The sequence below is a fragment of the Triticum aestivum genome, chromosome 3D, assembly GCF_018294505.1.
Source record: "Triticum aestivum cultivar Chinese Spring chromosome 3D, IWGSC CS RefSeq v2.1, whole genome shotgun sequence".
In the NCBI taxonomy this organism is placed as follows: Eukaryota; Viridiplantae; Streptophyta; class Magnoliopsida; order Poales; family Poaceae; genus Triticum; species Triticum aestivum.
The window spans coordinates 241,106,518-241,178,606 of NC_057802.1; positions in this window are offsets into that span (position 1 = coordinate 241,106,518).

Below are 72,089 nucleotides of genomic sequence, written 5' to 3' on the forward strand. Positions count from 1 at the left end.
TTCCTTGGGAGGATATATGTATGGACTTTGTTTTAGGTTTACCTCGAACAAAGAAGGGGAGGGATAGCATATTTGTTGTCGTGGATAGATTCTCAAAAATGGCACACTTTATACCATGTCATAAAAGCGATGATGCTGTTAATGTTGCCGATTTGTTCTTTCATGAAATTATTCGCTTGCATGGTGTGCCAAATACTATTGTTTCAGATCGTGATACTAAATTTCTTAGCCACTTTTGGAGATGTTTATGGGCTAAGTTGGGGGCTAAGTTGGGGACTAAACTGCTTTTTAGTACTATTTGTCACCCCCAAACTGATGGACAAACTGAAGTAGTCAATAGAACATTGTCTACTATGCTTAGGGCTGTTTTGAAGAATAATAAGAAAATGTGGGAAGAATGCTTGCCTCATATTGAGTTTGCTTATAATCGTTCATTGCATTCTACTACTAAGATGTGCCCTTTTGAAATTGTGTATGGTTTCCTACCTCGTGCACCTATTGATTTGTCGCCTCTTCCATCTTCGGAGAAGGTTAATTTTGATGCTAAACAACGTGCTAAATTGATCTTAAAAATGCGTGAGTTAACTAAGGAAAACATTGAGCGTATGAATGCTAAATATAAACTTGCCGGAGATAAGGGTAGAAAACATGTTGTGTTGCACCTGGAGATCTTGTTTGGTTACATTTGCGTCAAGATAGATTTCCTGATTTGCGCAAATCAAAGCTAATGCCACGTGCTGATGGTCCTTTTAAGGTGTTAGAGAAAATAAATGATAATGCATATAAACTTGAGCTGCCTGCAGATTTTGGGGTTAGTCCTACTTTTAACATTGCAGATTTGAAGCCTTATTTGGGTGAGGGAGATGAGCTTCCGTCGAGGACGACTTCATTTCAAGAAGGGGAGGATGATGAGGACATCAATACCATTGTTACACCCACAGCCCCTGCTGCTATACATACAGGACCAATTACTAGAGCTCGCGCACGCCAATTAAATTACCAGGTACTTTCATTTCTTGGTAATGATTCTAATGTTCATGAAAATATGATGCTGCCTAAATTGGATACATTTGTTTTGCTTACAAATGAAGGGCCTAGCTTTGAGAAGGATGAACATTGGAGCAAGAACAAGCATGGAGATGATGGCATGCGCATGGGGAACAAGAACGGAGTTACAAGTGATGATTTCAGGACGTTGAAGCCACCATAATGCGTGCATGAAGCCTTGGACGAAATATACAAGATGCTACTTCATAACTTTCGTCCAGAGGCTATTCTAGGTGCTGCGTCACCTTATTATTGGGCCAGGCCCATGTAATTTCGAAATACTTGAGTATAGGCTATTTTTAGAGTCCGTATGTGTGGGGAAACAAGAGATAGGGTTGGTTTCGGACCCCTTCCCCAAGGGCCACGAAATTCCCCCCTCTTCCTCCATATATACAGCCCTTAGGGCGTCGTTTACACTTTGGGTTTTGTTTAGATTAAAAGTTCGCCATAGCTACAACTTCGCGTACTTCGTTTGTGTTCAACGACCAGACAAGGCGTCACAGAACCCCACCTTGATCAATAAAGCTTTCATCTTATATTCGCAATATCCAGATTGCAATCTCAGTTTCTTGCTTGTTCTTCGTTTGTTCGCAGGAAACAGGCCCTCGTGGTCAGGTTGATCGTGCTCCGGCGTGGTCAATAACCTCTCGGAGTTGGTTTAGTGATTGCTAAGGCGCGACGTCATCGCACGTTCGTAGTCGGATCGTCAAAGTCGACTTCCACCAAAGAGATAACCATCATCTCATCGAAATACGGGACACCTTTGCCTCTATCACAAGCGGATTCAAGACCCCCTCTTGGGTGGCCCCCCTCAAGACCTCCTCACGGAGATGAACTCTACCTTGTATCTTTCCCTTTGTTGTTCATGTACCTTGTGGATCTTGTGTGTTTGATTGTCTAGTGGATGTGTGATTGGACTTGTTCTTGAGTGTTTCCCCTTGTGTTTTCTCTCCGTTCTTCCCCGTGTTCTTCGTGTTCTTCACGGGATCCGCTCCTTTCGTGAAAGATCGGGCTGTTAGGGTTCTCCCCTACATCATCTATGGTATCATGAGCCACGTTGCTCACGAATTTGGAGCCTCCCCCATCGTTTTCTAGCCTTCTTTTGCTTGATTTCATCCTAAATTCGAAAATCCCCACCAAAAATAGCCCCAATTTTTTTTGTGATTTGTTGGTTTGGATGATGTTTTGTTGATTTTGATCCATGGATTCGTTGTGTTTCATGTGGATCTAGCCTTCCCCATCTTTTCCCCCATTTCAATCCACGAAATCTTCACAATTTTGCCCCGGGAAATCGTGTTTTTCCGCCCCCGTTCTCAGATCTGGAATTTAGGGTTCGTCCCGGAAGAAATTCCACGACCCCCGGAACTTCCGGACTCCCCCGGAACTACCGTCCTAGCCCCGGAACTTCCGGGCTAAAAAGAAAGTTTACCCAAAATCCCCCGGCTTCCCCGAGACTTTTTCCGCGACCCCCGGAACTCCCGGCCACCCCCGGAACATCCGGCCCTAAGCCCGGAACTTCCGGCCTAACCAGAAACTTTCCCCGAAATTTCAGCATCAGCCTTCTTCACCGTTTTCATCACAACTTTTCGCTCCGAACTCCGATTTGAGTGTTCTTTGGCTCGTTTTGAAGCTATCGATGAGCCCGAGGTCCTCACCTTGGTTTCACCACCTTTTGACACCATCAAATTTTTGGTACTTCGGCATCTTTGCCTAGGGCTCCCACCATATCATCCGCATAACCACCAACGACTTCTGCAACCTAACCCTTTTTGTTCCCCATAGCATTTGAGGTTGTTTGAGTAGTGACTTGAGTCTCCTAATGATGAGGACATCAATACCATTGTTACAACCACAGCCCCTGCTGCTATACATACTGGACCAATTACTAGAGCTCGCGCACGCCAATTAAATTACCAGGTACTTTCGTTTCTTGGTAATGATTCTAATGTTCATGAGAATATGATGCTGCCTAAATTAGATACATTTGTTTTGCTTACAAATGAAGGGCCTAGCTTTGAGAAGGATGAACATTGGAGCAAGAACAAGCATGGAGATGATGGCATGCGCATGGGGGACAAGAACGGAGTTACAAGTGATGATTTCAGGACGTGGAAGCCACCATAATGCGTGCATGAAGCCTTGGACGAAATATACAAGATGCTACTTCATAACTTTCGTCCAGAGGCTATTCTAGGTGCTGCGTCACCTTATTATTGGGCCAGGCCCATGTAATTTCGAAATACTTGAGTATAGGCTATTTTTAGAGTCCGTATGTGTGGGGAAACAAGAGAGATAGGGTTGGTTTCGGACCCCTTCCCCAAGGGCCACGAAATTCCCCCCTCTTCCTCCATATATATAGCCCTTAGGGTGTCGTTTAGACTTTGGGTTTTGTTTAGATTAAAAGTTCGCCATAGCTGCAACTTCGCGTACTTCGTTTGTGTTCAACGACCAGACAAAGGCGTCACAGAACCCCACCTTGATCAATAAAGCTATCATCTTATATTCGCAATATCCAGATTGCAATCTCAGTTTCTTGCTTGTTCTTCGTTTGCTCGCAGGAAACAGACCCTCGTGGTCAGGTTGATCGTGCTCCGGCGTGGTCAATAACCTCTCGGAGTTGGTTTAGCGATTGCTAAGGCACGACGTCCTCGCACGTTCGTAGTCGGATCGTCAAAGTCGACTTCCATCAAAGCGATATCCATCATCTCATCGAAAGACGGGACACCTTTGCCTCTATCACCTAAGATGTTTAGGCTACTTAGGGACGGGTGCTTCTTCATCAACCACCACCATAACTTCCGCATAGGCTTGCCCATCATACACTTCCGTAACCCCAACTTAACCCAATTTTGTTTGTGTTGTGAGTTGTGTCTCCTAAGGTGTTTTGGCTACTTAGGGACCGTGCTACCAACTCCGACACTGTGTATAGGCCATCATACTCTTCCGCCACCTTATCCCATTTTGACCGAGTTTCCGCCAATACTTCTGCAACCACCACTACATCCCGCTACCACCATTTGACATTTGCCTTTGGAGATTTTGAGTTTGCGATTTTTCCGTTTCCTAAGGTGTTTCGGCTAATTAGGGACGGGTCTACGTCATCTTGGTATCTACATCAAGAACACCACCACTCATCATCACCATTGACGGTAACCTCTATATCATCTTGTTAAGTGGTATCCTTCCATTGTATATTCCCTTGCAAGTGCATTGTTAACCCCTAGCCATTTTGCGTCACTTGCCTATCGAGACTAGCCATTGAGTACTGCCGGCAACGTTACTTGTGCACATTAGTGATCTACACCATCCATTGCATACATACCATATCATATTGGTATCATATCATCTCGTGTGCCTCAAGTTTTTTCCCGCATATACACTATTTCTATCTTGGTTTGTGCATTGTGCAATGACCATATCAAAAAAAAAAGCTTTTAAGCAAAAAGAGAGAGCAAAGAAGCTTGTAAGCAATAGCCATAGCATCATACCACATTGCATATAAGATTGTCATATCCGATCATCTCTGATCATACACCGGGAACCATACATATATAGCATACTTGGGATAGAAAGCTTATCCATTTTGCATCTTATAGGTTGTGCACAAGTGTCGTATCCACCTATTGAGCAATCGTGCTAGCGTCTCTCTTGAGTTGTGCAACACGAGCGTTTTCCGTGGACTCCACATTTTGTGCTCATTCCTTCGTTGCACGACCCAACTTATCTATCCGTGTGTGTGTTTCCGTGTGCCATTCATTGCTATTGGTCTACTTGTTTCACTTATGAATTTGTGAATCTCTTTCAACATTATTGACTCTTGCTAACATTTTGCATTCAATTTTTGTGCCACTATCCTCACCGAGCTACTCCATAAGCTTTACTTGATAGGTGTGAGTGAACAAGTCCGGTACCAATTCCACTATTCTTTCATCTCACATTGAGTGAAACGGGATACATCCTCAACTTTGGGAAAAGGTAACTTGGTATTGTTTATCTCATTTCCTACTCACCTCTACTCGAGTCTTGTGATGGATAGGCAAGGCATTTCACCTTCGGTCTACAACAACAACGACGAGTTCGATGCCACGAACAACTCCAACGACGCCAAGATGAAAGCTCAAATGGAGGAGATCAAAGCCCACATCAAGTCCTTCAAGTGATCTTCCTCATCTTCGAGAAGACGCTCAAGAGCACATGCTCCCGAGCTACCATCTCCAGCAAGATCACATCGGCATCGACACCATCACCACCGACAAGAACGTGAAGGTCATGAGCTCAACACCAACAACCGCTCAACGACTTCACCATCTCCCTTGGCTTCTTCGCCAAGCGACTTCAGGGCATCCTCGCCTATGGACATACGGCATCTTCGCCAACAAGCACCTCGAGACTACGCTCAAGAGAAGCTCCCCAAGCTCAAGTCCGCGACTTCCACGAGCTACTACGACCTCGACATTGACCACGTGATTCCTTTCTATGGGACTCAAGAACCTGAGGAGTATCTCGAGTGGGAGCGCTTAATGGACGACTACCTCAAGCTACATCAAGTTCCTCCCGAAGATCAAGTGAAGTGCGCCACAAGGAACTTCCACTACTACGCGTCCACATGGTGGCTTCACATACCTTCGGAGGTGATGTGGAGCATCCGACGATCATCCCCATGTACACTCGAGCCTACGCCATTGGACCTAACGTGAACTCGCTCCTTTTCGAATCTTCCATTTCCGCATGCAAGACATGGATGCTACTTCAAGCGCGGACCTTGTTCATACTCAGGTACACCCGAGGAGACCAGGGAGAACCCAAGGACCAAGGCCAAGCGTGCGTGGAAGCAAAGGAAGGAGAAGGAAGAAGAGACAGCTGCTACAGGCCCCAGCCCGGACATCCGGCCCGACCCCCGGAAATCCGGCGCCCATCACAGAACGCAGCTAAAGCTGAACCCCGTCAGCCCGGACATCCGGCCAGAGGCCCGGACATCCGGCTCTTCCCTTGCCGCCGGACATCCGGCCCCCAGCCCGGACATCCGGACCCCGCCTATCCAGACAGCTCCGAGACCGGCCACTCCAGCCCGGACATCCGGCCCGCTAGCCCGGACATCCGGCACCTCGCGAAGGCCTAGACATCCGACCCGACGCCCGGACATCTGGCCCCTCCCTGCCTGCGTGCAGCGCATCTGGGCTGAGGCCCATGTACCCCTTTGTCCCTTAGACTATATATACTCCCCCACCTCCTCCTAGTTAGGGTTAGCAAAGGATTAGCTTATTTAGAGATAGAGCTTTGCTCATCCATTACGGATCTACTCCACGAGAGAGACCGCGGCCCCTCTACGGAGAAGATCGCCTTGGATTCAAGACCCCCTCTTGGGTGGCCCCCATCAAGACCTCCTTACGGAGAAGAACCAGTTACCTTTGTATCGTCCTTTGTTGACTTTGGATCTTGTATCTTACTTTGTGTTCATCGATCTAGCGCATGTGTGATCTATTCTTGTTGGTTGAGTGATTTCTCTCGTGTTTCCCTCGTGTTTCCCCTCGTGTTCATCGCGTTCATCGTAGGGATCCGCTCCTTTCGTGAAAGATCGGCCACCTAGGGTTCCACCCTACATCATCTTGGATCAGAGCTTAGGTTGATCACGATTTCGGAGCCTCCCCGTTGTGTTTTCTAGCCTAGTTTTGTTGATTTCGTCCTAAATTCGAAAATCCCCACCAAAAATAGCCCCCAATTTTTTTTGTGATTTGTTGGTGTGATGTTGTTTTGTTGAATTTGATCAGTGGATTTGCTTTGTTACTTGTGGATCTAGCTTTCCCCCAATTTTTCCCACTTTCCATCCACGAAATCTCTCCAATTTTGAACCCAAAATCATCAATTTCCGCCCCAAAATCGAGTTCATCGTCGGATTTGGAGCCCGGACATCCGGCCCGTAGCCCCGGACATCTGGCCCCCCGGACATCCGGCCTGTAGGTCCGGACATCCGGCTCCTGGAGCGCAATTCGCGCGTGGTTCTGGACATCAGGTCCCGGATTTCCGGCCCGAGCCCCGGATGTCTGACCCCTGTCATTTCAGCTTTTCCCGTTTCACCGTTTTGTCCATAACTAATTCATCCGGAGTCCATTTTTGACATTCTTTAGCTCGTTTTGAAGCCATTGACATCCCCCATCCCATAAAAATACCACCATCATCATTTGACTCCATCAAATTTTAGGAACTTTGTCATCTTTGCCTAGGGCTTCCACCACAACATCCGCATAACCACCACCGACTTCCGCAACCTAACCCATTTCGTTCCCTATAGCATTAGTGATTGTTTGAGTTGTGATTCGAGTCTCCTAAGGTGTTTCGGCTACTTAGGGACGATTGATTCTTCATCAACCGCCACGATAACTTCCGTATAGGCTTACCCACCATACCCTTCCATCACTCCATATAACCCAATTTTGTTTGTGTTGTGAGTTGCATCTCCTAAGGTGTTTCGGCTACTTAGGGACCGTGCTTCCAATTCCGACACCGTGTATAGTATACCACCTTACCCTCCATTTCCGCATTGCGTCTCAAAACCCCATCATTGCATTTCCGCAATCCCTTTGAGTTTCCGCAAAACTACCACCGCATTCCCGCTACCACCATTTGACATTTGACATTTGAGATTTTGAGTTCGCGGTTTTTCCGTTTCCTAAGGTGTTTCGGCTACTTAGGGACGAGTATCCATCATCTTGGTATCTACATCAAGAACACCGCTACTCATCATTGCCTCGGACGGTAACCTCCATATCATCTTGGTATCGTGGTATCCCTCCATTGTATATTCCCTTGCACATTGCATTGTTAACCCCTAGCGCATTTGGCGTCACTTGCCTATCGAGACTAGCCATTTGAGTATTGCTGGCAACGTTACTTGTGCACATTAGTGATCATAGCTCCCATTGCATACATACCATATCATATTGGTATCATCATATCATATCTTGTGTCACAAGATTGTTCCCGCATATACACAATTGCTATCTTGGTTTGTGCATTTTGCAAAGTGGCCATACAAAATAAAACGAGAATAAGCTTTTAAGCAAAGAAAAGAGTGAACAAAGAGCTTGTAAGCAAGTGCCATAGCATCATACCACATTGCATATAAGATTGTCATATCCGATCATCTTGGATCATCTTGAAAGAAACACCGGGAACCATACATATATAGCATACTTGGGATAGAAAGTTTATCCATTTTGCATATCATAGGTTGTGCACAAGTGTCGTATCCGCCTTTTGAGCAATCGTGCTAGCGTCTCTCTTGAGTTGTGCAACACGAGCGTTTTCCGTGGACTCCACATTTTGTGCTCATTCCTTGGTTGCACGACCCCATTTATCTATCCGTGTGTGTGTTTCCGTGTGCCATTCTTTGCTATTGGTCTACTTGTTTCACTTGCGAATTTGTGAATCTCTTTCAACATTATTGACTCTTGCTAACATTTTGCATCAAATTTTTTGTGCCACTATCCTCACCGAGCTCCACCATAAGCCTTACTTGTGTAGGTGTGAGATACCGACAAGAATTGGTACCAATTGTGCTATTTCCTTGTTACACATTTGTTGATCATTGATCCATCTTCAACATCGGTCAAGGTACATTTGGTATCGTTCTTCTCTTTCTCCCACTCATATTTGCTCGAGTCTTGTGATGGATAGGCAAGGCATTTCATCTCCGGTCTTCGACAACGACGACGGCGCGAACAACTACATCACCAAAATGTCCATCTTCGGACTACAACACGAAATGCAAGGCGCACAATCTACCTTGCGAGAGCGCCTCGACAACCTCGCCATCGAGATACGACACTCCGAAGCAAGGAAAAGGGACTACATCGACACCAAGTTGGGCGAGCTAAAGGATCAACTACGAGACATGGTGGCCGACTACAAGTCTTCTTCCCCTTCATCATCCTCAAGGCGGCGACAAGCAAGTCGATCATCTTCGGAGCGCCCACGCGACGCAAGCACAAGTCATCCACGTCCACATATACATGGCGACCACCATCACATTCGTGATCAACATCGTTATGAAGGGCAAGTCACCTCCAAGCAACATGTGCACGACGACGACGAACGACATCTACTACAAGCTCAAGTGCGACAACGACACCATCAACATGAAGATGCTCCACAAGCGCAAATGCATAAGTCCGAACAAGCCCTACTTCACGCCAAGGCCAAGCTTCAAGAGCAAAAGAGAAGACCACGAGACAAGCACCACCAAGACGGAGCTACGGCTACAACAACCACTTCGGCATCTTCGCCAAGTGCTATGAAGGCATCTTCGCCTTTGGACGTACGGCATCTTCGCCTACTTCCCATGAGTTCGCTTACATCAACATCTTCAACAACAAGGCGACCACCTACGAGCGAGGGCGACACTTCCATCTTCGGAAGCCCCTCAAGGAAGATGGCTGAGCATGGGAAATTCCCTTCGGTCATGGAGACGAGCTACGAGGTGCCACATCATATGGGCCTCCAACAACAAGACGGCGACAAGAAGGTCGAGCAAGGGCCATCCCCTTCGACCACCACGACGAGCATGAACCTCTTCAACAACATGAAGACGGCGCCCATATTGGACTCATACTCCGAGTCGAGCTACGAGACCGCACATGAGACCTTATCTTTGGTCTTGGAGGAGAGTGATGATTTGCCATCTTCGGCCTTCATCCACGGCTACGACTATGACATGATTGAGCATGGAGACGTTTGCACCTACACCTCTCCGAACCCACATATCATGAGATGACCCAATTGCCATGCGAGGAGAGCCACCAGCCCATGAGTGAGATGAGTGACTCCACCATATGTGACATTGAGTGCATTTCCTATGAGAGGATGAGTGTGACCACCACTAGCCCCACACTTGAGAGCATACCACACATCCTATGTGAGGTTGAGAGCCATTTGAGTGACTCCACCAACCATATGAGTGAGAGCATCTTACCGGGAGTGAGTGAGCCACAACACTTAGTGAGTGAGGTAGTTGACACGACATGTGAGGCCACTTTGATTTCTAACAACTTAACCTCTACTCCGAGTGTGTTTTCCTTTGATGAGGACATCAATACCATTGTTACACCCACATCCACTAGACAATCAAAAACACAAGATCCACAAGGTACATGAACAACAAAGGGAAAGATACAAGGTAGAGTCCATCTCCGTGAGGAGGTCTTAAGGTGATGAGGACATCAATACCATTGTTACACCCACAGCCCCTGCTACTATAGATACTGGACCAATTACTAGAGCTCGCGCACGCCAATTAAATTGCCAGGTACTTTCGTTTCTTGATAATGATTTAATGTTCATGAGAATATGATGCTGCCTAAATTGGATACATTTGTTTTGCTTACAAATGAAGGGCCTAGCTTGGACAAGAAAGATGAACCTTGGAGCAAGTTCAAGCATGGAGATGATGGCATGCGCAAGGGGGACAAGAACGGAGTTACAAGTGATGATTTCAGGACTTTGAAGCCACCATAAGGAGTGCATGAAGCCTTGGACGAAATATAAAAGATGCCACTTCATAAATTTCGTCCAGAGGCTATTTGATGTAGGGTGGAACCCTAGATGGCCGATCTTTCACGAAAGGAGCGGATCCCTACGAAGAACGTGATGAACACGAGGGGAAACACGAGGGGAACACGAGAGAAATCACTCAACCAACAAGAATAGATCACACATGCGCTAGATCGATGAACACAAAGGTAAGATACAAGATCCAAGTCCAACAAAGGACGATACAAAGGGTAACCGGTTCTTCTCCGTGAGGAGGTCTTGATGGGGGTCTTCTCCGTGAGGAGGTCTTGAATCCAAGGTGGATCGTCTCCGTAGAGGGGCCGCGGTCTCTCTCGTGGAGTAGATCCGATATGGATGAGCAAAGCTCTATCTCTAAATGAGCTAAACCAATGCTAACCATAACTAGGAGGAGGTGGGGGAGTATATATAGTCTAAGGGACGAAGGGGTACATGGGCCTCGGCCCAGATGCGCTGCACGCAGGCAGAGGGGGCCGGATGTCCGGGCCTTCCCGAGACGCCGGATGTCTGGGCGCTGGGGCCGGATGTCCGGGCTGGCAGGGTCCAGCTTCTGTGATGGGGCGCCGGATTTCCGGGAGCTGGGTCGGATGTCCGGCGGCTCGCGACGGGCCGGATGTCCGGGCCTGGGGGCCGGATGTCCGAGCTGACTTGGTTCAGCTTCGGGTGTCTTCGGTGATGGGCGCCGGATTTCCGGGGGTCGGGCCGGATGTCCGGGCTAGGGCCGGATGTCCGAGCTGACTTGGTTCAACTTCGGGTGTCTTCGGTGATGGGCGCCGGATTTCCGGGGGTCGGGCCGGATGTCCGGGCTAGGGCCGGATGTCCGGGCTAGGGCCGGATGTCCGGGCTGGTCCGGATGTCCGGGCTGGGGCCGGATGTCCGGGGCCTGTAGCAGCTGTCTCTTCTTCCTTCTCCTTCCTTTGCTTCCGCGCACGCTTGGCCTTGGTCCTTGGGTTCTCCATGGTCTCCTCGGGTGTACCTGAGTATGAACAAGGTCCGCGCTTGAAGTAGCATCCATGTCTTGCATGCGGAAAGGGAAGATTCGGAAAGGAGCGAGTTCACCTTAGGTCCAATGGCGTAGGCTCGAGTGTACATGGGGATGATCGTCGGATGCTCCGCATCATCTCCCCTCCCTTGGGAAAGATCCGACCTCGGATCAAAATCCTCATCACCATGGAAATGGTTGTCGTGGACGGACTTGTAGTTGGACGAAGTGGAAGACATGGCGCAATCCAAGTACTCCAAGGTGTGTCCGGAGTGGTACACATGCAAAAAGAGCAAACACAAACAATACTTGGAAATACAATGGTTAGCGCACACAAAGTGTCCATCATGTAAGAATGAGTCCGTGAGGCAAGATTGTTCGTGGCAAAGCGCATGAAGCTTATCAAGATGATGTAGAATGATATGCAAAGCGTTCATGGGAGAAACATCATACATTGTGCACACAAATGTGTTGTGAATATGATGAATGCAACCACGGTGCAAAATGATGTCATAGTGAGACGGTTTATCAATAGCATGAATATGGCAATGGATGCTCAATATGATTATGTTATCATGCAATTGATGGTAGGCAATGTGATCATTATGTATGAATATTCCATCAAGAAAGATCACAACAAATTTGCTAAGGAAATGCACAAGCTCATATATCATGGATGACATGGGAATAGGTGCAACAAGAGAAGCATAATGTGTGTCAATCCATGCATAAGATGCAAATTTGTCATGGGTGGTGTTGTACCATAGCTCGATGTCGTGGTAGAAGTGTTGGTCCGGTGGTGCATCCACTAAGTCCGAGCACTCCTCAACTTGAAGTCCATAGGGTCCATCTCCAATGTTGGTCCTCCGTTCACGAGATGTATCATGTAGAAAACAAGAAGGAAACAACAATGAAAGAATGACCCATCCAACATGCGTATTTGAGAATGGCTCAAAGGGAATGAGTTCACCTTTATGAGGATGTCAAAAATGTTGGTGTTGCACATCATGTACGCCTTCACATAACCAATATGTCTCGTGATGGTACCTCCTTGTGAATCCTTCAAAATGAAAGTACATGACAAACACTCGGAAAAACAAATGAGGTTAGTGCAAATGTAGCACCTATCATTCGAGTGGTAAGATACCCAACAAGTGTTCTCATCATTCTTATCATAAGAAAGGGCAAGGTGTGGTATGGTAGGGAAGCATAAGATGCAACTACAACCAAAGACAATAGGCTTAAACAAACAAGCATGCATCACAAGTAATATGTCCAAGTCTCCAAGATCATTAAGCATAGAGGCAATTATTGGAGGCAAGTGACAATAAACAAGATATATCATGTGAGAGGCATGAGCATATATGTCATCAACCCAAGAAAGCGAGTAATGGAACATGGGTGATGCAACAAAGCAAGCAATCATAGAGATCAAGTCAAGCAAGCTAGTAGTGCGAAGATGCAGCGTACTAGAAGGAATCATGGCAAGCATGTCATGTGTGCAAATAGTGGGCATAAATAATTCACAAGACATATCACAAGCATGAAAGCAAGATATGAGCAATATATCATCAATGTATTGGCAAGAAGTCCTATGTAAATAGCAATGGAACATAATGACTCTCCCAACACAAGAATTGACAATAGCATGAGGCACATGATAAACATGGCAATAGCAACAAGGATCTCCACAAACCATGCAAATACACATAGGAGTAGCATAATGGTGAATCATGGGTAGATGCAAGCAAGGGTCACAATTGCATGGCAAAATCATAGAAAGAGGCATAGCATGCAAAGTGAACACGGGAAAATTGACATAACGTAACAAGTGATATATAGCCCAAAGCCGTGTGAGAGCCAAGTAAAAGGAATGCGCGAAGTCGTTGCGCGAAGGGAATGGTGGGAAGGACAATCCACGGGTAGGGTGGAACCCTATGGGGCCGATCTTTCACGAAAGGAGCGGATCCCGCGATGAACACGAAGAACACGAGGGGAAAACGGGGGAAAACACGAGGGGAAACACGAGAGAAATCACTCAACCAACAAGATCAATCACACATGTGCTAGATCCTCGAAACACGAGAGGAGATACAAGATCCACGATCAACAAAGGACGATACAAAGGGTAACCGGTTATTCTCCGTGAGGAGGTCTTGATGGGGGTCTTCTCCGTGAGGAGGTCTTGAATCCAAGGGGGATCTTCTCCGTAGAGGGGCCGCGATCTCTCTCGTGGAGTAGGTCCGATATGGATGAGCAAAGCTCTATCTCAACTATGAGCTAAACCAATGCTAACCCTAGAAAGATGGAGGAGAAGGAGTATATATAGTCTAGGGGGTCGAAGGGGTACATGGGCCTCGGCCCTTACTGTGCGCAGACAGGGGTGGCCGGATGTCCGGGCGACGGGCCGGATGTCCGGGGCTTCAGGAGAGGCCGGATGTCCGGGCTGGGGGCCGGATGTCCGGGCTGGAGGGCAAAACTTCTGGATGTTCTGTAGCGTGGCGCCGGATGTCCGGGATTTTGGCGGGATTTCCGGGCTTTGGCCGGATGTCCAGGCTGGAGGCCGGATGTCCGGACCCTGTAGGCTTGGGCGTCTGGGCTGCTGCTGCTGTGGATGCTCCAGGGGCCGGATGTCCGGGGTCATGGCCGGATGTCCGGGGCCTGGAAGGTGAACTTGCCCGTTTCCGTTGGTTCTCTTCATCCATGGACTTGGCGGCTTGTCTGTCTTCACGTGCATCCTCGGGAGGCTCCTCTTGACACCTAATCATGCATAGCATATCGGACTTAGGTAGTAGCCATGTCTCGAGTGAATCATATGTGATATCACTAAGGAAGGAAGTCACCTCGTTCTCGAGAGCTCTAGCTCTTGCTCGTGTCATAGGTCCTCTTGGCTCTTGATGAGACGATGGTAGGTCCATGGGGATGACCGTAGGATGCTCCACATCATCTCCCCTCCCTTGGGAAAGATCCGACCTCGGATCGAAATCCTCATCACCATGGTACGGGGATAGATCTTTGATGTTGAAGATGTCGCTCACGGAGTACTTGTCGCGTGGGATGTCGATCTTGTATGCGTTGTTGTTGTAGCGTGCAAGCACCTTGAAGGGTCCATCCGCTCGGGTTAGTAGCTTGGACTTGTGTTCCTTGGGGAAGCGATCCTTGCGAAGGTGTAGCCACACAAGATCTCCAACATTGAACATCATGGGTTGCCTGTTGACGTTGAGCTTGGTCGCGAGTCGTTGTACTTGGCGCTCGATGGTGTTTCTTGTATCTTCGTGCATCTTCTTGAGGAAGTTGACTCGGGCACTCGCGTCCATGTTTGTGCGCTCTTGTAGCGGTAGAGGTAGAATGTCCAATGGAGACAATGGGTTGAAGCCATAGACGACCTCGAAGGGGGACTTGCCGATAGTCGAATGTCTTGCACGATTGTAGGCGTACTTGGCGATGGGTAGGCACTCCTCCCACTCCTTGATGTTCTTCTTTATCAACACGCGTAGTAGAGTGGAGAGCGTGCGGTTGGTCACCTCCGTTTGGCCGTCGGTTTGTGGATGGTATGCCGAAGAGAACAAAAGCTTGATTCCGAGCTTGGCGCACAATGTCTTCCAAAAGTAACTCAAGAACTTGACGTCGCGGTCCGAGACAATCGTCTTTGGCACTCCATGAAGGCGCAAGATTTCCCTACAAAACAAATTTGCAACATGTGAAGCATCGTCTATCTTGTTGCAAGGAATCAAATGTGCCATTTTGGAGAATCGGTCCACAACAACAAAAACGGAATCCTTGCCATTTCGAGTTCTAGGCAAACCAAGCACAAAGTCCATGCTAATGTCTTCCCATGGGTGATATGGAATTGGAAGTGGCATATAGAGGCCATGAGATTGAGCTTTGGACTTAGCTTTGCGACATGTAGAGCATCGGTTGGTGAAGCGATTGACGTCGCGGAACATCTTGGGCCAAAAGTAGTTCTTGGAGAGCGTAGCAAAGGTCTTGTCGCGTCCAAAGTGTCCCATGAGTCCGCCTCCATGAGATTCCTGCAAAAGCAACAAGCGAAGAGAGGACTCGGGGATGCAAAGTTTGTTAGCTCTCATAAGATATCCATCTTTGATGTAGTATCGATCCCAAGAAGTATGCGTCAAACACTTGGCATAAGGAATAGAAAATGTAGGATCATGCTCATACAAGTCTTTTATATGCTCAAAGCCAATGGCATTTAACTCAAGTTGATTAACAAGCATGCATATACGGGAAAGTGCATCCGCCACAACATTTTCCATACCTTTAATATACTTGATGACATAAGGAAACGACTCAATGAACTCACTCCATTTAGCATGACGCTTGTTCAACTTAGTTTGACCCTTAAGGTATTTAAGCTTTTCATGGTCGGTATGGATGATGAACTCATGAGGGCGTAGGTAATGTTCCCATTCATGCAAAACTCGCACCAAAGCATATAGCTCTTTGTCATAGATAGGGTAATTGAGTTGCGCTCCGGAGAGTTTCTCACTAAAATAAGCAATTGGGCGCTTCTCTTGCGTTAACACACCTCCTATGCCATTACCACTAGCATCGCAATGAATTTCGAAAGGTTTGTCAAAGTTGGGTAATGCAAGCACGGGAGCATGAGTAAGCAAATTCTTAAGCTCATTGAAAGCGATATCTTGAGATGTTCCCCAAACAAACGGTGCATTTTTCTTACTCAAAGCATGCAAAGGTGAAGCAATGGTGCTAAAATCCTTCACAAATCTGCGATAGAAACCGGCTAAACCAAGAAAACTACGCACTTGTTGCAAATTGGTTGGTTGGGGCCAAGTTTTAATAGTATTGATCTTAGATTCATCAACATGAACACCCTTAGAAGATACTACGAAACCCAAGAAAACAAGCTTATCAACACCAAATAGGCATTTTTCCATATTAGCATAAAGTTGCTCTTTTGAAAGAGTTTGTAGCACGGTGCGAAGGTGGGTGACATGCTCTTTGAGAGATTTGCTAAACACAAGGATATCATCAAAGTAGACAACAACAAATTCACCAATGTAAGGGCGAAACACGTAATGCATAAGACACATGAAAGTACCGGGTGCTTCCGATAAACCCATAGGCATGACTAACCACTCATGCATTCTACTACTAAGATGTGCCCTTTTGAAATTGTGTATGGTTTCCTACCTCGTGCACCTATTGATTTGTTGCCTCTTCCATCTTCGGAGAAGGTTAATTTTGATGCTAAACAACGTGCTGAATTGATTTTAAAAATGCATGAGTTAACTAAGGAAAACATTGAGCGTATGAATGCTAAATATAAACTTGCTGGAGATAAGGGTAGAAAACATGTTGTGTTTGCACCTGGAGATCTTGATTGGTTACATTTGCGAAAGGATAGATTTCCTGATTTGCGCAAATCAAAGCTAATGCCACGTGCTGATGGTCCTTTTAAGGTGTTAGAGAAAATAAATGATAATGCATATAAACTTGAGCTGCCTGCAGATTTTGGGGTTAGTCCCACTTTTAACATTGCAGATTTGAAGCCTTATTTGGGTGAGGGAGATGAGCTTCCGTCGAGGACGACTTCATTTCAAGAAAGGGGAGGATGATGAGGACATCAATACCATTGTTACACCCACAGCCCCTGCTACTATACATACTGGACCAATTACTAGATCTCGCGCACGCCAATTAAATTACCAGGTACTTTCGTTTCTTGGTAATGATTCTAATGTTCATGAGAATATGATGCTGCCTAAATTGGATACATTTGTTTTGCTTACAAATGAAGGGCCTAGCTTTGAGAAGGATGAACATTGGAGCAAGAACAAGCATGGAGATGATGGCATGCGCATGGGGAACAAGAACGGAGTTACAAGTGATGATTTCAGGACGTTGAAGCCACCATAATGCGTGCATGAAGCCTTGGACGAAATATACAAGATGCTACTTCATAACTTTCGTCCAGAGGCTATTCTAGGTGCTGTGTCACCTTATTATTGGGCCAGGCCCATGTAATTTCGAAATACTTGAGTATAGGCTGTTTTTAGAGTCCGTATGTGTGGGGAAACAAGAGATAGGGTTGGTTTCGGACCCCTTCCCCAAGGGCCACGAAATCCCCCCCCTTCCTCCATATATACAGCCCTTAGGGCGTCGTTTAGACTTTGGGGGTTTTGTTTAGATTAAAAGTTCGCCATAGCTGCAACTTCGCGTACTTCGTTTGTGTTCAACGACCAGACAAAGGCGTCACAGAACCCCACCTTGATCAATAAAGCTTTCATCTTATATTCGCAATATCCAGATTGCAATCTCAGTTTCTTGCTTGTTCTTCGTTTGTTCGCAGGAAACAGACCCTCGTGGTCAGGTTGATCGTGCTCCGGCGTGGTCAATAACCTCTCGGAGTTGGTTTAGCGATTGCTAAGGCGCGACGTCATCGCACGTTCGTAGTCGGATCGTCAAAGTCGACTTCCACCAAAGCGATATCCATTATCTCATCGAAAGACGGGACACCTTTGCCTCTATCAAGGGTATCAGATTTCCAGGTTACTCGATGAGATTTTACAGTTTTTCATAGTTTAGATCGAGTTTGTTCTTCATACCTATAGTCCACGAAAAAGCCAAAAAAAATTTAGGGTTAGTTCATCCTATCCGAACCAATCTGAGCCTTTGCATAATTTTTTCTGTGTTTGCTTTGTTGAATTTGCGGTTGCATCGTCGTGTCAAGTTGCTGGTCTTAGCGTCTAGTCCTTTAGAGTTTCGAGTTCTGTTCACAGGTTGTCACGTCACCGCTGCCATATATCACCACCGCATCATCATCATCGCTGCTGCCATATACCACCACCGCACCAACTTCATCGCCGCTGCCATATACCACCACCACATATTCACCGCCAATCCGAGTCCATATACGCCACCACATATCCGCCGCCATCACGCCAATCCGAGTACACCTGCAACATATATCCGCCACCAGTCCGAGTTCCACCAGATTCATCTCCGCCACCAGTCCGAGTTCCACCAGATTCATCTTCGCCACCAGTCCTAGTCCAAGTCCAGTATTTTGTTACTCTGTTTTGGATTTCCAGATCACGCCATACTCCGAGTCGTAAAAGAGAAGGACTCCCAAACTTTTGTGTTACCCGCAGTAGAAAAATAGTTCCAGTCTGGAAAATTCTGGCTAGGCAGTTTTTAGACCCTTTGTAGACTTTCTCGAGAAAAATTTGTTGCGGAGCAAAAAAAAAAGTGCAAAAAAAGTGCAAAAAAAAAGTGAAAAAAAATTCAGAGTGTGCTCCTCCCTTGTTTACGTGCAGCGCCGTGATTTTGTTAGTGTTCTAGGCTCGCGTCTCTAGCACGGTCTAGCCTAGGACCAGCACAGTAACGTCGTTGAGCGTTTATTCAACTTTGCATATCTGAATTGATTATTGCTGACCCTTTTTGCTACCATATTATAAGCCTTCCCAGCTCCACATACATCTACGTCGTGCGTTTGACTCTCCCTGGTAATCACTCTATCCAAGCTTTGAGAGTTTTGACTACAACGGCTGCCGATCACCACCTGCTGCTGGGTAAGAACTGGTAAGTATTTGAGATTCGCTTGAAGGATTTGTGACACACCACCATCACCACCACTTCCTAGTAGTCTGTAGGATTATATTCTTTTGTGTTTCTATTGCTGCTAACCATGGCAGGATCACAAGCCGATGAGACTGATTGGGAGAACATGACGAACAAGGGGTTGCATGATAAATTTCAGCAAATGATGAGTGGCCAGGTGGGAGATGTGCTAAACAGATTTGAAGAGGCTATGGAGAAGATAGATGCCGTGGAGAAGTCGTTTGAGACAAAGCTGGATAACAGGTTTAGTGAATTGCTCAAGCGTCTTCCCCAACCACCACCGGCTGCACCTGTCGCACCTCTACAACAACAACAACCACATCTCCAACGCCGCCTTCCAAATCAAGTGGGACGAGCACAGCGCGTTCCAATTGAGACTGGTCAAAATTTGGGTGCCGCTGCACCTATTGTTGATGCTTCTTTGGCTCCTGCTACTACGGCGGCTGAGGAGGATGACGATTATGCGGGCGATTATGAGGATGAGGTTGATCAAAATCAGAACTACGTGCAGCCACCAGCACCACCTCCAGCAGGTCGACCTCAGGTATATATTCGCAACGGTGGGCCTACACCACCACCTCAGGTATGAGATCATGACCATGTTTCTAAACTGAAATTGAATATTCCACCGTTTGAGGGTAGATATGATAGAGTCAAAGGTGTCCCGTCTTTCGATGAAATGATGGATATCGCTTTGATGGAAGTCGACTTTGACGATTCGACTACGAACGTGCGAGGACGTCGCGCCTTAGCAATCGCTAAACCAACTCCGAGAGGTTATTGACCACTCCGGAGCACGATCAACCTGACCACGAGGGTCTGTTTCCTGCGAGCAAACGAAGAACAAGCAAGAAACTGAGATTGCAATCTGGATATTGCGAATATAAGATGAAAGCTTTATTGATCAAGGTGGGGCTCTGTGACGCCTTTGTCTGGTCGTTGAACACAAACGAAGTACGCGAAGTTGCAGCTATGGCGAACTTTTAATCTAAACAAAAACCCAAAGTCTAAACGACGCCCTAAGGGATGTATATATGGAGGAAGAGGGGGGAATTTCGTGGCCCTTGGGGAAGGGGTCCGAAACCAACCCTATCTTTTGTTTCCCCACACATATGGACTCTAAAAATAGCCTATACTCAAGTATTTCGAAATTACATGGGCCTGGCCCAATAATAAGGTGACGCAGCACCTGGAATAGCCCCTGGACGAAAGTTATGAAGTAGCATCTTGTATATTTCGTCCAAGGCTTCATGCACGCATTATGGCGGCTTCAACGTCCTGAAATCATCACTTGTAACTCCGTTCTTGTCCCCCATGCGCATGCCATCATCTCCATGCTTGTTCTTGCTCCAATGTTCATCCTTCTCAAAGCTAGGCCCTTCATTTCTAAGCAAAACAAATGTATCCAATTTAGGCAGCATCATATTCTCATGAACATTAGAATCATTACCAAGATACGAAAGTACCTGGTAATTTAATTGGCGTGCGCGAGCTCTAGTAATTGGTCCAGTATGTATAGCAGCAGGGGCTGTGGGTCTAACAATGGTATTGATGTCCTCATCAAGATACATTCCTGATGTATATCTCACTTGGGAGTTAGAAACTGAACAACGTTTTACATGTTTACAATATCCCGAGGTGCGACGGGTTGCTGCTGCTGTTTGTGCTTTCACTAGTTTTGCATGTGTATGGTGGTCTGAACATTGTAGAGATTCGCGTATATAACCTTTGTCGAGCAGCTCCTGTACTTGACGCATAATCTCCTTCGTCTCCTCTGGATTGGTACGGTATGGTGCACGGTTGGGTAGCGATGCACCGGGAATTAAGTCAATTTGATGCTCAATCCCTCGAATAGGTGGTAATCCCGGTGGCACGTCTTGTGGGAAGACGTCAACGAACTCCTGCAAAATGTTAGTGACAGCAGGGGGCAAAGAGGAAGGCACGTCCTCGAATGAAAATAATGCCTCTTTGCACACAAAAGCATAGCAAACAGATTTGCTGAAATCTAGCTCATCAATATCAGATTTTGTGGCAAGTAAAAATGCACTTTTCAATATAATTTCAGAAACAACACTAGATGGTTTATTATTAGGTTTCATTTGTTGCTCAAATTCTTTTGCCACAATCTGATTTTCACTCTTAGTTTTCTCCTGTTTTGCTTAATTAGCTCTATTAATGTCATCTTTCAAAATGGAATCAGGAGTCATAGGAAGCAAAGTAATATTTTTATCCTTATGAACAAGAGTATACTAATTGTTTCTACCATGGTGTACAGAATTTTTATCAAATTGCCATGGTCTACCAAGTAAAAAGGAACATGCTTGCATGGGTACCACATCACAATCAACATAATCAGCATATGTAGAGATACTAAAATGCACACGAACAGTACGTGTTACTTTAACCTTGCCGCTGTTGTTGAACCATTGGATGTAGTAAGGATGTGGATGTGATCTTGTGGTGAGAGATAGCTTCTCCACCATCTCCATGCTAGCCAAGTTGTTACAGCTCCCTCCATCTATGATGACGCGAACAGAACGTCCTTCACAACTCCCTTTGTATGGAACAAATTATGCCTCTGATTTTGCTCTGCTTGTGTGACCTGCACACTCAAAACACGTTGAGAAACTAAACATTCATACCTGTCAGCGTCTTCAGGAGCCATGTATTGCGTCTCATTTTCAGAATCATCTCCACCATGTTCTTCACGTGTAATAAGAGCCAAAGTCTCCTCATCATAGTCACTAGCGGACTCATACCCACCATCCTCAGTAGCAATCATTACACGCTGAGATTTGCATTCTCTGGCATAATGTCCTCTTCCCTTACAACGACGACAAATAATATCACTTGTGTGCCCTGTCGATGCCATGGAAGAAGAAGAGCTCTGTGCAGGCCCGGCAGGTGCGCTCTTGGCAGATAGTGGTGGTTGTGCCTGCTTTCTTGTATCACGGCTGGAGGTGGAACCTGATGGAGGTGCTGGTGCAGTGGAAGTAGAAGATGCACGCGGTGTCCATGATGAAGGTCGACCTGCAGAAAAGTTAGTTCGCGCCAATGGCTGTCGATCCTGCACTTCACGTTCAGCTTTACAAGCAAGATGGAATAAACGAGTGATATTATTATAATCCTTATACTCTAGAATGGTCTGAATCTCTTTATTTAATCCACCCATAAAACGTGCAAGCATAGCTTCATTCTCCTCAACAATACCACATCTAATCATGCCAGTTTGTAATTCCTGATAATATTCTTCTACAGAATTTTTCCCTTGTCTTAAGCGCTGCAATTTTTGAAGTAATTCACGTTGATAATATGGTGGAACTCAACGAGAACGCATAGCAGTTTTCAAAGCAGCCAAAGTAGCTGGAACAGGATATAATCTACAATTTTCAGACCACCAAACACATGCAAAGCTAGTGAAAGCACAAACAGCAGCAGGAACACGTCTGTCCTCAGGATATTGTAAACATGTAAATCGTTGTTCAGTTTCTAACTCCCAAGTAAGATATATATCAGGAACATATCTACCCTCAAATGGTGGAACATTCAATTTCAGTTTAGGGAGATGGTCATGATCTCGTACCTGAGGTGGTGGTGCCGGCCTACCGTTGCGAATATATACCTGAGGTCGACCTGCTGGTGGTGGTGCTGGTGGCTGCACGTAGTTCTGATTTTGATCAACCTCATCCTCATAATCGCCCGCATAATCGTCATCCTCCTCAGCCGCCGCAGGAGCAGGAGCCAAAGAAGCATCAACAGTAGGTGCAGCAGCACCCGAATTTTGACCAGTCTCAATTGGAACGCGCTGTGCCCGTCCCACTTGATTTGGAAGGCGGTGTTGGAGATGTGGTTGTTGTTGTTGTAGAGGTGCGACATGTGCAGCCGGTGGTGGTTGGGGAAGACGCTTGAGTAATTCAGTAAACTTGTTATCCAGCTTTGTCTCGAACGACTTCTCCACGGCATCTATCTTCTCCATAGCCTCTTCAAATCTGTTTAGCACATCTCCCACCTGGCCACTCATCATTTGCTGAAATTTATCATGCAACTCCTTGTTCGTCATGTTCTCCCAATCAGTCTCATCGGCTTGTGAACCTGCCATGGTTAGCAGCAATAGAAACACAAAAGAATATGATCCTGCAGACTACTAGAAGTGGTGGTGATGGTGGTGTGTCACAAAACCTTCAAGCGAATCTCAAATTCTTACCAGTTCTTACCCAGCAGCAGGTGGTGATCGGCAACCGTTGTAGTCAAAAACTCTCAAAGCTTGGATATAGCGATTACCAGGGAGAGTCAAACGCACGATGTAGACTTATGTGGAGCTGGGAAGGCTTATAATATGGTAGCAAAATGGTAAGCAATAATCAATTCAGAGATGCAAAGTTGAATAAACGCTCAACGACGGTACTGTGCTGGTCCTAGGCTAGACCGTGCTAGAGACGCGAGCCTAGAACACTAACAAAATGACGGCGCTGCACGTAAACAAGGGAAAAGCACACTCTGGAAAAAAAATTCGCTCTTTTTTTTGCGCTCTTTTTTTTTGCGAAAAATCACTATAATGGCGAGTGTCTCAAAACTCTTCCCAGGTCAAACTGACAGGATGGGCACAAAATTTTTTGACTATTTTTTTCGGAAATCAGGGCAGCGACGATGAAAAAGTGCGACAAAAAATCACTATGATGGCGAGTGTCTCAAAACACTACCCGGGGCCTAAAAATAGGATAGGGAAAAAATATTTTTCGTTGCCGAAATTTTGGCCTAAAAACTGCCCGGGGGTCTCCAGACTCTTTTTTTTTCCGAGACCTACTCAGGCAAGGAAACACGAAACGGAAAATATATGGATCTCTAAAACCAACCGAATATGAAAAGAACTCGGATTGGTGGTGGATATATGTTGGTAGGATATGGCAGCGGTGGAGGTATATGGTAGCGGTAGTGGTATATGGATACGGATCGGTGGTGGTATATGGATACAGATTGGTGGTGGTATATGGATACAGATTGGTGGTGGTATATAGATACGGATTCAGAGCGGTGGCGGACAAGCAATGGTGGTAGATGGCAAGGCGATGATGGTGCGGCGGCGGCGTGACAACTTATGACCAGAACTCGAAACTCTAAAAGACTAGACTCTAAGACCAGCAACTTGACACGACGATGCAACCGCAAATTCAACAAAGCAAAAACCCTAAAAAGATTATGCAAAGGCTCAGATTGGTTCGGATATGATGAACTAACCCTAATTTTTTTGTGGCTTTTTCATGGACTGTAGGTATGAAGAACAGACTCGATCTAAACTACGAAAAACTGTAAAATCTCACCGAGCAACCTTGAAATCTGATACCACTTGATAGAGGCAAAGGTGTCCCGTCTTTCGATGAGATGATGAATATCGCTTTGATGGAAGTCGACTTTGACGATCCGACTACGAACGTGCGAGGACGTCGCGCCTTAGCAATCGCTAAACCAACTCCGAGAGGTTATCGACCACGCCGGAGCACGATCAACCTGACCACGAGGGTCTGTTTCCTGCGAGCAAACGAAGAACAAGCAAGAAACTGAGATTGCAATATGGATATTGCGAATATAAGATGAAAGCTTTATTGATCAAGGTGGAGTTCTGTGACGCCTTTGTCTGGTCGCTGAACACAAACGAAGTACGCGAAGTTGCAGCTATGGCGAACTTTTAATCTAAACAAAACCCAAAGTCTAAACGACGCCCTAAGGGCTGTATATATGGAGGAAGAGGGGGGAATTTCGTGGCCCTTGAGGAAGGGGTCCGAAACCAACCCTATCTCTTGTTTCCCCACACATACGGACTCTAAAAACAGCCTATACTTATGTATTTCGAAATTACATGGGCCTGGCCCAATAATAAGGTGACGCAGCACCTAGAATAGCCTCTGGACGAAAGTTATGAAGTATCATCTTGTATATTTCGTCCAAGGCTTCATGCACGCATTATGGTGGCTTCAACGTCCTGAAATCATCACTTGTAACTCCGTTCTTGTTCCCCATGCGCATGCCATCATCTCCATGCTTGTTCTTGCTCCAATGTTCATCCTTCTCAAAGCTAGGCCCTTCATTTGTAAGCAAAACAAATGTATCCAATTTAGGCAGCATCATATTCTCATGAACATTAGACTCATTACCAAGAAACGAAAGTACCTGGTAATTTAATTGGCGTGCGCGAGCTCTAGTAATTGGTCCAGTATGTATAGCAGCAGGGCCTGTGGGTGTAACAATGGTATTGATGTCCTCATCATAGTATCTCTACATATGCAGATTATGTTGATTGTGACGTGGTACCCATGCAAGCATGTTCCTTATTACTTGGTAGACCATGGCAATTTGATAAAAATTCTGTACACCATGGTAGAAACAATCAGTATACTCTTGTTCATAAGGATAAAATATTACTTTGCTTCCTATGACTCCTGATTCCATTTTGAAAGATGACATTAATCGAGCTAATAAAGCAAAACAGGAGAAAAATAAGAGTGAAAATCAGATTGTGGCAAAAGAATTTGAGCAACAAATGAAACCTAATAATAAACCATCTAGTGTTGTTTCTGAAATTAAATTGAAAAGTGCATGTTTACTTGCCACAAAATCTAATATTGATGAGCTAGATTTCAACAAATCTGTTTGCTATGCTTTTGTGTGCAAAGAGGCATTATTTTCATTCGAGGACGTGCCTTCCTCTTTGCCCCCTGCTGTCACTAACATTGTGCAGGAGTTCGCTGACGTCTTCCCACAAGACGTGCCACCGGGATTACCACCTATTCGAGGGATTGAGCATCAAATTGATTTAATTCCCGGTGCATCGCTACCCAACCGTGCACCGTATCATACCAATCCAGAGGAGACGAAGGAGATTATGCGTCAAGTACAGGAGCTGCTCGACAAAGGTTATATACGCGAATCTCTTAGTCCTTGTGCTGTTCCTATTATACTAGTGCCTAAAAAGGATGGTACGTCGCGTATGTGTGTTGATTGTAGAGGCATTAATAATATTACTATTCGTTATCGTCATCCTATTCCTAGGCTAGATGATATGCTTGATGAATTGAGTGGCTCTACAATATTCTCCAAAGTTGATTTGCGTAGTGGATACCATCAAATTCGTATGAAATTGGGAGATGAATGGAAAACTGCATTTAAAACTAAGTTTGGTTTATATGAGTGGTTAGTCATGCCTTTTGGGTTAACTAATGCACCTAGTACTTTCATGAGACTAATGAACGAAGTTTTACGTGCTTTCATTGGACGATTTGTGGTAGTCTATTTTGATGATATACTGATTTATAGCAAATCTTTGGAAGAACATTTGGAGCATTTACGTGCTGTTTTTATTGCTCTACGTGATGCACGTTTGTTTGGTAACCTTGGGAAGTGCACCTTTTGCACCGACCGAGTTTCTTTTCTTGGCTATGTTGTTACTCCACAGGGAATTGAAGTTGATAAAGCCAAGATTGAAGCTATTGAGAGTTGGCCGCAGCCCAAAACGGTCACACAAGCGAGGAGTTTCCTTGGCCTCGCTGGTTTCTATAGGCGTTTTGTGAGAGATTTCAGCACCATTGCTGCACCTCTCAACGAGCTTACAAAGAAGGATGTGCCTTTTGTTTGGGGTACCGCACAGGAAGAAGCCTTCACGGTATTGAAAGATAAGTTGACACATGCTCCTTTACTCCAACTTCCTGATTTTAATAAGACTTTTGAGCTTGAATGTGATGCTAGTGGAATTGGATTAGGAGGTGTGTTATTACAAGACGGTAAACTTGTTGCATACTTTTCTGAAAAAATTGAGTGGGCCTAGTCTGAATTATTCTACTTATGATAAAGAACTATATGCTCTTGTTCGGACTTTAGAAACATGGCAACATTATTTATGGCCCAAAGAATTTGTTATACATTCTGATCATGAATCTTTGAAACATATTAAAACTCAAGCTAAACTGAATCGTAGACATGCTAAATGGGTTGAATTCATTAAAACTTTCCCTTATGTCATTAAACACAAGAAGGGTAAAGAAAATGTTATTGCTGATGCATTGTCTCGTCGCTATACTATGCTGTCACAACTTGACTTCAAAATATTTGGTTTGGAGACCATCAAAGATCAATATGTGCATGATGCTGATTTTAAAGATGTTTTGCAGAATTGTAAAGAAGGAAGAACCTGGAACAAGTTTGTCGTTAATGATGGATTTGTGTTCCGTGCTAACAAGCTATGCATTCCAGCTAGCTCTCTTCGTCTTTTGTTGTTGCAGGAGGCGCATGGAGGAGGATTAATGGGACACTTTGGCGTGAAGAAGACGGAGGACGTACTTGCTACACATTTCTTTTGGCCAAAGATGAGACGGGATGTTGAGCGTTTTGTTGCTCGCTGCACTACATGTCAAAAAGCTAAGTCATGACTCAATCCTCATGGTTTATATATGCCTTTGCCCGTACCTAGTGTTCCTTGGGACGATATATCTATGGACTTTGTTTTTGGTTTACCTCGAACAAAGAAGGGGAGGGATAGCATATTTGTTGTCGTGGATAGATTCTCAAAAATGGCACACTTTATACCATGTCATAAAAGCGATGATGCTGTTAATGTTGCTGATTTGTTCTTCCGTGAAATTATTCGTTTGCATGGTGTGCCTAATACTATTGTTTCAGATCGTGATACTAAATTTCTTAGCCACTTTTGGAGATGTTTATGGGCTAAGTTGGGGACTAAACTGCTTTTTAGTACTACTTGTCACCCCCAAACTGATGGACAAACTGAAGTAGTCAATAGAACATTGTCTACTATGCTTAGGGCTGTTTTGAAGAATAATAAGAAAATGTGGGAAGAATGCTTGCCTCATATTGAGTTTGCTTATAATCGTTCATTGCATTCTACTACTAAGATGTGCCCTTTTGAAATTGTGTATGGTTTCCTACCTCGTGCACCTATTGATTTGTTGCCTCTTCCATCTTCGGAGAAGGTTAATTTTGATGCTAAACAACGTGCTGAATTGATCTTAAAAATGCATGAGTTAACTAAGGAAAACATTGAGCGTATGAATGCTAAATATAAACTTGCTGGAGATAAGGGTAGAAAACATGTTGTGTTTGCACCTGGAGATCTTGTTTGGTTACATTTGCGTAAGGATAGATTTCCTGATTTGCGCAAATCAAAGCTAATGCCACGTGCTGATGGTCCTTTTAAGGTGTTAGAGAAAATAAACGATAATGCATATAAACTTGAGCTGCCTGCAGATTTTGGGGTTAGTTCCACTTTTAACATTGCAGATTTGAAGCCTTATTTGGGTGAGGGACATGAGCTTCCGTCGATGACGACTTCATTTCAAGAAGGGGAGGATGATGAGGACATCAATACCATTATTACACCCACAGCCCCTGCTGTTACATATAATGGACCAATTACTAGAGCTCGCGCACGCAATTAAATTACCAGGTACTTTCGTTTCTTGGTAATGATTCTAATGTTCATGAGAATATGATGCTGCCTAAATTGGATACTTTTGTTTTGCTTACAAATGAAGGGCCTAGCTTGGAGAAGGATGAACATTGGAGCAAGAACAAGCATGGAGTTGATGGCATGCGCAAGGGGAACAAGAACGGAGTTACAAGTGATCATTTCAGGACTTTGAAGCCACCATAAGGAGTGAATGAAGCCTTGGACGAAATATACAAGATGCCACTTCATGAATTTCGTCCAGAGGCTATTCTAGGTGCTGCGTCACCTTATTATTGGGCCAGGCCCATGTAATTTCGAAATACATAAGTATAGGCTGTTTTTAGAGTCCGTATGTGTGGGGAAACAAGAGATAGGGTTGGTATCGGACCCCTTCACCAAGGGCCACGAAATTTCTCCCCTCTTCCTCCATATATACAGCCCTTAGGGCACCATTTAGACTTTGGGGTTTTCTTTAGATTAAAAGTTCGCCATACCTGCAACTTCGCGTACTTTGTTTGTGTTCAACGACCAGACAAAGGCGTCACAGAACCCCACCTTGATCAATAAAGCTTTCCTCTTATATTCGCAATATCCAGATTGCAATCTTAGTTTCTTGCTTGTTCTTCGTTTGCCTGCAGGAAACAGACCTTCGTGGTCAGGTTGATCGTGCTCCGGCGTGGTCAATAACCTCTCGGAGTTGGTTTAGCAATTGCTAAGGCACGACGTCCTTGCACGTTCGTAGTCGGATCGTCAAAGTCGACTTCCTCCAAAACGATAGCCACCATCTCATCGAAAGACGGGACACCTTTGCCTCTATCATCCTTGGTGCTAGGTCTCCTACATGACGACACGCCTATCCTCGATGAGTCCATACCTCCAATGGAAACGATGATGGCCATGGTGGACGATGATGTACCCCCCACATGGTTCCATCACGATGAAGATGACCATGACTTGGTCTTCGACACCTCACCTACAACACATGAGCGATGCTCCAAAGGTAACATAAGTGATGGTGCTTCTCTTGTCCCACTAGTGGACTATCTCATGAATGATTGCTTGCATGATGTTGATCCACCTATTCCCATGCTTCATGCTAGTGCGACTTCTTCTTGTCATGACTTACCAATTTATGATGAATATGATGATGAGCATGTTGAGTTGCCTAATTGGGATGCTATGCTCCATAGGATATCTTGTGAAAATTCTATTGGTCACGTCATGTTTGACAATCCTTTGAACTTGTCATATGCTATGAGTGAGATCTCCCATATTGCATCATTTCAATCTCAACATAGTGAGTATGCATGCCCCATTAAAATACATCCCATTTGCACTTATGGCATAGATGACGAGATGATGGTCATTGGCTTTTGTTTTTCATGCGATGATATTGCTATGCTTCCTTTACATGATTTGCGCAATTCATCTACTATGCCATGTCATGATCACATTTGATGAGGACATCAATACCATTGGTACACCCACAGCCCCTGCTGCTATACATACTGGACCAATTACTAGAGCTCGCGCACGCTAATTAAATTACCAGGTACTTTCGTTTCTTGGTAATGAATCTAATGTTCATGAGAATATGATGCTGCCTAAATTGGATACATTTGTTTTGCTTACAAATGAAGGGCCATAGCTTTGAGAAGGATGAACATTGGAGCAAGAACAAGCATGGAGATGATGGCATGCGCATGGGGGACAAGAACGGAGTTACAAGTGATGATTTCAGGACATTGAAGCCACCATAATGCGTGCATGAAGCCTTGGACGAAATATACAAGATGCTACTTCATAACTTTCGTCCAGAGGCTATTCTAGGTGCTGCGTCACCTTATTATTGGGCCAGGCCCATGTAATTTCGAAATACTTGAGTATAGGCTATTTTTAGAGTCCGTATGTGTGGGGAAACAAGAGATAGGGTTGGTTTCGGACCCCTTCCCCAAGGGCCACGAAATTCCCCCCTCTTCCTCCATATATACAGCCCTTAGGGCGTCGTTTAGACTTTGGGTTTTGTTTAGATTAAAAGTTCGCCATAGCTGCAACTTCGCGTACTTCGTTTGTGTTCAACGACCAGACAAAGGCGTCACAGAACCCCACCTTGATCAATAAAGCTTTCATCTTATATTCGCAATATCCAGATTGCAATCTCAGTTTCTTGCTTGTTCTTCGTTTGCTCGCAGGAAACAGACCCTCGTGGTCAGGTTGATCGTGCTCCGGCGTGGTCAATAACCTCTCGGAGTTGGTTTAGCGATTGCTAAGGCGCGACGTCATCGCACGTTCGTAGTCGGATCGTCAAAGTCGACTTCCACCAAAGCGATATCCATCATCTCATCGAAAGACGGGACACCTTTGCCTCTATCAAGTGGTATCAGATTTCCAGGTTGCTCGGTGAGATTTTACAGTTTTTCGTAGTTTAGATCGAGTCTGTTCTTCATACCTACAGTCCACGAAAAAGCCACACAAAAAAATTAGGGTTAGTTCATCATATCCGAACCAATCTGAGCCTTTGCATAATCTTTTTAGGGTTTTTGCTTTGTTGAATTTGCGGTTGCATCGTCGTGTCAAGTTGCTGGTCTTAGAGTCTAGTCTTTTAGAGTTTCGAGTTCTGGTCATAAGTTGTCACGCCGCCGCCGCACCATCATCATCGCCTTGCCATCTACCACCATTGCTTATCCGCCACCGCTTTGAATCCGTATCCATATACCACCACCAATCCGTATCCATATACCACCACCGATCCGTATCCATATACCACCACCGCTACCATATACCACCACCGCTGCCATATCCTACCACCATATATCCACAACCAATCCGAGTTCTTTTCATATTCGGTTTGTTTTAGAGATCCATCTATTTTCCGTTTCGTGTTTCCTTGCCTGAGTAGGTCTCGGAAAAAAAGTCTGGAGACCCCCGGGCAGTTTTTAGGCCAAAATTTCGGCGACCAAAAATATTTTTTCCCTATCCTATTTTTAGGTCCCGGGGAGTGTTTTGAGACACTCGCCATCATAGTCATTTTTTGTCGCACTTTTTCGTCGTCGCTGCCCTGATTTCCGAAAAAAATAGTCAAAAAAATTTTGTGCCTATCCTGTCAGTTTGACCTGGGAAGAGTTTTGAGACACTCGCCATTATAGTGATTTTTCGCAAAAAAAAGGAGCGCAAAAAAAAGAGCGCGAAAAAAGAGCAATTTTTTTTCCAGAGTGTGCTTTTCCCTTGTTTACGTGCAGCGCCGTGATTTTGTTAGTGTTCTAGGCTCGCGTCTCTAGCACGGTCTAGCCTAGGACCAGCACAGTACCGTCGTTGAGCGTTTATTCAACTTTGCATCTCTGAATTGATTATTGCTGACCATTTTTGCTACCATATTATAAGCCTTCCCAGCTCCACATACATCTACATCGTGCGTTTGACTCTCCCTGGTAATCGCTCTATCCAAGCTTTGAGAGTTTTGACTACAACGGTTGCCGATCACCACCTGCTGCTGGGTAAGAACTGGTAAGAATTTGAGATTCGCTTGAAGGATTTGTGACACACCACCATCACCACCACTTCCTAGTAGTCTGTAGGATCATATTCTTTTGTGTTTCTATTGCTGCTAACCATGGCAGGATCACAAGCCGATGAGACTGATTGGGAGAACATGACGAACAAGGAGTTGCATGATAAATTTCAGCAAATGATGAGTGGCCAGGTGGGAGATGTGCTAAACAGATTTGAAGAGGCTATGGAGAAGATAGATGCCGTGGAGAAGTCGTTCGAGACAAAGCTGGATAACAAGTTTACTGAATTACTCAAGCGTCTTCCCCAACCACCACCGGCTGCATATGTCGCACCTCTACAACAACAACAACCACATCTCCAACGCCGCCTTCCAAATCAAGTGGGACGAGCACAGCGCGTTCCAATTGAGACTGGTCAAAATTCGGGTGCCGCTGCACCTACTGTTGATGCTTCTTTGGCTCCTGCTACTGCGGCGGCTGAGGAGGATGACGATTATGCGGGCGATTATGAGGATGAGGTTGATCAAAATCAGAACTACGTGCAGCCACCAGCACCACCACCAGCAGGTCGACCTCAGGTATATATTCGCAACGGTAGGCCGGCACCACCACCTCAGGTACGAGATCATGACCATCTCCCTAAACTGAAATTGAATATTCCACCATTTGAGGGTAGATATGTTCCTGATATATATCTTACTTGGGAGTTAGAAACTGAACAACGATTTACATGTTTACAATATCCTGAGGAGAGACGTGTTCCTGCTGCTGTTTGTGCTTTCACTAGCTTTGCATGTGTTTGGTGGTCTGAACATTGTAGATTATATCCTGTTCCAGCTACTTGGGCTGCTTTGAAAACTGCTATGCGTACTCGTTGGGTTCCACCATATTATCAACGTGAATTACTTCAAAAATTGCAGCGCTTAAGACAAGGGAAAAATTCTGTAGAAGAATATTATCAGGAATTACAAACTGGCATGATTAGATGTGGTATTGTTGAGGAGAATGAAGCTATGCTTGCACGTTTTATGGGTGGATTAAATAAAGAGATTCAGACCATTCTAGAGTATAAGGATTATAATAATATCACTCGTTTATTCCATCTTGCTTGTAAAGCTGAACGTGAAGTGCAGGATCGACAGGCATTGGCGCGAACTAACTTTTCTGCAGGTCGACCTTCATCATGGACACCACGTGCATCCTCTACTTCCACTTCACCATCACCTCCATCAGGTGCCACCTCCAGCCGTGATACAAGAAAGCAGGCACAACCACCACTCTCTGCCAAGAGCACACCTGCCGGGCCTGCGCAGAGCTCTTCTTCTTCCATGGCGTCAACAGGGCACACAAGTGATATTATTTGTCGTCGTTGTAAGGGAAGAGGACATTATGCGAGAGAATGCAAATCTCAGCGTGTGATGATTGCTACTGAGGATGGTGGGTATGAGTCCGCTAGTGACTATGATGAGGAGACTTTGGCTCTTATTACACGTGAAGAACATGGTGGAGATGATTCTGAAAATGAGACGCAATACATGGCTCCTGAAGACGCTGACAGGTATGAATGTTTAGTTGCTCAACGTGTTTTGAGTGTGCAGGTCACACAAGCAGAGCAAAATCAGAGGCATAATTTGTTCCATACAAAGGGAGTTGTGAAGGAACGTTCTGTTCGCGTCATCATAGATGGAGGGAGCTGTAACAACTTGGCTAGCATGGAGATGGTGGAGAAACTATCTCTCACCACAAGACCACATCCACATCCTTACTACATCCAATGGTTCAACAACAGCGGCAAGGTTAAGGTAACACGTACTGTTCGTGTGCATTTTAGTATCTCTACATATGCTGATTATGTTGATTGTGATGTGGTACCCATGCAAGCATGTTCCTTATTACTTGGTAGACCATGGCAATTTGATAAAAATTCTGTACACCATGGTAGAAACAATCAGTATACTCTTGTTCATAAGGATAAAAATATTACTTTGCTTCCTATGACTCCTGATTCCATTTTGAAAGATGACATTAATAGAGCTAATAAAGCAAAACAGGAGAAAAATAAGAGTGAAAATCAGATTGTGGCAAAAGAATTTGAGCAACAAATGAAACCTAATAATAAACCATCTAGTGTTGTTTCTGAAATTAAATTGAAAAGTGCATGTTACTTGCCAAATCTGATATTGATGAGCTAGATTTCAACAAATCTGTTTGCTATGCTTTTGTGTGCAAAGAGGCATTATTTTCATTCGAGGACGTGCCTTCCTCTTTGCCCCCTGCTGTCACTAACATTTTGCAGGAGTTCGCTGACGTCTTCCCACAAGACGTGCCACCGGGATTACCACCTATTCGAGGGATTGAGCATCAAATTGATTTAATTCCCGGTGCATCGCTACCCAACCGTGCACCATACCGTACCAATCCAGAGGAGACGAAGGAGATTATGCGTCAAGTACAGGAGCTGCTCGACAAAGGTTATATACGCGAATCTCTTAGTCCTTGTGCTGTTCCTATTATACTAGTGCCTAAAAAGGACGGTACGTCGCGTATGTGTGTTGATTGTAGAGGCATTAATAATATTACTATTCGTTATCGTCATCCTATTCCTAGGCTAGATGATATGATTGATGAATTGAGTGGCTCTACAATATTCTCCAAAGTTGATTTGCGTAGTGGATACCATCAAATTCGTATGAAATTGGGAGATGAATGGAAAACTGCATTTAAAACTAAGTTTGGTTTATATGAGTGGTTAGTCATGCCTTTTGGGTTAACTAATGCACCTAGTACTTTCATGAGACTAATGAACGAAGTTTTACGTGCTTTCATTGGACGATTTGTGGTAGTCTATTTTGATGATATACTGATTTATAGCAAATCTTTGGAAGAACATTTGGAACATTTACGTGCTGTTTTTATTGCTCTACGTGATGCACGTTTGTTTGGTAACCTTGGGAAGTGCACCTTTTGCACCGACCGAGTATCTTTTCTTGGCTATGTTGTTACTCCACAGGGAATTGAAGTTGATAAAGCCAAGATTGAAGCTATTGAGAGTTGGCCGCAGCCCAAAACGGTCACACAGGTGAGGAGTTTCCTTGGCCTCACTGGTTTCTATAGGCGTTTCGTGAGAGATTTCAGCACCATTGCTGCACCTCTCAACGAGCTTACAAAGAAGGATGTACCTTTTGTTTGGGGTACCGCACAGGAAGAAGCCTTCACGGTATTGAAAGATAAGTTGACACATGCTCCTTTACTCCAACTTCCTGATTTTAATAAGACTTTTGAGCTTGAATGTGATGCTAGTGGAATTGGATTAGGAGGTGTGTTATTACAAGATGGGAAACCTGTTGCATACTTTTCTGAAAAATTGAGTGGGCCTAGTCCGAACTATTCTACTTATGATAAAGAATTATATGCTCTTGTTCGGACTTTAGAAACATGGCAGCATTATTTATGGCCCAAAGAATTTGTTATACATTCTGATCAAGAATCTTTGAAACACATTAAAAGTCAAGCAAAACTGAACCGTAGACATGCTAAATGGGTTGAATTCATTGAGACTTTCCCTTATGTCATTAAACAAAAGAAGGGTAAAGAAAATGTTATTGCTGATGCATTGTCTCATCGTTATACTATGCTTTCACAACTTGACTTTCAAATATTTGGTTTGGAGACCATCAAAGTCAATATGTGCATGATGCTGAATTTAAAGATGTATTGCAGAATTGTAAAGAAGGTAGAACATGGAACAAGTTCGTCGTTAACGATGGCTTTGTGTTTCGTGCTAACAAGCTATGCATTCCAGCTAGCTCCGTTCGTCTTTGGTTGTTGCAGGAGGCGCATGGAGGAGGATTAATGGGACACTTTGGCGTGACGAAGACGGAGGACGTACTTGCTACACATTTCTTTTGGCCAAAGATGAGACGGGATGTTGAGCGTTTTGTTGCTCGCTGCACTACATGTCAAAACGCTAAGTCACGACTCAATCCTCATTTTATTTTTGGAGAAAAATAATTTGAATAAAATCCAAATAACTCGAAATTGAAAATAATTTCAAAAGGACTTTGAATTTGATCCTTTTAATCTTCCAACTCATATTTCATATGTTTTGAAGAAGTCATTTTATCTTCTCTCATAAAAATCATTGAGTTGCTTGAAGTTTCTGAATTGAAAATAGTTCCAATTGAAATTCAAATATTTTCAAATACCCTTTTCATTTAGTTAAATGGAAGAAGTCATGTCATCTTCTCTCTAGGGTTTGTATTTGAAAAGAATTTGAATTCACGGAGATCATAAATGCAAAATGAAAGTTTGGGAAAGTCCTTTTATTCCCTCTCATTTAACTTTTAAAAAATATTGAATTTCACTCAAGCAATCAAACAATCAATCATCACTATCTATTTATTATAACATTCCAAAATTTAGAATTTTGGGATGTTACAATGAGTATATATAGTAGTAGCCACGAAGGGGTAAGTTAGGGGCGAAAGTGATGAGGACATCAATACAATTATTACACCCACAGGCCCTGCTGCTATACATACTGGACCACTCTACCTGGTAATTTAATTGGCGTGCGCGAGCTCTAGTAATTGGTCCAGTATGTATAGCAGCAGGGCCTGTGGGTGTAATAATTGTATTGATGTCCTCATCACTTTCGCCCCTAACTTACCCCTTCGTGGCTACTACTATATATACTCATTGTAACATCCCAAAATTCTAAATTTTGGAATGTTATAATAAATAGATAGTGATGATTGATTGTTTGATTGCTTGAGTGAAATTCAATATTTTTTAAAAGTTAAATGAGAGGGAATAAAAGGACTTTCCCAAACTTTCATTTTGCATTTATGATCTCCGTGAATTCAAATTCTTTTCAAATACAAACCCTAGAGAGAAGATGACATGACTTCTTCCATTTAACTAAATGAAAAGGGTATTTGAAAATATTTGAATTTCAATTGGAACTATTTTCAATTCAGAAACTTCAAGCAACTCAATGATTTTTATGAGAGAAGATAAAATGACTTCTTCAAAACATATGAAATATGAGTTGGAAGATTAAAAGGATCAAATTCAAAGTCCTTTTGAAATTATTTTCAATTTCGAGTTATTTGGATTTTATTCAAATTATTTTTCTCCAAAAATAAAATATATTGAAAATAGGGTAACATGATTCCCTACAGTAGAAAATTGGAGAGAAATAAATTTGAAGTCATTTTGGTATTTTTAAAATGATTTTTATTGGATTTTATTAGAGTTGTAGCACTGTTTGAATTATTTGATTTTTTGTGGATTTTATTTGACGTTGGGAAAATGTTCACGTTGTAGAAAATTGTTTTCTCAAAGTTTTGATATATAATGCCTACATAAAATTTTACATTTATTTTCGTTATTTTCGTTATTCAGTTTTTCCTTTTTTGTTTCTATTAAAAAAACAAACTGCGTGTGCGGCCTATAATTATCCGTCGCCCACGTGCGCAACGTAGATAGCAGACAGGCACGTAACTGTTTTTATTTATTTTCCGGTTATGCATGGAAAAAAATTATTTTCAGAAATATTTCTTTTAAAAAAATTAAAAAAAACTTGCAGCCTTAGTGTACGCGCGTGCGGCCCGCCGAAGGCCTTTAGGCCCATGCGACGCGCCTCTTTTCTTCTCTGTTTCTTTTCTTTTTTGTCTACACTTAGTCCCACATTGTCTAGCCTTTGACCCTAAACCTTTTTTCCACATATAAATATAGGTCCATAGGGCCTTCAAAAATCATCCGATTCGGGTTAAATCAATATTTTGGTTTGACTAGATTCATTAAAAAAATAATTTTTTTCCTCTCCGGCGGGACTTCTGGAAGTTGTCTTCTTTCTCCGAAGTCGTCTTTTCTCTACCTTATAAAGGTATCTTTCTTTTTTTTTTACTTCCGTAGTTTATTATTTTTAGACTAGTACGGTAGAATAATTAGATTATCAATTTGTCTATGTATTTATACGTTAGACTTAGAATTCTTTTAGCCGTAACTATTTTTCTTCCGTAAAACAGCTTGGCCTTGATTTTTCAAATAGCCATAACTTTTTACCGTTCATCCAAATTAGATAAAACCAGCGCCTATAGTTTCGTCTTTTTTTCACCTATCCAGTGAACCTGCACATCAACTTTTTGAAATTTTCAAATTTCAAAAATTTTTCAGATTCATATTCAAACTTCTTTTGATCATAACTTGAGTTTTGTAACTCCGATTTGGTTGATTCATTTTGCAAATTGAAGCTCTTGACATAAACTTTCTGATAAGGCCAAATTCACCCAATTTTGGTACTGTTAGAAATTGTTTTCTGTTGCAAGAGCTATTCACTTGTTTTCGAAGTTTTTCGAGATCCTTTCTTCGATTCTTTTTGCATGATTGCTTAAGTGTGGTTACTATTGCTTGCTTATGATAGATTGACCGGAGTGTGACGAGTAGAACTATCAGGAGTTATGAGTGCGAATCATCTTCATCAACAGTACAGGTAAGTTCACACTTTGATCATATCCCTTTCATACCCAATTTTTATGCATTAGTTTCATCCTCAAACATTGGATGAGTAGGATTGATAACATGTGGGTATTGGGAAGTAGTTGATGAGGTAGAACCTATTGTCCTTTATATCAAACCCTTGGGAGTTACTATTACGTTATGCTTACTGCTATGCTATGCTCATAGACGTGGTTTGGTTTGAGTGATTCATGACAGATGTGAGAGTTGTTAACTACGGTATTACTTAAGGTGGTGATGAGGACATGACTACCTTGGATACGACCAAAAATATTGCATACATGCATATTTGTCAAGTGATTTCTAGTGCAAACTATTCAATAATCTATTTATGTTATCCAAAACAAAAATACTTCACACACTTTTGTGTTTTGTCTAATTGCAGGTGTATGGGACATTTGTACAATCCACATATGAAGATAGGGGAAAAGGAGAAGTTTAGGTTCTGTTCAAAAAGTCCTCTCACGTCACTTTTGGGCCAAGAGAAGATAGAGTCCAAGTCTCTCACGTTCTGGATTCAGATTCGGACTGCACAGACATACCTGACTCAAAACGCCAATAACTTTTTCACACGGACTCCGAATTGGGTGATTCTTTTTTTTGTTGGAAAGTAGATTTCGTCCTCTTTCCAACCCAATTGGATTAACCTTTAAATTCGTACGGAGCGTTGAGATATGGACGAAACAATCTGACACTACAGCAGAATCCGAGTCAAACAACAAGTCCAAAGGTGTTGCATCACCTCCACTTGGGCCCATGAGCCTTGTACGACCTAGGGTTGGTTTTAGGCTGCCTTGGGACGTCCTCCCACCTCCTTGGCCGCCACCCCTTGCTCCTATATAAGTAGATCCATCTAGTAGCTTTTTCCTTGGGATTTGTTTAGTTAAAAGTTAGCCATTGCAACTTCGTGTACTTCGTTTGTGTCCAACGACCAGACCAAGACCGCTTCCGGATCCCCACCTTTATCAATACTTCATATATGTTCGCAATATTCAGATTGCTTTATCATATTCTTTCTTGTTCTTCAATTGCTTGCAGGAATAGACCTTCGTGGTCAGGTTGATCGTGCTCCGGCGTGGTCAATAACCTCTCAGAGTTGGTTTAGCGATTGCTAAGGCGCAACGTCTTGCATGTTTGTAGTCGGATCGTCAAAGTCGTCTCCACCAAATCGATAGTTATCATCTCATCGAAAGATCGGGACCCTCGCCTCTATCAAGTGGTATCCGTTTTCAGGTTGCTCGGTGAGAATTTCCAGTTTCCTCTAGATTAGATTTATTTTCTTACCTATTGTCCAAGAAAAAGCCACAAAAAAGTTAGATCTATTCATCCTTTTGTCCAAGCCAGTCTGAGCCTTTGCAATTTTCTATTCATTGTTTGCATTATTGAATTATCGGTTGCATCGTCGTGTCGAGTTGCTGGTCTTAGGGTCTAGTTCGTTGAGAGTTTCGAGTTCTGTTCACATTAGTCACGTCGCCGCTGCATCGTTATCCCTTCCACTGTCCACCACACCATCCATCAATTTCCACCACGTGCTACCCATAGTTCATTGTCACAATCATAGTTGAGGTCGTTCACATCTTCGCTTGATCCAATCTGCATCTTATCTAGTTTGTCTTGGAAAGAGGGGGAGAAAAAAAGACAGAGAAAAAAAAAGAGAAAAAAAGAAAAAAAAGTCAGAGAAAAAAAAGAGAGAAAGAAAAAGAAAAAAAGTGTGAGGAAAAAAAAAAGAGAAGAAAAAAAAAGTTCGGATCTATCTAGACTCAATCTCATAGTTGAATTCGGATTGGAATCTGTTTTGTGCACTGTTTAGTAAAACAGGCATAACTTCCTCATACGAAGTCTGTTTTGGCTCCGTGAGTACTGAAATGAAAGTTAGGGATGAGCCGCATCTAAATAGTTGTAGAGACTAGTTCAATATTTGACACCTCAAAATCGTCCTCTAAATAGGTCTTTTGCCCTCCGAAGTTCGCGGACACAGTTTATTCCAGTTTTTCAAGCCAGTTTCAGAATTCTTTGACTCCTCATATCAACTCAGAATTGAGTGATTCTTTTTGCATTGGAAAGCTTGAGTTAGTAGCATTCTTTGAAAAAAATTATCAGAAAATTGGCTCAAACTTTTCAAGAGGAAAGTTGGAGAGAGAGTTGTTGTATATCCTGCTTGGCAGTTGTTTTTCATCATTATCTTTACTGCCGTTGTGATCTTCACTTATATCTTGCTGTCCAGAGCTACTTAGTATCTTTCGTTGATGCTAGTTGTGCTACGCCGTGACCTCATTAGTGTTCTAGGCTCGCGTCTCTAGTCCGGTCTAGCCTAGGACCAGCACAGTACCGTCGTTGAGCGTTTATTCAACATTGCATCTTTGAATTGATTATTGCTAATTTTTTGATACCATATATAGCCAACCCAGCTCCACATATTTCTACACCGTGTATACGTACGTTCTCCTGACAATCGCTTTACACAATCTTCTGAGTTATTTGACACCGCTAGTTGCCTGTCACCACCTGCCGCATGGTAAGAACTTGTAAGATGTTGATATTTGCTTTACTGTGAGCACTTTACAACCACATCCTAGTAGTTCATCGGAACATTATTCTCGAATTTTGTTTCTTGTTTCTACTAATCATGACAGGTTCCGGAGATAGAAGTTCTTGGACGACGGACACATCTTCACCATCACGAGAGTTGGGACAACACACACAAGCACATGGTCAGGTTATCTCTTTACCGTCATTTGAAGGTAGATTTAATCCTGCTATTTATCTAGCTTGGGAGCTTGAAGTAGAACAAGTTTTTAGTCACCATGACTTTTCTGAACTTGAGCGAGTACGAGCTGCCACTAGAGCATTTACTGGTTTTGCTTCTGTTTGGTGGAGTTTGCATTGTAAGAAAAACATTGATAACCAGCCCACAACTTGGAAAGATTTGCAAGCTGTAATGAGACAACAATTTTTTCCTCCTTACTATCGTCGTGAATTGCTTCGCAAATTGGAACAATTAAAACAAGGCAGTAACACTGTTCATGCTTACTACCAAGAGTTCAAATCTTATATGCATCATTGTGACATAGAAGAATCTGTGGATGATACAATGAATAGATTTTTTTGGTGGTTTGAACCATGATATTCAGGCACGATTTCAGTATATTCCTCGTTGCATTACTGGTATGAATGTTCGTGCTTGTACCTTTGAGAGACAGTTACAGGAGGATGCATTGGGTGACTACAACAACAACTATTCTAGTTCATGCTCACCACCACCGCTTGGTTCCTCCACCGTTGCACCTACTAGAGCAGCCACACCTCAGATTGTGAGCGCAACATCATCTCAAGAGTATGGTACATTGCCATCATCCGTACCTACATCAGCTACATCTTTGCGATAAGGTAACTGTAAAGGTATTGATGATATAACTTCACATTAGAATGATGCATGCCTAGTTGAATACATCATGTGTTGAGTTACCTGTTGATTTGAGCGCATCACCTATTTTAGAGAATCATGTTACTGTCATGAATGCGTCGTGTGATCAAACAACTGAAATACCAACAATTTTGAGTGCACCCAATGAATTAACTGTTGATGCAAAAGAACCAATGTTTAATCATTTTGATATGACCTCTAATCTTGGTGATGATTCTGTGTCAAATGACTTATTGCATGTTTGCTTATTTAAGCATGTTGTAGCATGTAAATTTGATGCAAGTAAGGTTTATTCACCAATGTTGGGATGGTTTAATGATGAATATTGTCAATCTTTTCATATGAATAAGAGCTTCACTTATATGTGCAAACTGAGTTGCAATACTTTCATGCCTTCTACTTCTTGTGATAATATTTTGGCTTTATATTTTATTAACTATGAAAGTTACTCATGTATACATGTGTCATATGTGCAAAATCCACAGGAAGTAAAAATGGATGGCATATACATATACAACATGTACACCTTGTCTCTTTTGTTAGCCACATTTCAGATTAAGCAACGCCGAGGATGGCTTTATTTTCAAGAAGGGGAGGATGATGAGGACATGACTACCTTGGATACGACCAAAAATATTGCATACATGCATATTTGTCAGGTGATTTCTAGTGCAAACTATTCAATAATCTATTTATGTTATCCAAAACAAAAATACTTCACACATTTTTGTGTTTTGTCTAATTGCAGGTGTATGGGACATTTGTACAATCCACATATGAAGATAGGGGGAAAGAAGAAGTTTAGGTTCTATTCAAAAAGTCCTCTCACGTCACTTTTGGGCCAAGAGAAGTTAGAGTCCAAGTCTCTCACGTTCTGGATTCAGATTCGGACTGCACAGACATACCTGACTCAAAACGCCAATAACTTTTTCACACGGACTCCGAATTAGGTGATTCTTTTTTTGTTGGAAAGTAGATTTCGTCCTCTTTCCAACCCAATTGGATTCACCTTTAAATTCGTCCGAAGCGTTGAGAGATGGACGAAACAATCTGACACTGCAGCAGAATCCGAGTCAAACAACAAGTCCAAAGGTGTTGCATCACCTCCACTTGGGCCCATGAGCCTTGTACATCCTAGGGTTGGTTTAGGCTGCCTTGAACCGTCCTCCCACCTCCTTGGCCGCCACCCCTTGCTCCTATATAAGTAGATCCATCTAGTAGCTTTTTCCTTGGGATTTGTTTAGTTAAAAGTTAGCCATTGCAACTTCGTGTACTTCGTTTGTGTCCAACGACCAGACCAAGACCGCTTCCGGATCCCCACCTTTATCAATACTTCTATATATTCGCAATATTCAGATTGCTTTATCATATTCTTGCTTGTTCTTCGATTGCTTGCAGGAATAGACCTTCGTGGTCAGGTTGATCGTGCTCCGGTGTGGTCAATAACCTCTCAGAGTTGGTTTAGCGATTGCTAAGGCGCAACGTCTTGCATGTTTGTAGTCGGATCGTCAAAGTCGTCTCCACCAAATCGATAGTTATCATCTCATCGAAAGATCGGGACCCTCGCCTCTATTAGGTGGCTACTTTAATATACATCTGGGTGGATTGGTAGGGGCACCCTGGAGCACCTAGTGGTTTGCCCGGGTACCTGGAGAACCCAGTGCTTGCCCAAGGGGATCCCAAGGACCCGTGTGATCACCTTATGGAATGCCACCCAGGCTCAAAGGGATCATAAGACTATTCATGCTAGAAACTTCCGTGTGCAGCCACAAGCTATTATGGGCTCTAGCATAGTTGAGTATGTTGCATGACCTCTTTCAGTGGTAGGCTAGCAGATGTAGGGGATGTAGGTTGGTACGGTCTACCCAGGGTTAGAGTTAATGTTTCTGAAAGACTGTGTCTCGGTCATCCATTTCTCAAACACCATGTAGTGCGAGAAATCCAACGGAGGAGATCGAGTCTTGTGGGGAAAAGTGCGCAAACCTCTGCAGAGTGTACAAACTAATCATGGTTAGCCGTGTCCCCGGTTATGGACATCTTGAGTATCTGGTTCTTGGATTATCATATTGATCTCATCACTTTACTTAATTAATTTGTTGGGTTGTTAACTTTTAATTGGGATTGAGTTGGAGGAACCTTCTCAATAATTTTCAACCAACTTGGTAGTTAAATAAAATATATTCCTTTGCAGTAGGGAAAAATTGGCTTTTCGCAAAAACATTATAACCATAGAGCTTTTCCACCAGCCAAATATGCATGTAGTGATAGCCATTATTCATCATTATCCTATGGTGTGAATTTGCGAGTACATTCAATGTACTGAACCTTTGTGGCTGCAACATCTCATGTTGCAGGAATCTTACGACGAGTAAGTGATACGTTAGGGTTACGATTTCTACACTCAACTTTGCCGTTGGTGTTGATGGGAATCCACAACCTGGTTGTTACTTCCGCTATTTGGATTGAGGTAATAGTATTTACGTTACTTTATACATGTGATTTACCTCTGTTATAAATCCTCGAGTACTGTGTGTGTCAGCATACCGATCCAGGGATAACACTTAAGCACAGAGACTTGATCGTGCGAGGTCGGGCTACAAGATGGTATCAGAGCACATGTTGACTGTAGGACGTGACCCCTCGAAACTGGCAAGCCCATAGGAAAGATTTTCTCTACAACTTCTTTTTCAAAAAGATCTTTTACCTCTCTTCTCTTCTGAGCTTATTCAAATATTCCCTTTTAGTGAGACCATACCCCTTTTTCCCTTCTGACCACACGAAGATTTGACTGATGCGACCACTCTAAAAGTACAAGATATCAGACAACTAAGACCACTTTGGAATGAAGACGATTTTACCGTGCATTATAATGGAAACTACAACGGTTGAAGACTCCGAAGACTAGGAGAATTGAAGGCTCTGAAGAATTTCCAGATTGGTATGACCTAGGAAGGCTACCCTTATGGAACTTGGCAGACTATGGAAGTTGTCAATACCCGAGATCAAGGTGTGTCAGAGAAAGACCGGAGCAGAGAGCGTTAAAAACTCAAAGTTTGGTCAAGAAAACCCTAAGGCAGGAGAGATCAACTATGGGAATGAAAGCTCATGACAATAACATGGGCATAGACACGGCTAACCATGGTATTATAGCCCGCTTATGCTATTGTCACTGTGCTGAGTTAAGCATGCATTTCTTCGGAAGGATTGGATGGTAGAAGGCTGATGGAGCATCTATCAGCAAAGGATGCACTTTTAACTTTAGTTGCTATATCGCCAGGATTTGGAGTGTTACATTAACAATTTTAGATGGACCTTCAGGAACCCGTATTCGACAAGGAAGCATTTCGTGAAGAACTTAGGATCCAGAAGCTGAAAGTAGCCAAGCTGGAGGAGCAAAACCTCGAGAATACCGGAGATTCGTCAAGAACTGAAGGACAGTAGGACCATGGTTCATGCCAAGGATGTTGAAACCCAGAAGTTTGAATGCAACTCCAGAATATTAAAGGACGTCACGAGAGACTTTACTTCAACAGGGATGATCTGGCAAAAGAGCTTGAGAAGGACAAGCACGATCGGAAGAAGCCATCGGAGACATGAACAAGATTTGAAGAGTTTGGTGACTTTAAAGATTTATTGACCTTCAGAAGACCAAACCCGACCAAACCCCTGTTATATACCCACGTTAGATGCGACGATTGTGAGCTGTCATTTGTTTGATGTTTTCCGACAGCCACAATAAAAATCTGTCTTTTCAAAACTGTTGTTTGTATTGTGTGTATCCCTCTCTATCTCTCTTATCCCACCCCAAACCCCTGGACCCAATAGAGGATGAATGGATTTGAGCTTATATTTCCGGGACCGATAAGTCAATTGGAGACAGACCGATGGATTCAGAACTTGGAAGATAATATGGAGAATAACCCTATAGTCGGAAAGGATATGACCCAGCATGCTCCTCGGTGCTTTGAAAGAAGTGCTCCTACTTGGTGGAGGATGAACCAAACCATCAATGGATGGCAAGGAGTAACCCCTTGGAAGGAATTTAGGTTGACTCTGCTAAAGTCTCGTCTTGTGTCCCAGAAGTTGAAGCCTTATGGAAAGGATATGAAGAAACCCTGTACATGCAAGCTTTGTGGAGAAATAGGACACAACCATAAGGAACACAAGGATGAATGTGCTAATTGTGAAGAACTTCACCCAGCTGAAGAATGCCCAGCTAGGCAGATCACTTCTTTCTTATGTGAAGGAACTACCCACTACCCTGCTCAGTGTCACATTTATCCCATGGTACAAAGAACCGTACAGCAGAAGAAAGAAGCAATGAATGGAGACCTCATGGAAATTTTAGAAGAACATGTGATGAAGGAAGAGGTGGAGGACACACCCAAAGAAGAACCAATTAACCCTGCACCAAGTCATGCTATTCATGTGGAGAAGGACACATCTCCCAGAATTGTATGAATGGGGATCTAGTAGAATTCCCGACAGAGGAAGTAGAGTATGACCCACAGGAAATAGAAGCCCTGATTGGAACAGAAAAGTCCAGGAAGAGAAGTAGATTGGATTCTAGGAAGGACCTGAGTCATATCACCTATTTCAGGTGCAAAGATTCAGGGCACTACTTCAGCAGTTGCCCAAAAAGGAAACCTCGAGACTTGTCAGAAGTAATATGTTTTCGTTGCAATGAAGGAGGGCACTTTGCCAGAGATTGTCCCAAGGAGAAGGAGAACTGTGATAAATAGTTGAGACTGTGAGAAATATAGTAGTAGCAGTGGGAACATTTCCTTTATTATTGAGGTGTTGAGTTGAGGCATGTAATGGAAATGCAGGAGATTGAAGTAATTCGAGAATCAATAAAGTTAACACCGTTGGTGCTGAATTGGATTTTTTATGAGTAGTGACTCTATGAAGGAAGATTTTGACCATTTTCCAGGATATGAGAAATATGGTCTATGGATGAGTTTGTGCATTTCGAGGGTGGTAGTAACTGTGAGGACACTTGACCCCTGGAAAAGATAATGATATTCCACGAAATGGACTTTGGACAAAATAAGTATGAGTTTTGTCTCGATATGTGGGATACCCCAAGAGTATGAAGGGATGAAGTAATTGGATATAAAGGAGGTTGAATGCTGGTAATATAGAGCAATAGTAACCCCGTGATGAGTCCGAGTAATCACGTCTTATTTTGGTACAAATAGAAGGAAGAAAAACAGCAGAATCAGATGGATTTAAGAATGCTGGGAAGCTGGATATTGGAATAATGACCAGTTGCCCCGATGATGAGTTCAAGGTTTACAAGTGATGAGATGGGCCATAACCCACAGGCCCCAGGACCTGCCAAGAAGCAAGCACACTCTTACTAAAGGCAAAACCCTGGAAGAGATTACGACCTTACCCCGACGATTTTATAGGAGTTTACGCAAAACCTGAGAGTTGTGAAGATTGATAGATGTTTGTTTGGCTTGCAGAATCAATGGATTTATCCGAATTTAGTTCGTCGACAAGAGAAATTTTACAATGCTTGTGAGGATGACCGAGTGTTAGAATGCGAGATTCGCTAAACCATGTACAAGGTAATGATTTGGGTGCGGGATGGATTGATCACCATACCGACTTACTCTTATTATTCGCCCTACTATATGGGATGGTAAATCTGAGTGACTTGCCTATAGTAGAGCGACGATGATATTAAACCTTGTTTAAACTTTAGAATGGTATGACAGTTGATCAGGACATCAATACCATTGTTACACCCACAACCCCTGCTGCTATACATACTGGACCAATTACTAGAGCTCGCGCACGCCAATTAAATTACCAGGTACTTACGTTTCTTGGTAATGATTCTAATGTTCATGAGAATATGATGCTGCCTAAATTGGATACATTTGTTTTGCTTACAAATGAAGGGCCTAGCTTTGAGAAGGATGAACATTGGAGCAAGAACAAGCATGGAGATGATGGCATGCGCATGGGGAACAAGAACGGAGTTACAAGTGATGATTTCAGGAAGTTGAAGCCACCATAATGCGTGCATGAAGCCTTGGACGAAATATACAAGATGCTACTTCATAACTTTCGTCCAGAGGCTATTCTAGGTGCTGTGTCACCTTATTATTGGGCCAGGCCCATGTAATTTCGAAATACTTGAGTATAGGCTGTTTTTAGAGTCCGTATGTGTGGGGAAACAAGAGATAGGGTTGGTTTCGGACCCCTTCCCCAAGGGCCACGAAATTCCCCCCTCTTCCTCCATATATATAGCCATTAGGGCGTTGTTTAGACTTTGAGTTTTGTTTAGATTAAAAGTTCGCCATAGCTGCAACTTCGCGTACTTCGTTTGTGTTCAACGACCAGACAAAGGCGTCACAGAACCCCACCTTGATCAATAAAGCTTTCATCTTATATTCGCAATATCCAGATTGCAATCTCAGTTTCTTGCTTGTTCTTCGTTTGCTCGCAGGAAACAGACCCTCGTGGTCAGGTTGATCGTGCTCCGGCGTGGTCAATAACCTCTCGGAGTTGGTTTAGCGATTGCTAAGGCGCGACGTCATCGCACGTTCGTAGTCGGATCGTCAAAGTCGACTTCCACCAAAGCGATATCCATCATCTCATCGAAAGACGGGACACCTTTGCCTCTATCAACAGTTTTGTCCCTTGTACAAGGCAGCAGCTGCCAATCGTAGGATATACGCTAAGGTTCAACCCAGACCCATTTCCTGCAGGAGAAACCATAAATTGTTGACCACCATGAGATATCGATAGTCGTTTAGTATTGGCGCCAGACCCGTCAGCTAAGAAGACCCAGTCATGGTATAACCTTGCCAAGAGGAAAGGACAGAAGAATTGAGGAAAAGGTTATGCCGCTACCGGAAGAGCCTAGAGAAGGAATTGTCCTGAAGATCTGAGAAGACCGGCCCTGTCAAGAATAAGGATGGAGTATATGAGTTTTGATGGAACCATAACCATGCATCTAAGGGTGGTAGCACCCCGACCCCCTGTGATGATCGATGGATGTTGAGAAGACCCCAAACCTAACCTATTTCTTTCTAGCCTCTCCAAATCTCGAGGACGAGATTCATTTGAAGGGTGGTAGGTTTGTAACATCCCAAAATTCTAAATTTTGGAATGTTATAATAAATAGATAGTGATGATTGATTGTTTAATTGCTTGTGTGAAATTGAGTGAAATTTGAAACTTTTTGAAAGTTAAATGAGAGGGAATAAAAGGACTTTCCCAAACTTTCATTTTGCATTTATGATCTCCGTGAATTCAAATTCTTTTCAAATACAAACCCTAGAGAGAAGATGACATGACTTCTTCCATTTAACTAAATGAAAAGGGTATTTGAAAATATTTGAATTTCATTTGGAACTATTTTCAATTCAGAAACTTCAAGCAACTCAATGATTTTCATGAGAGAAGATAAAATGACTTCTTCAAAACATATGAAATATGAGTTCGAAGATTAGAAGGATCAAATTCAAAGTCCTTTTGAAATTATTTTCAATTTGGAGTTATTTGAATTTTATTCAAATTATTTTTCTCCAAAAATAAAATATAAGAAAAATAGGGTAACATGATTCCCTACAGTAGAAAATTGGGGAGAAATAAATTTGAAGTCATTTTGGTATTTTAAAATGATTTTTATTGGATTTTATTAGAGTTGTAGCACTGTTTGAATTATTTAATTTTTTGTGGATTTTATTTGACGTTGGGAAAATGTTCACGTTGTAGAAAATCGTTTTCTAAAAGTTTTGATATATAATATGCCTACATAAAATTTTACATTTATTTTCGTTATTCAGTTTTTTCTTTTATGTTTCTCTTTAAAAAAACAAACTGCGTGTGCGGCCTATAATTATCCGTCGCCCACGTGCGCAACGTAGACAGCAGATAGGCCCGTAACTGTTTTTATTTATTTTTCGGTTATGCATGGAAAAAAAATTATTTTCAGAAATATTTCTTTTAAAAAAATAAAAAAACCTGCAGCCTTAGTGTACGCGCGCGCGGCCGGCCGAAGGCCTTTAGGCCCATGCGACGCGCCTCTTTTCTTCTCTGTTTCTTTTCTTTTTTGTCTACGTTTAGTCCCGCATTGTCTAGCCTTTGACCCTAAACCTTTTTTCCACCTATAAATATAGATCCATAGGGCCTTCAAAAATCATCTGATTCGGGTTAAATCAATATTTTGGTTTGACTAGATTAATAAAAAAAAAAATTTCCTCTCCCGCGGGACTTCTGCAAGTTGTCTTCTTTCTCCGAAGTCGTCTTTTCTCTACCTTATAAAGGTATCTTTTTTTTACTTCCGTAGTTTATTATTTTTAGACTAGTACGGTAGAATAATTAGATTATCAATTAGTCTATGTATTTATACATTAGACTTAGAATTCTTTTAGCCGTAATTATTTTTCTTCCGTAAAACAGCTTGGCCCTGATTTTTTAAATAGCCATAACTTTTTACTCGTTCATCCAAATTAGATAAAACCAGCACCGATAGTTTCGTCTTGTTTTCACCTATCCAGTGAACCTGTCACATCAACTTTTTGAAATTTTCAATTTCAAAATTTGTTCAGATTCATATTCAAACTTCTTTTGATCATAACTTGAGTTTCGTAACTCTGATTTGGTTGATTCTTTTTGCAAATTGAAGCTCTTGACATAAACTTGCTGATAAGGCCAAACTCACCCAATTTTGGTACTGTTAGAAATTGTTTTCTGTTGCAAGATCTATTCGCTTGTTTTTGAAGTTTTCCGAGATATTTTCTTTGATTCTTTTTGCATGACTGCTTATGTGTGATTACTATTGCTTGCTTACGATAGATTGACCGGAGTGTGACGAGTAGAACTATCAGGAGTTATGAGTGCGAACCATCTTCATCAACATTGATAGAGGCGAGGGTGTCCCGATCTTTCGATGAGATGATAACTATCGATTTGGTGGAGCCGACTTTGACGATCCGACTACAAACGTGCACGACGTTGCGCCTTAGCAATCGCTAAACCATTCTCCCGAGGTTATTGACGATGCTGGAAGCACAATCAGCCTGACCACGAAGGCATATTCCTGCACGCAATCGAAGAACAAGCAAGAATATGATAATGCAATCTGAATATTGCAAATATAGATGAAGTATTGATAAAGGTGGGGATCCGAAAGCGGTCTTGGTCTGGTCGTTGGACACAAACGAAGTACACGAAGTTGCAATGGCTAACTTTTAACTAAACAAATTCCAAGGAAAAAGCTACTAGATGGATCTACTTATATAGGAGCAAGGGGTGGCGGCCAAGGAGGTGGGAGGACGTCCCAAGGCAGCCTAAAACCAACCCTAGGTCGTACAAGGCTCATGGGCCCAAGTGGAGGTGATGCAACACCTTTGGACTTGTAGTTTGACTCGGATCCTGCTGCAGCGTCAGATTGTTTCGTCCATATCTCAACGCTCCGGACGAATTTAAAGGTGAATCCAGTTGGGTTGGAAAGAGGACGAAATCTACTTTCCAACAAAAAAAGAATCACCCAATTCGGAGTCCGTATGAAAAAGTTGTTGGCGTTTTGAGTCAAGTATGTCTGTGCAGTCCGAATCTGAATCCAGAACGTGAGAGACTTGGACTCTATCTTCTCTTGGCCCAAAAGTGACGTGAGAGGACTTTTTGAACAGAACCTAAACTTCTCCTTTTCCCCTATCTTCATATGTGGATTGTACAAATGTCCCATACACCTGCAATTAGACAAAACACAAAAGTGTGTGAAGTATTTTTGTTCTAGATAACATAAATAGATTATTAAATAGTTTGCACTAGAAATCACCTGACAAATATGCATGTATGCAATATTTTTGGTCGTATCCAAGGTAGTCATGTCCTCATCATCCTCTCCTTCTTGAAAATAAAGCCGTCCTCGGCGTTGCTTAATCTGAAATGTGGCTAACAAAAGAGACAAGGTGTACTGTATATGTATATGTCATCCATTTTTACTTCCTGTAGATTTTGCATATATGACACATGTATACATGAGTAACTTTCATAGTTAATAAAATATAAAGCCAAAATATTATCACAAGAAGTAGAAGGCATGAAAGTATTGCAACTCAGTTTGCACATATAAGTGAAGCTCTTATTCATATGAAAAGATTGACAATATTCATCATTAAACCATCCCAACATTGGTGAATAAACCTTACTTGCATCAAATTTATATGCTACAACATGCTTAAATAAGCAAACATGCAATAAGTCATTTGACACAGAATCATCACCAAGATTAGAGGTCATATCAAAATGATTAAACATTGGTTCTTTTGCATCAACAGTTAATTCATTGGGTGCACTCAAAATTGTTGGTATTTCAGTTGTTTGATCACATGATGCATTCGTGACAGTAACATGATTCTCTAAAATAGGTGATGCTCTCAAATCAACAGGTAACTCAACACATGATGTATTCAAGTTAACTAGGCATGCATCATTCTCATGTGAAGTTATATCATCAATACCTTTACAGTTACCTTGTCGCAAAGATGTAGCTGATGTAGGTACGGATGATGGCAATGTACCATACTCTTGAGATGATGTTGCGCTCACAATCTGAGGTGTGGCTGCTCTAGTAGGTGCAACGGTGGAGGAACCAAGCGGTGGTGGTGAGCATGAACTAGAATAGTAGTTGTTGTAGTCACCCAATGCATCCTCCTGTAACTGTCTCTCAAAGGTACAAGCACGAACATACATACCAGTAATGCAACGAGGAATATACTGAAATCATGCCTGAATATCATGGTTCAAACCACCAAAAAATCTATTCATTGTATCATCCACAGATTCTTCTATGTCACAATGATGCATATAAGATTTGAACTCTTGGTAGTAAGCATGAACAGTGTTACTGCCTTGTTTTAATTGTTCCAATTTGCGAAGCAATTCACGATGATAGTAAGGAGGAAAAAATTGTTGTCTCATTACAGCTTGCAAATCTTTCCAAGTTGTGGGTTGGTTATCAATGTTTTTCTTACAATGCACACTCCACCAAACAGAAGCAAAACCAGTAAATGCTCTAGTGGCAGCTCGTACTCGCTCAAGTTCAGAAAAGTCATGGTGACTAAAAACTTGTTCTACTTCAAGCTCCCAAGCTAGATAAATAGCAGGATTAAATCTACCCTCAAATGACGGTAAAGAGAGAACCTGACCATGTGCTTGTGTGTGTTGTCCCAACTCTCGTGATGGTGAAGATGTGTCCGTCGTCCAAGAACGTCTATCTCCGGAACCTGTCATGATTAGTAGAAACAAGAAACAAAATTCGAGAATAATGTTCCTATGAACTACTAGGATGTGGTTGTAAAGTGCTCACAGTAAAGCAAATATCAATATCTTACAAGTTCTTACCAAGCAGCAGGTAGTGACAGGCAACCAGCGGTGTCAAATAACTCTGAAGGTTGTGTAAAGCGATTGCCAGGGGAACGTACGTATACACGGTGCAGAAATATGTGGAGCTGGGTTGGCTATATATGGTAGCAAAATATTAGCAATAATCAATTCAGAGATGCAATGTTGAATAAACGCTCAATGACGGTACTGTGCTGGTCCTAGGCTAGACCGGACTAGAGACGCGAGCCTAGAACACTAATGAGGTCATGGCGTAGCACAACTAGCATCAATGAAGGATACTAAGTAGCTCTGGACAGCAAGATATAAGTGAAGATCACAATGGCAGTAAAGATAATGATGAAAAACAACTGCCAAGCAGGATATACAACAACTCTCTCTCCAACTTTCCTCTTGAAAAGTTTGAGCCAATTTTCTGATAACTTTTTTCAAAGAATGCTACCAACTCAAGCTTTCCAATGCAAAAAGAATCACTCAATTCCGAGTTGATATAAGGAGTCAAAAAATTCTGAAACTGGCTTGAAAAACTGGAACAAGCTGTGTTCGCGAACTTCGGAGGGCAAAAACACCTATTTAGAAGTCGATTTTGAGGTGTCAAATATTGAACAAGCTTCTGCAACTATTTAGATGCAGCTCGTCGCTAGCTTTCATTTGAGTAGTCGCGGAGCCAAAACGGGCTTCGTATGAGGAAGTTATGCCTGTTTTACTGATCAGTACACAAAACAGATTCCAATCCGAATTCAACTACGAGACTGAGTCTAGATAGATCCGAATTTTTTTTCTTCTCTTTTTTTCCACACACTTTTTTTTCTTTTTCTTTCTCTTTTTTCTGAATTTTTTTCTTTTTCTCTCTCTTTTTTTGTCTGTCTTTTTTTCTCTCCCTCTTTCCAAGACAAACTAGATAAGATGCAGATTGGATCAAGTGAAGATGTGAACGACCTCAACTATGATTGTGATAATGAACTATGGGTAGCACGTGGTGGAAATTGATGGATGGTGTGGTGGACAGCGGAAGGGATAACGATGCAGCGGCCACGTGACTAATGTGAACAGAACTCGAAACTCTAAACGAACTAGACACTAAGACCAGCAACTCGACACGACGATGAAACCGATAATTCAATAATGCAAACAATGAAAAGAAAATTGCAAAGGCTCAGACTGGCTTGGACAAAAGGATGAATAGATCTAACTTTTTTGTGGCTTTTTCTTGGACAATGGGTAAGAAAATAAATCTAATCTAGGGGAAACTGGAAACTCTCACCGAGCAACCTGAAAGCTGATACCACTTGATAGAGGCAAAGGTGTCCCGTCTTTCGATGAGATGATGGATATCGCTTTGGTGGAAGTCGACTTTGACGATCCGACTACGAACGTGCGATGACGTCGCGCCTTAGCAATCGCTAAACCAATCTCCCGAGGTTATTGACGATGCTGGAAGCACAATCAGCCTGACCACGAAGGCATATTCCTGCACGCAATCGAAGAACAAGCAAGAATATGATAATGCAATCTGAATATTGCAAATATAGATGAAGTATTGATAAAGGTGGGGATCCGAAAGCGGTCTTGGTCTCGTCGTTGGACACAAACGAAGTACACGAAGTTGCAATGGCAAACTTTTAACTAAACAAATCCCAAGCAAAAAGCTACTAGATGGATCTACTTATATAGGAGCAAGGGGTGGAGGCCATGGAGGTGGGAGGACGTCCCAAGGCAGCCTAAAACCAACCCTAGGTCGTACAAAGCTCATGAGCCCAAGTGGAGGTGATGCAACACCTTTGGACTTGTTGTTTGACTCGGATCCTGCTGCAGCGTCAGATTGTTTCGTCCATATCTCAACACTCCGGACGAATTTAAAGGTGAATCCAGTTGGGTTGGAAAGAGGACGAAATCTACTTTCCAACAAAAAAAGAATCACCCAATTCGGAGTCCGTATGAAAAAGTTGTTGGCGTTTTGAGTCAGGTATGTCTGTGCAGTCCGAATCTGAATCCAGAACGTGAGAGACTTGGACTATATCTTCTCTTGGCCCAAAAGTGACGTGAGAGGACTTTTTGAACAGAACCTAAACTTCTCCTTTTCCCCTATCTTCATATGTGGATTGTACAAATGTCCCATACACCTGCAATTAGACAAAACACAAAAGTGTGTGAAGTATTTTTGTTCTAGATAACATAAATAGATTATTGAATAGTTTGCACTAGAAATCACCTGACAAATATGCATGTATGCAATATTTTCGGTCGTATCCAAGGTAGTCATGTCCTCATCAAACATACATGCAAGTTCACACTTTGATCATATCCCTTTCATACCCAATTTTTATGCATTAGTTTCATCCTCAAACATTGCATGAGTAGGATTGATAACATGTGGGTATTGGGAAGTAGTTGATGAGGTAGAACTATTGTCCTTTATATCAAACCCTTGGGAGTTACTATTACGTTATGCTTACTGCTATGCTATGCCCGTAGACGTGGTTTGGTTTGAGTGATTCATGACAGATGTGAGAGTTGTTAACTAAGGGATTACTTTAAGGTGGCTACTTTAATATACACCTGGGTAGATTGGTAGGTGCACCCTGGAGCACCCAGTGGTTTGCCCGGGCACCTGGAGAACCCAGTGCTTGCCCAAGGGGATCCCGAGGACCGGTGTGATCATGTAACACCCCAGGTTTCAATCAAACCCGGAGATGCTACCACAATAGCATAGTTCTACAAGTTCTAGGGAAACTTGAAGTTTCGACGGAGTTTCCTTTGTTTTTCTGGACATCCACATCATGCAGTTTAGACAAAATATAACTAAACAACAATTTAAGTTCACACATCCAACCACGCAGGTAAAGTAATCACACAACTCCACGGAAAATAAGATAAAGAACTCCGAGCGTCCACATGCTCACACTAGACAAAAGGAACGACGCTAAGCAACAAAGTAACTTCTGAATAATAACTATGAGCCATTAGGTATCTAGATGAAGTGTGGTATTCGTGTGGCGGTGACTACTCCCTCCCATGCATGTCGTTGCTTCGAATACCTAAAAACCAATCAGAAACCAACCAAAACAGAAACAAGTGTGAGTATGGATATACTCAGCCCAATACAGTTACTGCTGAAACATTACAAGTTATTGCAGAAAGGAGAACTCAAAATAAGTGGATGCTCCAAAGATGACTATAAAACATTAGTGAATTGAATTAACTCAAATGGGGCTCTCCGGAATAGACACATCCCGTGTCGTTCTCTCCCCGGAGACTGAAAAAAGACATAGCGGACCCTCCACAACGGCGAAGACCGGAATGATCGACATATGCCTAGGCAGAACGCTGAACAACATGGCAGAACCTTCACAACGGCCGTTGCCGGAAGAGTCAACCAATGCGTAAACAAAACTCTGAATGACAAAGCGCACTATCCACAACGGTACTTTACCGGGAAAGTCGACCAAGTCCTGAACTGAACTACAAAAGCTGAACACAAAACACAAATGCAGAAAAAATACCGAACGACCAACAAAAACCAAGAAGAACCATTGATGGCCATAGTGTTAAGAAAATCCCATCATGTACTTGCCTCTAATTCAGTGGAGCGGAACCACGCGTCGGCTCAACCCCGGACTGAGCAACACCAAAGCCTGAATAAAAATCCCTTACTCAGAACAACAGGAATACACTATGTAGAAATAGCTAACAGTGATATCCATGCTCGTTAACTTCACATTTAATTATCTTAACTAGTAGGTCTCTATTTGGGGTGCGACCATAGCTTTACTTGATCAGACAAAAAAATAAGAAGTATAATCTGTTGCTCCCTGCGTACCACCCCTGAGCATACACTAAAACAACTTCAGACATCCGAACATCTGGGTCATATATACTGGAGCTGTAGCTTCACTAGCTAGGTCGATGGATAGTGTGAACTGAAGTAAACAGAATGCAGCATGTACAGTACATAGTGTAGATACGATTTTTATGTAGTGGATAGCATTAGAAACCAAATCGTCTTTGCCTAGTCCGTAAGAAATCTGCTCTAGTATATGTTTCACAATTCACATGCTAGTGTAGAATAAGTATTTGCTAATACTGCTTGGGAAAAACGCATCTATGCACAAGTCATGCCAGAAAATAAAACCAAGGTCTCTAGTATAACCCGAGGCATCAATTTTTCCTGAACCCAAACATTAGTACCACCTCCAATCTCCTTAACGACTTGGGCTACTCATGTACAGGCTAATGGAAGTGTCCTAGTAGTGGCATCATCTAGCATGGTTGGAACAAGTAAATTTAGCCGGCGATTTAGCGCAGTAGTACTACAACCCTTGACATGGATGTGATGCGCCATGTACCTGGAGATCGGCCACTAGCAGGACAGTAGCAAGGGGGACAGAGGCGATGACGTCGGGCTCAACCACGGCGAGGTGGCCGCTAGCAGCAAATTGTCACGGAAGCCCTCGGCGGTGGCGGCGGATTGGGGAACGATGGTAACATGAGGTTAAGGCTGGCCAGGAGGGGATTTTATCTCTTTACTTCATCCTATTCTTAACCGAACAGGTAAGTTGTCCATCTTTTTTTTTCTGGAATTAATCGAAGGTTACAATTAACTGACTCGCTCGGTATGCCTATGAACTTCGTTTTGGGCAAAAAAATTAATATTCGATGAGACGGACGCAACCACGGTCTCAGATTCTCCATTCATCGTACAACTCACAGTCAACTTTAGTCAACTTCATAATGAATTTTCTAATCAACCCTTTGTAAAAATCCTGGGTATTATATTCTTCCCCACTTTGACAGAATTCGCCCTCGAATTCTTACTCTCACTACTAGGAGAAGGAATAGACTGAAATTAAAGAATGCATAATGGACTCACCAGCTGTGAATAACTCTGGATATTTCTCCCGCATCTTTGATTCAAGCTCCCATGTTGCTTCTCGTTCCGTTTGATTCGTCCAAAGAATCTTGACGAACTTTAATGTCCGATGTCTCATAACTCTCTCAGCCTCCTCGAGAATCCTCACCGGTCGAGCCTCAAAAGTCAAATCTTGCTCGATGGTAATTGGATCCAGGGTCATCTGTCGTTCTAGGTCTCGGAAGTACTTCCGCAACATAGAGACATAGAAGACATTATGCACACCTTTCATCGACTCGGGCAACTCAAGACGGTAAGCTAACTTCCCAACTCGTGCGACTATCTTGAAAGGTCCAATGTATTGTGGGCTAAGCTTCCCTTTGATATTGAATCTCACAATGCCCTTGGTGGGAGATACTCTCAGGAGCACCTCATCACCTACTTGAAATTCTATGTTTCGTCTTTTGGGATCAGCATAATTTTTTTGCCTACTCTGCGCAGCCAACATATGTTGCCTTATATCAGCAACCCTCTCTGTAGTTTGTTGCACCCAATCTGGTCCCAACACTGCCCTCTCGCCCACAGCATCCCAGCAAATTGGAGACCTACACTTTCGCCCATACAATGCCTCGTAAGGTGCCATGCGAATGCTAGCATGATAACTGTTGTTGTAAGAAAATTCTACAAGGGACAAGTGATCCTCCCAACTCCCTTGCCAAGATAGGATACAACACCTCAACATGTCTTCCAAGGTCTGAATCGTGCGCTCTGACTGGCCATCCGTCTGGGGGTGAAATGCCGTACTATGCCTCAGCTCTGTACCCAAGGCCCCCTACAAGCTCTCCCAAAACTTCGATGTAAACTTAGCATCTCTATCAAAAACAATGGTCTTCGCAACTCCATGCAACCTTATTACCTCACGCACATATATAGGTGCTAGATCGCTTGCTGAGTCTGCCGTAAGGAAAGGAATAAAATGAGCCACTTTGGTAAGTCGATCCACTACCGCCCATATAGCATCCTTCCCTCTTCGCGTACGAGGTAGGCCAACAACAAAATCCATCGCGATGTCATCCCATGGCCACACCGGAACCTCAAGAGGCTGCAATAGTCCCGCGGGTCTCTTGTGCTCAGCCTTTACTTGCTGACATACACCACAAGCAGACACATACTTAGCCACATCGACCTTCATCCTCTTCCACCAAAAGCTTTTCTTCAAATCCTGGTACATCTTGTTCTCGCCTGGATGTACGGTATAGGGAGTATGGTGTGCCTCTCTTAAAATATCCTCTTTTACCAGCGATTTTTGTGGCACACAAAGACGGCCATGAAACCGAACAGCTCCCAAGGCATCCAAAGTAAAATCCCCAATCTTTCCTTCTCGAATGCGCTTCTTAACTTGCAACAATAGTCGACCTTGTTGCTGTGCTTCCCACACCCGCTCGGGTATGGCTGACTGAATAATGGTTTGTGACTCTGACTCAACAGCCCCTGCATAGCAGTACGAAATATCCATCCGCTCAAAGTCAGCTATCAGGAATTTAATGTCGGAGGAATTGGCTTGCGACTAAGAGCATCAGCAACCACATTCGCTTTACCTGGTGTATACTGAATATTGAGATCATAATCTTTAATCAACTCCAACCACCTTCTCTGCCTCAAATTAAGATCCTTCTGAGTGAAGATGTACTTGAGGCTCTTATGATCCGTGAATATATCACATGTCGCCCTATACAGATAATGTCTCCAATTCTTGAGTGCAAAGACAACTGTTGCAAGCTCTAGATCATGTGTGGGATAATTTTGCTCGTGTTTCCTCAACTGCCTCGATGCATAAGCAGTAACCTTCCCATTCTGCATGAGCACAGAACCAAGTCCCACTCAAGAAGCATCAGAATACACCGTGAACCGCTCTCCAAACTCCGGAAGTGCAAGGATAGGTGCGAAAACTAATCTCTCCTTTAATGTGTGGAAACTACGCTCGCACTGCTCTGTCCATTGAAACTTTACATCTTTATGTGTGAGCATGCTCATGGGCTTTGCAATGGTAGAAAAATCCTTAACGAAACGCCTATAATAACCAGCCATGCCCAAGAAACTTCTCACCTCCTTTACATTTGATGGCCGCTCCCAGTCAACGATGGAAGAAACCTTGCTAGGATCAACAGTTATACCTTCCGGATTTATTACATGGCCCAAAAAGCCGAATTCCGAAAGCCAAAACTCACACTTCTTTAGCTTGGCATAGAACTTGTTTTCTCGCAACGTCTCCTGTACCAAGCTTAAATGACGTGCATGTTCTTCCTCGGTCTTGGAGAAAATGAGAATGTTATCAATGAATACCACCCCAAAATCATCATACTTATGCAGCATGGTATTCATCGCTTCCATCAAATAGGCCGGTGCATTCGTCAACCCAAAAGACATAACTCTAAACTCATAATGACCATACTTCATAGAGAATGCCGTCTTCTCAATGTCCTCTTCCCGCACTCGTATTTGGTTATAGCCCGACTGCAAATCAATCTTCGAAAATACCTTGGCTCCCCTCAATTGATCAAACAAATTGATGAGGACATCAATACCATTCTTACACCCACAGCCCCTGCTGCTATACATACTGGACCAATTACTAGAGCTCGCGCACGCCAATTAAATTACCAGGTACTTTCGTTTCTTGGTAATGATTCTAATGTTCATGAGAATATGATGCTGCCTAAATTGGATACATTTGTTTTGCTTACAAATGAAGGGCCTAGCTTTGAGAAGGATGAACATTGGAGCAAGAACAAGCATGGAGATGATGGCATGCGCATGGAGATTATTACACGTGAAGAACATGGTGGAGATGATTCTGAAAATGAGACGCAATACATGGCTCCTGAAGACGCTGACAGGTATGAATGTTTAGTTGCTCAACGTGTTTTGAGTGTGCAGGTCACACAAGCAGAGCAAAATCAGAGGCATAATTTGTTCCATACAAAGGGAGTTGTGAAGGAACGTTCTGTTCGCGTCATCATAGATGGAGGGAGTTGTAACAACTTGGCTAGCATGGAGATGGTGGAGAAACTATCTCTCACCACAAGACCACATCCACATCCTTACTACATCCAATGGTTCAACAACAGCGGCAAGGTTAAGGTAACACGTACTGTTCATGTGCATTTTAGTATCTCTACATATGCTGATTATGTTGATTGTGATGTGGTACCCATGCAAGCATGTTCCTTATTACTTGGTAGACCATGGCAATTTGATAAAAATTATGTACACCATGGTAGAAACAATCAGTATACTCTTGTTCATAAGGATAAAAATATTACTTTGCTTCCTATGACTCCTGATTCCATTTTGAAAGATGACATTAATAGAGCTAATAAAGCAAAACAGGAGAAAAATAAGAGTGAAAATCAGATTGTGGCAAAAGAATTTGAGCAACAAATGAAACCTAATAATAAACCATCTAGTGTTGTTTCTGAAATTAAATTGAAAAGTGCATGCTTACTTGCCACAAAATCTGATATTGATGAGCTAGATTTAAACAAATCTGTTTGCTATGCTTTTGTGTGCAAAGAGGCATTATTTTCATTCGAGGACGTGCCTTCCTCTTTGCCCCCTGCTGTCACTAACATTTTGCAGGAGTTCGCTGACGTCTTTCCACAAGACGTGCCGCCGGGATTACCACCTATTCGAGGGATTGAGCATCAAATTGACTTAATTCCCGGTGCATCGCTACCCAACCGTGCACCATACCGTACCAATCCAGAGGAGACGAAGGAGATTATGCGTCAAGTACAGGAGCTGCTCGACAAAGGTTATATACGCGAATCTCTTAGTCCTTGTGCTGTTCCTATTATACTAGTGCCTAAAAAGGATGGTACATCGCGTATGTCTGTTGATTGTAGAGGCATTAATAACATTACTATTCGTTATCGTCATCCTATTCCTAGGCTAGATGATATGCTTGATGAATTGAGTGGCCCTACAATATTTTCCAAAGTTGATTTGCGTAGTGGATACCATCAAATTCTTATGAAACTTGGAGATGAATGGAAAACATCATTTAAAACTAAGTTTGGTTTATATGAGTGGTTAGTCATGCCTTTTGGGTTAACTAATGCACCTAGTACTTTCATGAGACTAATGAACGAAGTTTTACGTGCTTTTATTGGACGATTTGTGGTAGTCTATTTTGATGATATACTGATTTATAGCAAATCTTTGGAAGAACATTTGGAACATTTACGTGCTGTTTTTATTGCTCTACGTGATGCACGTTTGTTTGGTAACCTTGGGAAGTGCACCTTTTGCACCGACCGAGTATCTTTTCTTGGCTATGTTGTTACTCCACAGGGAATTGAAGTTGATAAAGCCAAGATTGAAGCTATTGAGAGTTGGCCGCAGCCCAAAACGGTCACACAAGTGAGGAGTTTCCTTGGCCTCGCTGGTTTCTATAGGCGTTTTGTGAGAGATTCAGCACCATTGCTGCACCTCTCAACGAGCTTACAAACAAGGATGTGCCTTTTGTTTGGGGTACCGCACAGGATGAAGCCTTCACTGTATTGAAAGATAAGTTGACACATGCTCCTTTACTCCAACTTCCTGATTTTAATAAGACTTTTGAGCTTGAATGTGATGCTAGTGGAATTGGATTAGGAGGTGTGTTATTACAAGATGGTAAACCTGTTGCATACTTTTCTGAAAAATTGAGTGGGCCTAGTCTGAATTATTCTACTTATGATAAAGAACTATATGCTCTTGTTCGGACTTTAGAAACATGGCAACATTATTTATGGCCCAAAGAATTTGTTATACATTCTGATCATGAATCTTTGAAACATATTAAAAGTCAAGCTAAACTGAATCGTAGACATGCTAAATGGGTTGAATTCATTGAAACTTTCCCTTATGTAATTAAACACAAGAAGGGTAAAGAAAATGTTATTGCTGATGCATTGTCTCGTCGCTATACTATGCTGTCACAACTTGACTTCAAAATATTTGGTTTGGAGACCATCAAAGATCAATATGTGCATCATGCTGATTTAAAGATGTTTTGCAGAATTGTAAAGGAAGAACCTGGAACAAGTTTGTCGTTAATGATGGATTTGTGTTCCGTGCTAACAAGCTATGCATTCCAGCTAGCTCTCTTCGTCTTTTGTTGTTGCAGGAGGCGCATGGAGGAGGATTAATGGGACACTTTGGCGTGAAGAAGACGGAGGACGTACTTGCTACACATTTCTTTTGGCCAAAGATGAGACGGGATGTTGAGCGTTTTGTTGCTCGCTGCACTACATGTCAAAAAGCTAAGTCACGACTCAATCCTCATGGTTTATATATGCCTTTGCCTGTACCTAGTGTTCCTTGGGAGGATATATCTATGGACTTTGTTTTAGGTTTACCTCGAACAAAGAAGGGGAGGGATAGCATATTTGTTGTCGTGGATAGATTCTCAAAAATGGCACACTTTATACCATGTCATAAAAGCGATGATGGTGTTAATGTTGCTGATTTGTTCTTCCGTGAAATTATTCGTTTGCATGGTGTGCCAAATACTATTGTTTCAGATCATGATACTAAATTTCTTAGCCACTTTTGGAGATGTTTATGGGCTAAGTTGGGGACTAAACTGCTTTTTAGTACTACTTGTCACCCCCAAACTGATGGACAAACTGAAGTAGTCAATAGAACATTGTCTACTATGCTTAGGGCTGTTTTGAAGAATAATAAGAAAATGTGGGAAGAATGCTTGCCTCATATTGAGTTTGCTTATAATCGTTCATTGCATTCTACTACTAAGATGTGCCCTTTTGAAATTGTGTATGGTTTCCTACCTCGTGCACCTATTGATTTGTTGCCTCTTCCATCTTCGGAGAAGGTTAATTTTGATGCTAAACAACGTGCTGAATTGATCTTAAAAATGCATGAGTTAACTAAGGAAAACATTGAGCGTATGAATGCTAAATATAAACTTGCTGGAGATAAGGGTAGAAAACATGTTGTGTTTGCACCTGGAGATCTTGTCTGGTTACATTGCGTAAGGATAGATTTCCTGATTTGCGCAAATCAAAGCTAATGCCACGTGCTGATGGTCCTTTTAAGGTGTTAGAGAAAATAAATGATAATGCATATAAACTTGAGCTGCCTGCAGATTTTGGGGTTAGTCCCACTTTTAACATTGCAGATTTGAAGCCTTATTTGGGTGAGGGAGATGAGCTTCCGTCGAGGACGACTTCATTTCAAGAAGGGGAGGATGATGAGGACATCAATACCATTGTTACACCCACAACCCCTGCTGCTATACATACTGGACCAATTACTAGAGCTCGCGCACGCCAATTAAATTACCAGGTACTTTCGTTTCTTGGTAATGATTCTAATGTTCATGAGAATATGATGCTGCCTAAATTGGATACATTTGTTTTGCTTACAAATGAAGGGCCTAGCTTTGAGAAGGATGAACATTGGAGCAAGAACAAGCATGGAGATGATGGCATGCGCATGGGGAACAAGAACGGAGTTACAAGTGATGATTTCAGGACGTTGAAGCCACCATAATGCGTGCATGAAGCCTTGGACGAAATATACAAGATGCTACTTCATAACTTTCGTCCAGAGGCTATTCTAGGTGTTGCGTCACCTTATTATTGGGCCAGGCCCATGTAATTTCGAAATACTTGAGTATAGGCTGTTTTTAGAGTCTGTATGTGTGGGGAAACAAGAGATAGGGTTGGTTTCGGACCCCTTCCCCAAAGGCCACGAAATTCCCCCCTCTTCCTCCATATATACAGCTCTTAGGGCGTCGTTTAGACTTTGGGTTTTGTTTAGATTAAAAGTTCGCCATAGGTGCAACTTCGCGTACTTCGTTTGTGTTCAACGACCAGACAAAGGCGTCACAGAACCCCACCTTGATCAATAAAGCTTTCATCTTATATTCGCAATATCCAGATTGCAATCTCAGTTTCTTGCTTGTTTTTCGTTTGCTCGCAGGAAACAGACCCTCGTGGTCAGGTTGATCGTGCTCCGGCGTGGTCAATAACCTCTCGGAGTTGGTTTAGCGATTGCTAAGGCGCGACGTCATTGCACGTTCGTAGTCGGATCGTCAAAGTCGACTTCCACCAAAGCGATATCCATCATCTCATCGAAAGACGGGACACCTTTGCCTCTATCACAAATCCTCGATGCAAGGCAAAGGATACTTGTTCTTGATAGTCAATGCATTAAGAGCACGATAATCCACACACATACGCCAGCTCCCATCTTTCTTTGAAGTAAACCATACAGGAGCTCCCCATGGTGAGACACTACGCCGAATTAAACCCTTGGATATCATGTCATCAAGCTGTTTCTTCAATTCAGCTTGAAAAGGAATAGCTAGACGATACGGGGCCATTGAAATTGGGCGAGCACCAGGAACAAGATCAATGTGGAATACGACATCGCGCTTTGGTGGCATACCTGGTAACTCAGCAGGAAAAATATCAGAATAATTTCTAACCACACTAATGTCTTCAATCCGTAACTCCTTGTCAGGCTTCTTTGATAATGCCCAAAGAAGTCCGGTCTTTACCACCTTCTGACCCGGAAACAAGCTAGCCAACACAGTTAGAGATTGCGGGGTGCACTTCCCTGAAAGGTTAGCTTCCCTCCAGATGGAGCCTCCAAGGTAATGGTCTTCCAAAAAAACAGATCACAGCTCGATAACGATAGAGCCAATCCATACCCAGAATAACATCGAAAGTCGGTAAAGGAATAACCATCAAATTTGCCACGAAATCCTCACCATCTACGGAAATAACACTACCCGGACATACTATTGAACTAGAGATTGGACCTCCAGGGGAACTAACTCGAACAGATTGGGAGATCTCTTGGCAGGATAGATTGGCTTTCTTAACAAAATCAACTGATACGAATGAATAAGTGGCACCCGAATCAAAGAGAATTAAAGCATCAAGCGAATCAACTGGAAGTACACCTGTAACAACGTCTGGGCGCTTGAGAGAAGAAGCTGTAGGCATGCTATAGATCCCAGATTGGGACAAAGAACCACCGGGGGCCTGCTGCGATGCTGGCGGAGCAATAGGAGGTGCAGGTAACTGAAGTGGTGCATAAGGCGTGGGAGCTGAAGGTTAATAGTAACCGGGTGTAGGATATGAAAATGGGAATTGCTGATGCGGGTACTGCAAGGGTAGAACTGGGGGATTGGTCATCATCTGAACTGAACCGTGAGAGGACCTAGCCATTGAAGATGCTCTATGGGAGGATTTGGGTGTTGATGATGGTCCTGATAAGGGTGTGGTTGTCTGCCACTTGATAATGGAATTTGGGTTGCTCTTGCAAACCTTACTCATGTGTCCTTCTCTGCTACAATGACGACAAGTTCCTTTGAAATCACACTCAGAAGCACGATGGTTATTACCACACTTAAAGCACATCATGCCCTGCCCTGGAACAGGACGGATTAAGGTAGGCCCTATAGAACGTGGTGCTGAAGTGGTCTGAGATCCTGACTGCCTGGCATTGGATGTTTGGGGATGTTGCTCTCGCTTGAACTTCTTAAAATCAGATCGCGGAGTAGACCCGTTGTCATCTTGGTAAGTCCTCTTGTGGTCAACACCTGTGCCACTAGTAGTGCGACCCTCTCGAGTTGTGGTGAGTCGAAACTCCAATTCTATCCTCCTGGCCTGATCAATCACCTCAGAATAGCTAGTCTGTTGTCTTCCTCCCAATACTTGCCTATATCTTGAGTGAAGGCCTCTGAAGAAAGCCCTGGCCTTTGCTCCCTCATTATTGTTTACCGTTTCCACAAAGAGTACCATCTTACTGAACTCCGCCTCATACTCATCCACACTCCTATCTCCTTGCTGAATGTTGTTGATCGCCACTAACATTTCCTCCTTGAATGATTCTGGATAATACCTAGTGGTGAACTGATGCACAAAGAACTCCCAAGTAGGTTCCCCATGAGTAGGATCATGAGCTGCATGTACTCCTCTCCACCAAGCACTAGCCAGGCCTTTAAGTTGGAAGGGTACAAACAGAACTCTCTTACGTGATGACAACTCCAAAGCATCCATATACATCTCCATGGTGTGCAGCCAAGATGCTGCTTCCATAGGTGTACCCGTCCCATGAAATTCATCAGCATTTAGTCGAATCCATTCCTTTAGCTTCATCCCTTGGCCACCCTCTTCTCCATGATTAGTCGAATGGCTCGCATTTACATCCTCCTCATGATGGCTCCCTTCGGCCTCTTCGTCTACACGGGCAGTCCGACGAGTGCGTCGTTTTGGCAGCATAGCACTCTCTCTCTCTCTCTAAAACATAACCCAATAACCAAACAGCAAAATCAGTATCATCAAAACATATACGTAAGAATAAGATCAAGAAGAAAACAACTAATCAACAGAAATCGTTTGAAAATGCATGTCCCGTGAACCCATCCTATTGTGCACGTGTGTCAATTTTTTCATTAGCACCTAGGTCAACTTTTACTATTTTGTAAACCATTTACCAGAGATCCAATAACTTGGCTCTGATACCAACTGTAACACCCCAGGTTTCAATCAAACCCGGAGATGCTACCACAATAGCATAGTTCTACAAGTTCTAGGGAAACTTGAAGTTTCGACGGAGTTTCCTTTGTTTTTTCTGGACATCCACATCATGCAGTTTAGATAAAATATAACTAAACAACAATTTAAGTTCACACATCCAACCACGCAGGTAAAGTTATCACACAACTCCACGGAAAATAAGATAAAGAACTCCGAGCGTCCACATGCTCACACTAGACAAAAGGAACGGCGCTAAGCAACAAAGTAACTTCTGAATAATAACTATGAGCCATTAGGTATCTAGATGAAGTGTGGTATTCGTGTGGCGGTGACTACTCCCTCCCATGCATGTCGTTGCTTCGAATACCTGAAAACCAATCAGAAACCAACCAAAACAGAAACAAGTGTGAGTATGGATATACTCAGCCCAATACAATTACTGCTGAAACATTACAAGTTATTGTAGAAAGGAGAACTCAAAATAAGTGGTTGCTCCAAACATGACTATAAAACATTAGTGAATTGAATTAACTCAAATGGGGCTCTCCGGAATAGACACATCCCGTGTCGTTCTCTCCTCGGAGACTGAAAAAGACATAGCGGACCCTCCACAATGGCGAAGACCGAAATGATCGACATATGCCTAGGCAGAACGCTGAACAACATGGCGGACCCTTCACAACGGCCGTTGCCGGAAGAGTCAACCAATGCTTAAACAGAACTCTGAATGACAAAGCGGACTATCCACAACGGTACTTTACAGGGAAAGTTGACCAAGTCCTGAACTGAACTACAAAAGCTGAACACAAAACACAAATGCAGAAAAAATACCGAAAGACCAACAAAAACCAAGAAGAACCATTGATGGCCATAGTGTTAAGAAAATCCCATCATGTACTTGCCTCTAATTCAGTGGAGCGGAACCACGCGTCGGCTCAACCCCAGACTGAGCAACACCAAAGCCTGAATAAAAATCCCTTACTCAGAACAACAGGAATACACTATGTAAAAATAGCTAACAGTGATATCCATGCTCGTTAATGATAGAGGCAAAGGTGTCCCGTCTTTCGATGAGATGATGGATATCGCTTTGGTGGAAGTCGACTTTGACGATCCGACTACGAACGTGCGATGACGTCGCGCCTTAGCAATCGCTAAACCAACTCCGAGAGGTTATTGACCACGCCGGAGCACGATCAACCTGACCACGAGGGTCTGTTTCCTGCGAGCAAACGAAGAACAAGCAAGAAACTGAGATTGCAATCTGGATATTGCGAATATAAGATGAAAGCTTTATTGATCAAGGTGGGGTTCTGTGACGCCTTTGTCTGGTTGTTGAACACAAACGAAGTACGCGAAGTTGCAGCTATGGCGAACTTTTAATCTAAACAAAACCCAAAGTCTAAACGACGCCCTAAGGGCTGTATATATGGAGGAAGAGGGGGGAATTTCGTGGCCCATGGGGAAGGGGTCCGAAACCAACCCTATCTCTTGTTTCCCCACACATACGGACTCTAAAAACAGCCTATACTCAAGTATTTCGAAATTACATGGGCTTGGCCCAATAATAAGGGGACGCAGCACCTAGAATAGCCTCTGGACGAAAGTTATGAAGTAGCATCTTGTATATTTCGTCCTAGGCTTCATGCACGCATTATGGTGGCTTCAACGTCCTGAAATCATCACGTGTAACTCTGTTCTTGTTCCCCATGCGCATGCCATCATGTCCATGCTTGTTCTTGCTCCAATGTTCATCCTTCTCAAAGCTAGGCCCTTCATTTGTGAGCAAAACAAATGTATCCAATTTAGGCAGCATCATATTCTCATGAACATTAGAATCATTACCAAGAAACAAAAGTACCTGGTAATTTAATTGGCGTGCGCGAGCTCTAGTAATTGGTCCAGTATGTATAGCAGCAGGGGTTGTGGGTGTAACAATGGTATTGATGTCCTCATCACACGGTGAGGCGGCCGCTAGCAGCAAAGTGTCACGGAAGCCCTCGGCGGCGGCGGCGGATTGGGGAACGATGGTAACAGGAGGTTAAGGCTGGCCAGGAGGGGATTTTATCTCTTTACTTTATCCTGTTCTTAACCGAACAGGTAAGTTGTCCATCTTTTTTTTTGGAATTAATCAAAGGCTATAATTAACTGACTCGCTCGGTATGCCTATGAACTTCGTTTTGGGCAATTATATATTTTCTTAAATATTCGATGAGACGGACGCAACCACGGTCTCAGATTCTCCATTCATCGTACAACTCACAGTCAACTTTAGTCAACTTCATAATGAATTTTCTAATCAACCCTTTGTAAAAATCCTGGGTATTATAGATCACCCTATGGAATGCCACCCAGGCTCAAAGGGATCATAAGACTATTCATGCTAGAAACTTCCGTGTGCAGCCACAAGCTATTATGGGCTCTAGCATAGTTGAGTATGTTGCATGACCTCTTCCAGTGGTAGGCTAGCAGATGTAGGGGATGTAGGTTGGTACGGTCTACCCAGGGTTAGAGTTAATGTTTCTGAAAGACTGTGTCTCGGTCATCCGTTTCTCAAACACCATGTAGTGCGAGAAATCCAACGGAGGAGATCGAGGCTTGTGGGGAAAAGTGCGCAAACCTCCGCAGAGTGTACAAACTAATCATGGTTAGCCGTGTCCCCGGTTATGGACATCTTGAGTATCTGGTTCTTGGATTATCATATTGATCTCATCACTTTACTTAATTAATTTGTTGGGTTTTTAACTTTTAATTGGGATTGAGTTGGAGGAACCTTCTCAATAATTTTCAACCAACTTGGTAGTTAAATAAAATATATTCCTTTGCAGTAGGGAAAAATTGGCTTTTCGCAAAAACATTATAACCATAGAGCTTTTCCACCAGCCAAATATGCATGTAGTGATAGCCATTATTCATCGTTATCCTATGGTGTGAATTTGCCAGTACATTCAATGTACTGACCCTTTGTGGCTGCAACGTCTCATGTTGCAGGAATCTTACGACGAGTAAGTGATACGTTAGGGTTACGATTTCTACACTCAACTTTGTCGTTGGTGTTGATGGGAATCCACAACCTGGTTGTTACTTCCGCTATTTGGATTGAGGTAATGTATTTACGTTACTTTATACATGTGATTTACCTCTGTTATAAATCCTCGAGTACTGTGTGTCAGCATACCGGTCCAGGGATGACACTTAAGCATAGAGACTTGACCGTTTGAGGTCGGGTCGCTACACTCATCCCCCTCCTCCATTCTAGGGTTAGCAAAGGATTAGCTCATGTTTGTGTGAGAGCTTTGCTCATCCACTTGGTTACCTTCTCCACGGAGATCGCGCCTCCTCGGAGAAGATCCTTCCAAGCGGATTCAAGACCCCTCTTGGGTGGCCCCCCTCAAGACCTCCTCACGGAGATGAACTCTACCTTGTATCTTTCCCTTTGTTGTTCACGTATCTTGTGGATCTGGTGTGTTTGATTGTCTAGTGGATGTGTGATTGGACTTGTTCTTGAGTGTTTCCCTTTGTGTTTTCTCTCCGATCTTCCCCGTGTTCTTCGTGTTCTTCGCGGGATCAGCTCCTTTCGTGAAAGATCGGGCCATTAGGGTTCTACCCTACATCTATGGTATCATGAGCCACGTTGATCACGAATTTGGAGCCTCCCCCATCATTTTCTAGCCTTCTTTTGTTTGATTTCGTCCTAAATTCGAAAATCCCCACCAAAAATAGCCCCAATTTTTTTTTGTGATTTTTGGTTTGGATGATGTTTTGTTGATTTTGATCCATGGATTCGTTGTGTTTCAAGTGGATCTAGCCTTCCCCATCTTTTCCCCCATTTCCATCCACGAAATCTTCTCAATTTGCCCCGGGAAATCGTGTTTTTCCGCCCCCGTTCTCAGATCTGAAATTTAGGGTTCGTCCCGGAAGAAATTCCACGACCCCCGGAACTTCCGTCCCCCGGAACTTCCATCCTAGCCCCGGAACTTCCGGGCTAAACAGAAAGTTTACCCAAAATCCCCCGGCTTCCCCGAGACTTTTTCCACGACCCCCAGAACTTCCAGCCACCGCCGGAACTTCCGGCCCTAAGCCCGAAACTTCCGGCCTAACCAGAAACTTTCCCCGAAATTTCAGCATCAGCCTTCTTCACCGTTTTCATCACAACTTTTCGCTCCGAACTCCGATTTGAGTGTTCTTTAGCTCGTTTTGAAG